Raw genomic sequence first — 72,089 nt, 5'->3', positions numbered from 1 at the left:
CCATTTTTAGCTATGCACATATCACTGGCCTTAGTTTTGTCTCCTGGTATAATGCAGTGTCCAGGCCTTCAATGCTCTGGCTTCCCATGGGTCTTCCTTCTGTTACTTTGACTCTTGGGCCAGAGTGTCTTTGATACCATGACCAAAGGCAGACACACACATGACAAAGAGCAGAAGCAACAACACAGGCACTCAGTTCACTCTATTACTGTGAGACTCAGTTTGAGCTTCTGTTTCCACCACGTCCTTACTCTTCCCACTTTACCTCCATCTTTCCTTCCCAACCGCTTGCCTGCTAGACTTCAAGCTCCAGCATCAGACACAAAGAATGCAGGCTTGTGGACACTGCTTAGCCAGCTCATACAATAGCAGAGCATCAAGTGTGTGTGTGCGCGCAAGGGAGCGCGCGTGCACTCGCACGTGTGTATCTCCTAGTGGTTCTGCTTCTTGGATTGAACTGTAGCTGATATTAAAGTTTCTAACAGAAAAAGGATTGAAGTAAAGACAAAAAAATAGCAATGGAAAAAATCACAAAATCTGAGAAGTCTTATACTGGGGAACAAAATTTTTGTTGCAGTCACAAAAACACTTGTTCTTACCTAAGTCGAGCATGCTGATCTCAAATCTGAGATTAGTTTTGCTCTGTATGCTACAGTTTTTTTGCAATTCAAGATTTTAGGTTTTTATCTTATTGTAAAATTTTCAACATTTAGTTTAACATAATGAAGTAGAATGTTTCTTGGGCATCATCTTTGTGAAAATATAATAATTTATATAATGTAGTAAATACACTAATACACTAAAAGATATAATTGCATCAGAATTTGTCTACAATTTCAAAATAGAACATATTAAAACATTTATTTTAATCATAAAATATACGCAAAACTTATTTAAATTCTATTCAGGCAAAAATTTGTGTTTGTAGCTCTTGCATTTGTGTACTTGTTGAGGACAATCTCATTTGATGCTCCAGCAGTAGTCTGCTCATCACTAACAGCTCCAAGTATTTCGGGAAACTTATCAAGGTGACTGTTCAGGAAGTGAATCTTAACGCTCATGTTATATCTAATGTCGCAGAAAGCCAACAGCATCCTTTGAACCAGAAGTTCATAGTTTTCTGCTTTTTTGTTGCCAAGGAAGTTCTTTGTAACTGCCACAAAAGACTGCCATGCTGCTTTATCCTCCTTATTTATCTTCCTGGCAAATTCTTCATCACATATGAGGGTTCGAATTTGAGGTCCATCGAATACACCTGCTTTTATCTTCTCGAAAGACAAAGCAGGAAAAGCAGAAATAATATGTTGAAAGCATTCACTTTCTCTATTCAAAGCCTGAACAAACTGCTTCATTAAGCCAAGTTTGATGTGAAGTGAGGGAAAAATGATCCTGTCTCGATTAACTACAGGTTCATTCACAATATTTTGCATCCCTACTTCCAGAGCTTCACATTTCGGCCACTCCTTCTGTGTCCAGTGTTTCTCCCGAGCTCGGCTGACCCACAAACACAGAAAGCAAGGATACTTCATGAAACCTCTCTGTTGTCCTAGCAGGAAATTTACCATTTTAAGATCCATACAAATGATCCAGTTATGCTCCTCATACTTCAGAAAGTTGAGGACAATTTTTATGTCATTCTTACTAAGTCATTCAATTCGGGTTGGCTAAACTGCTGAGGGGTTAATGACTGCTTAGCATCAGAAGACCTTTCAGATTCTACAACCATTTCCTCATGCATCTTATCAAAATACACTTGATCACCAAGTTCACTTTCTTCGTCCTTAGAAGAAATAAAACCATTGAAAACTGGAACTTCTCAGAAGTGTCTCAGAGTGTGGGATCGGTCGTATTGCTGAAGGAATATTAGGATATGCGATCATATGCCGTTTTTTCTTGCCAGTGCCCTTTGTTTAAATCAGACAGAAATAACAGTGACTGCCGTGGTCCTTAGGTCCACGCCAAACCATGGGAATACCAAAAAGCATTCCTTTGTTTTCCTTTTGTCCAGTCATGAAGCATTTCCTCAGAATTATGACATGCAATATGAGGAACTCAATTCTTGTCTTGATCGCCAAAGAGAACTTGAAAATAGGCAATATATGCACAAGTCACAAATGATGAAATATTGTGCCTTTGACATTGAAGTGTAACAGCCACATATATAACCAGAAGGTGTCAGGACTATTCTTACATTTACGCCTACTCAAAGAAGCCATGATTCAATCTTAAAACAAGAGGGTATTTTTATCAGATAATATTTTACATTTAAAAACAACTACAGGCCCTGGCCGGTTGGCTCAGCAGTAGAACGTCGGCCTGGCGTGCAGGAGTCCCGGGTTTGATTCCTGGCCAGGGAACACAGGAGAAGCGCCCATCTGCTTCTCCACCCCTCCCCCTCTTCTTCCTCTCTGTCTCTCTCTTCCCCTCCCGCAGCGAGGCTCCATTGGAGTAAAGATGGCCCGGGCACTGAGGATGGCTCTGTGGCCTCTGCCTCAGGTGCTAGAATGGCTCTGGATGCAACAGAGCGACGCCCCAGATGGGCAGAGCATCGCCCCCTGGTGGGCATGCCGGGTGGATCCCGGTTGAGCGCATGCGGGAGTCTGTCTGTCTCCGTTTCCAGCTTTGGAAAAATGGAAAAAAAAATTTTTTTAAAAACCCACAAAAACAACTACAATTATGAAAAAGCGATGTTTGTAAAACATTAATTGCCTTGTGGTTATGTTCAATCCAAGAGTCATTGCCCTTTAACTCCAATTTAAAAACCAATGCATGCCATTAAGTGTAACAAAAAGAAATTAAAATTGCATAAAAACTGGAGCATGCACCAAAAAACGGATTTCAGATTTGGAATCAGCGATGTAGAATTATATAGAAACAGTTCTAAAACCTCATGCAACAGAAAATGAAAAAAAAAAGTTTTCCCTAGTGTTATATACAAATTAAAACTTTTAAGTGTTAAAAAAAATGTAAATACATTTAAAGACAATCATCAGACATAAAGGTTTAATGTCTTTGATATATAAATATTTCTATGAATTAAAATAGATAAAAATATGAAATGTATTAAAAAATAATAATTGGCCATTAGTCATATGAAGTCAATATTGATTTTATTTAAATACAAATAAAAATAAAAATGCCTATATAATCTACCAAGTTTAATTTACTAAACTGTTAAAAGTCAGTCTCTGATGGTGAGAAAATTAATATATGGTTTTCAGAGGCCCATCTGGCCAGACATATCAGACAAATTAACTCCACTTCTAGAAATCTAACCTCAGAACACATTAATTTCACTTCTAGAAATTAATTCCACTTCTAGGAAACCAACCTACCTGCTAACACAATTAGCATTTAGATAGTTAATAATATATAAATGTTCACTGCAGTCTTCACTATGCTAACAAAACTGCATAATTATTTGTGAATAGGAAATAGGCTTCATAAGATACTTTAAATCTCCATTAAAAATTACATATTGAAATGTTAATAGGGTAATGTCCATAATATAATACTGTGAAAAAACGGCCTACAAAACTGTAAAGTATGTTTCATTAAAAATTATAAATAAAATAAAATAAAGGCTCAAGAAAAATACAACAAAATTAAGTGGTGAATATGTAGGGGATTATGGAATTAGTTTCTTACTTTTGTCTTTTACTTTTGATATTTTTCCTTTATGCTTTTTTGTATTGAAATTTTCTGATATTATTTGTGTAATCAAAAGATATATGCTATTAATACACCAAATTATTGTCCCTGGATGGTGGAATTAGGGGCAGATTTCTGGTCATATAAAATCCTAATTTTTTGTGTATACTGTGTTAATAATCTTTTTATTTAAAAAAGGCATTCTTTTCCTATTACAGCCTCATTTTAGAGGCCCAGTGAGCACAGCTGAAAGTCTCTGATATTCTTGAGAAAACTAAGCTACCTGTCCTTTCCCTGCAAATGTGAGTTCTCTGAGCAAGATGAATATAAACAGTTAAACTGTCATTGGAGAAGGTCTTTCCAGTTCTAATTGTTAGAAAGCTCTCATCTAACTGCTTTCAGCAAATGGTTCTAATGCTATCCTCTTAGGCCACATAGAGCATATCTAATCCTTACAATGCAAACCCTTCAGATACCTGATTAAGTTTTCGTTCCACACCAGTCTTCTCAATGCCAACTATCTCCGGTCTTCAACTATGTATTTCTCATAGGGCATAATTTTGTTTCTTCAACTCAGGTGCCATCCTTCAGATACATTTCCTTTTTCAGAATATTAATGAATAACAAAACCTTACTGACTAGCCATGATAAAAGATGAAAAGTCAATGGTAAAATCTGTTTTTGGACTTATTTTTCAGTACTATTTATTAAAAATTTATTTTTTTTAAACATAGAATTTCGAGGAATTATTCATTTTAATTAAGTACCCAGAAAAATCTAGGGTGAGCATGCACTTGACTAAATTAATTATTCCTGGAAGCAGGGGTGGGAAGATGGGGCGGGGGGTTGGTTAGAGGGTACATACTATAGACTAGTGTTTAGAAGCACAGGCTTTGGAATTAGACCATCTGAGTTCAAATCCTTCTCTACTATTTACAGATACATGACCATAAGCATAACTCTGTTCTCTTCTCTGTAAAATGGATGGTAATAACAGGACACATTTCATAGGTTACTAAGAATTAAACAGGATAATGTATGTTACAGCATTTAAGTTACAGTGTACATGGTAGTCTTTTTAAGTAAAACAGTTCTTATACATTCTCAAAGTCATTTAAATATCTTCAAAATAAGTCTATACATGAAGGCAGCCAACTATATGAAGACAGGATATGATCAGAAAGCAAAAGCATAATCATTATTAACAGTGGCTTTTGCCATATTTCATTTCCCAATGCCAAATGCATGATTTGATTTTAAAAAAGTACTCTAACAAATTCGAGTCGATGGATACAAACTTTTTAGTGTGAAGGACAGATATGAGACATGGCAAGCCATTAAATAAATTCAGTATTCCAGGGAGAAAATGAGTGTTTTTGATTCACGGAGGCAGTTTTATAACAATAAAAAAGGACCATTGTATTGCTTACCTCACTCAAAGAGAAGGAAAAGGAAGAAAGGCAGGGGAGAAGGGAGGGAAAGTAGGGTGGGAAGAGGATTCCAGATAGGCACGAAGGGGAAGGAGGAAGGGAAGAGTGGTAGCTAGTATGTATTGAGTGCAGGCCCTGTATTAATCGCTTCACGTGCATTTTCATTTAATCATATTAACCTACAAAATAGGTATTGAAAACAATCTTTCCATAGGTTAAAGTAACCTGCCCAAGAGCACAAAATTGATAACTGGCAAAGAATTCAAATCTAGTTCTTAACCATCAAGTTATTAATTAGGGGATATTGTTTAATGTTTATTTTATTGATTTTAAAGAGAGGAAGTGAGAGAAAGCCAGGAGAGGAACATTTGTTCCTGTGTGAGCCCTGACCAGGGATTGAACCAGCAACCCCTTTGCTTCAGGATGGTGCTCTAATCCAGTGGTCCCCAACCCCCGGGCCGCGGACTGGTACTGGTCCATGGGTCATTTGGTACCGGTTCGCAGAGAAAGAATAAATAACTTACATTATTTCCGTTTCATTGATATTTAAGTCTGAACGATGTTTTATTTTTAAAAAATGACCAGATTCCCTCTGTTACATCCATCTAAGACTCACTCTTGACGCTTGTCTTGGTCACGTGATACATTTATCCGTCCCACCCTAAAGGCCTGTCCGTGAAAATATTTTCTGACATTAAACCGGTCCATGGCCCGAAAAGGCTGGGACCACTGCTCTAACCAACCAAGGTATCTGGCCAGGGCAGGAGACACTTTTTAGACAGTAGGAGCAAAAGGGAAGAAAATGGTGGTTTCATGTCTAAGTGACAGAATCAATAGTGACAAAAAATATGGTTTGGAGGGGAGTGGAAAGTGGAAAAATAGAGTAACATAACTTTGGTTTCTGCATCTGTGAAAGTACTATCCAAGACACTCTGAGTAAAGAAAATTGGGACATTCAGATTACACTAAATCAATTCCACATTACAAAAGAAATTGACTGATTGTTTATAACTCTTAAGAGGTAACTTTCTCAATACTTCCTTGTACTCCATTCTCATTTCTGGGAAAGTAAAATAAAACATGGAAGAAAAAAATTACTTTCCATTTAAAAAAAATCAAGGTGATTTTTAAATTTGGTAACTTTAGGAAGTTCTTTCTGACTTTGCCTCGATTTTATAAAATAGTTTAGCAACGGGAAACAGCTTTAACCAATCAATATTTCTGTAAATTCACACACCAGAGGAACCTTTTCAGGACCCAGCAGCAAGTTTTAGTCATGCCACATTCAGGTCACTTTCAGACAGATGCAGAGTCTGGCCGGTGACATCGCTAAGTCAATGCTTTCTTCCGGATACACACCTGATTAAAGGCTGCAGGCTCAAAGCACAAACCACTTACAGCAGAGTGCTGCAGACCCAAAAGCTCATCTGTGAATGGGATTACTTAAAACTATTTTAAAGGGTCATCACAAAGAGGGTGCTTATTTTTAGAAATGACTTTTCTTTTGATACAAGAAAAAAAATGTTGTCTATTTCCCTTATGTTTATAACAACATTCCAATTTAATCTTCAGTTTAAAAATTCTTTAATTATTGCACAACAGTGTTTTGTTGATTGCACAATACCCACATCTCTGTTTGATACTAAAATCTAGACTTCTCTACAAGTGTGTGTGCCTGTGTGTGCACATATACATATTCTTTTCCTTTATGGTAATAATATACATTAAAGCTATGGTTTACAATGTTAACTCTGCTCTCAGGGGAAAGCTATAAACACGAACATTTGAAAAAAATACCATGTTATACATTATATTTTTACTAATTTCATTTTTACTTACCCAAATCTTTTTCTGGTAACAGCAGTGGAGCTGGAAAGAGGCACAGTATTGTGCAGGTATCTGCTCCAAGTTTATTCTTTAGAATTCCAAATCCCTATTCTGCAGCACTTTAAACTCATTGGCATGTATATATACATCAGTCTTCAGAAAGTTAAAGTAACCAATAGGTGTTGGAATTATTCTTAGTGATTAGACTCTCCTACAGAAAGGCCTTTCAATCTAAATTTCCTTTGCTGGTTTCCTGACCATCACTGAAAAATCTGGAAGAACATAAGCCAAAACACACAACCACATGTTTTTTGTCCAGTCAGACTTAAGAACCCAGTATAATTATTCTTGAATTAAAATCAAAAGCAAGTTTATAAGAGACCTATGTTCTTTTAAATACTGAGACCTCATCTAGTATTCAGTTGATAATCAGTATATTTACTTCACTTTTGTTGATAGTGAAATTAAAAGTTGAAAGACAAAAAAAAGTCTTACCAACTTAAATTACGTGGAAAAAAAATGCTGCATACCATTTTCTACCTTTATATGCCTTTGGCATTTCTATTTTGAGGAAATATATTTATTGTTCCAATATAGTATAACTTTAATTTTCCTTGTCTTATATATTGTTTTATAAAAATTTAAGAGTGAACTCTTACAAACAAGTAAACAAGTAACAAAAGAAGTTTGTCTGCTCCTAGAAGACAGAACCAAAAAAACATTGGGTAAATTTAAAAAAACATACATTAGTTTTGCTTCTCTACAATTTAGTCATTATAGTAGAATATAAGTTTCAAACACACAAAACCTCGAATCTCCTGATGCATCTTGTGTTACCATCTCTTATTCCACTGGCATTCCTATGTTGGAGAAGAGTGTTCTTAGGATAATTTAGCTGAGAAAAAAAAAAAGAAAGAAAAGCAAGCTCCAGTTCTTCCTTGCTGTCTATTCAAATATCCAGAGATATGCCAAAGGGAGTTTTTCCACTTTTCCTCAGAAGCTCTAGAAGGGAGCAATCTGTTTTTTTAAACTTGATGAATGCTGTTTCACCCAAATGTTCATTGTTTTCTAAGAGAACGTAGTAGCTTCTGAAAGAAATTATTCCGTCAATATGGGACACTATATATAATATATATGTACTTTTAAAGCCAACTGTTCCTCCCAGAGTTCCTTAAGTCACACCAATGGTCAGACAAAAAAAAATTGCCATATGATCATATAGTAAGCCTGAAGAATAATGTCCAACTTCCATTACAAGGTTGTTTTGAGACTTATTTGAAATAATCTAAATGATTCCAGGTGAATGTTAAGAGGAAATATGAAGCAAATAAGAGACATGTTACTGATTGTTAGTGAAACCTCATTTGAGTCCTACAAGTCTTAAAAGAACAAGACCCCAAGTCCCAAGGCAAGAGTTACAGCCAGATAACCAAGAATGTTCTCCAATTATGTCATCTATTTAATAGATTCTATTAAAACAAGAGACATGCTGATCACGTAGAGCTCTGGACCATTTCTCAATCAACAAAACCATCCACTTCTGCCCAGTGTTTTCCGGGACTGCTTATACTAACTTAGCAGAAGAAATTTGATTTTTTAAGTAAAAGTAACAAAAGTTCCAATACTCATTTGTCACAGCATCTTAAGTTCTTTCCCTATCAGTGTAGTGTTTATACTGACAGCAGCACATACAGCACCAATGTGCTGACCTTGGATATACAAAGATAAAGCTTCTGATCTGTCATTATGGGATTCATGCTTTAAGCTGTTTTTGTTTTGAAAAGTTGTGATGATTTTAAGCTGATCTATGTGCACTCTTTTCTGGTCTCCCTCACATCCAATGGCATGCACTTAGGAAACAGCTGGCAAAGGTTCAAGGTGCAAATCTGAGGCTAGGAGTGGAGAAACACTAAGTGGTTGATTCACAGATGGACCGACAGCTCTGACCTGATTAGACAACTGAATAAAGACATAGAGAGGTCTGCTCCTCTCTATGCAGACCATTTGTCTTAAAATGAAGTGAAAAGCTATATAGCAGAAGCCAGAGCAAATGATAGCAATGCCCTCCGCTAGACTGCTGCTTTTAATATTTCCCAAACATCACCTGTGGATCTGAATAAACAAATGGATAATGAGAGTGGGTATCTGAATATGTACTATTAATGCCTGTTTGGGAAGGACAAAAATGAACAAATCATGGTTACTGTGCTGAGGGCAATGTATTAGAAGAAAAAAAAGTCCACAAGTAAATGCAACCCAACGGCATTCTATTTCCACAAGAAAGCTGCCAGATTTCAGGTCCTAAGTAGGAGTGCCTTTCTGGGCTCCAATTTTTTCCCCATGCCATTCTGCACATAAGCCATGCCCCTGGTCCTCAAACAGCTGCTAACACTGACCTTAGATGTATACCTTTAAGCAATCAGACTAACATATACAAACCTAACTATATGTATTTAGCTTATGTATTTACCTGGAATTGTGCCTAAGTACCCAAGCTGTTTGCCAGTTCAAAATGTCAACTTCTCCTCACAGCTCAATTGTCTTTACAACACTTAAAAACAAAATTAATCAGTCTGGCATTGTTCTCCCAATCTCATCAAACTAAATGGAAGTCAGCACAAGAGTCACAGTTTCAGAACCAAAATAGGAGATGGCTTTAGATTAGTTATTTCTTATAGATTCTAACAAACAGTTTATTAAATCCATGAGATGAAAAATTAACAAAACAGTGTTTGTGCTACCACTCCAGGAAGTTAACACTTTTCTAGAGAATTGCTTGATCTCTGAATTAAAAATGCAGGGAATAAATTATTCATGAAAAATATACAAAGTAGTTTAACAGCAGGCTATTTTCAAAGTCTAATTAATGACTCAATACAAGTTTTAAACATTTCATTCTAACAGATAGTTTGGCCCTAACCTTGATTACTTTTCTTACTGATGGTCTTCACTGCTCAGTATTTTACTGACCTTTATTGCTGAAGCAAGTCTGATACAGGATTTCAATTGCTCCTGTGTTAGCAGTATTTCTAGAACCAAAAGGGTTTACTTCTCAACTGACCTCTTAAAGATGCTTGAGCATATTTGATTTTATCAGTATCCCTTCCTTTGTCTACACACTGACCAGCTGGAAAACAGTGCTCATATGTGGGGATCAACAGTAGGCTGGCAAACAACACAAGTTCAGAACATTGTGAATTTGGAAGTCAGTAATTTTGTATGCTGTCCAGCTGTTTTACTGACCACTGGAAGTAAAAAGAAAAACATCTGAAATCATTAGTGTATTTGCTCCTATTTTTATTTCCACCATTATCAAGGAACAACCAAGACCAAGAAAAAGACATGTTTTGAAACTTCTCATAAATTGCAGTAACATGGTGCTTTTAATGAATATTCAACTGACTGTAACCATATAAAAAGTATCTTGTAACAACACTTCATAAATCTGTTTTCACATACAATAGCATTTACCATACTGTAATGTTTGTCTGCATCTCAGATGTCAACAGTGAACTCGGAGAGAGAAAGGCTGTGGGAATCTTTTGTTGGTGTCTAATCTCAAGTACCCAGGCACACAAAAGTTATTATTTCCATTAGACAGATTAGGGAATCAGAGAAAAAGAAATACATAATTTTGTTCAGTATTGGCTGATAATAGAATGAAAATTTAAAGTTTTTAGACTAGTAAATTTACTTATCAACCTTTTCTCTTTCAAGTCTACATTTTTCCTATTATACCATTCTGACTAGGATTCATTCAATAATTTATTCAAGGTCTAATATGAACAAGGCATTAGGGAGTCAATAATATATCATTCATAAACAAAACTGAGTCTAGGAAATTAAGCAACTAATTAGAAAATTAATAATGTAATTATAAGTGGGATAAATAATACAAATGAAACTGACCCTGTAACAGAGGAATTTAGCTTAGTCTGGAGGTCAAATAATTTTCCTTCAAAAAGGAAATGTCAAGTTTTCCTTTATATCTGAGTTTAGTTCTGGAGGGTAAATAAAAATAAAGACTAGAAATGCGTGTATACATGGGAAGGGGGTTTTTAGGTAGTGGGAACAGCACTGCAAACCTCAAAGCAGAGGATAGATTGTTGCTCTTCAGACCAAACCTTTTAAAATGTGGACTGATGCCAACTGATGAGATAATCAACATTACTTAAAAAATAAAAAAAAATAAGTATCTCAATTTTCATAGTATTGAGTCGTGATGCAAAACATTGTTATTACTCTGACAAAGTCAAAATAGCTTGAGGCCACTGCTTTAAAGGACTAAGAGGCTATTGGGCTTAGGGTTGGCATAAAATGAGGCTGATACCAAGTTGGTAATAGAGAGCCACTGAAGGAGTTTAAATCAGGAGAGAAAAAAATGATTAAATTTGAAAGATTACTAGAACTCTTGTTATATGAAAAACAGGTGAGAATAAGGAGTCAATAATTAAAAGGAGAATAATGCAGAAGCTATTGTATACATCAAATGATGAATGATAATTTGGGCAAGAATGATGTAGAGAGATTCAAAACACAAAATATAAAGTAATTTTAAAGGATACAGTGGATCCTGAAAATATAACAGCACAAGAGACTATCAAAGATTTAAAATCATTAAAATAAGAAAGTCAATGGATGAATAACAGCAAATTAGACACAGCTGAAGAGATCATTAATGAACTTGAAGACAGAGCTGAAAAAATTACCCCCAAAGCAATGCAGCACAAGTAAGAAAATAGGACACAGATAGAGGTTTCTCTGCAGTAAGGACTTGAAAAACTGGAGAACCAAAAGAAGAAATATCCAAAGGGATAATTTTCTAAAATTGATGTGAGACAAAAGCCATTTTCAGTCAGGAGGTCCAGTGAATCCCAAGCAATATAAAGGAAAAAAAATTACACTAATACTGAAAAAAAAGAAAGAAAAATTACAATTATGACACATCATAGTGAAACTGTAGAACACCAATGGAAAGGAAATCCTAAAAGAAAAAAGTCTAATTACAAAAAAGTGAAGAAAAACATTACTGTACAAAATGCCAAAATTTGAGGTTACAATAAAAAGGACAGAACATGAACAAAAATAATTATAAGGGAAGATTACTGCAGTAAAAGCCTTCCTCATATTATTGGGGGCAGATAAATCTTAAAACTTAAAAACATACATATTGAATTTTCTAGGATGAGCTCTATAAAAATAAAAGGAGAATGGTTATCTATCTAACTAGTAGTAGAAGAAAATGGAACCATAAGAAGGGGGAAAACTAAATTGGAAAAGTAGAAAGCTCATAATAAAATGATAGAAATAAACCCATTCATGTTAGTAATCATAACAAAAGTAATCACATGATCATGAGGCTGGTTCTAAAAACTCCAGATAAGCAAGAAAATGGTAACACTCTTTGTTCATGAACACTTCAATGAATTATGGTATAATCAGACAATATTACTACAAAGCAGTGAAAAAGGATGAACTACAGCCAAATACATCATGAACAAATCAATGTGGATGAATGTCAGCGTTGAGAAAAGCAAGACAAGAGCATCAGGTACGATTTCAACTAAATACATACCAAAAACATGCAAAACGAAACATTTCCATTTGGAATATATATTTAGAATAAAATAAATACAAATAAAAGAATACAAAAATTATGGGAGTGGTTACTTCCAGGAGTAAAGAGGAAAATATGATTAGTGAGAGGTCCACAGCTCTTCAAAATTACTAGGCCCAACCACTGTATTTCTTAAGTTGAGGGGCTGGTAGAAAATATAGGGTAAATGGGTTATTGGTTTTACTTTAATTGAATATATATATACTCTTTGGTATACTTCCTATTGTAAAAAGCATAAACACAAATGCTTATAAATGCATAAAAACTTTTTTTAAAAAAACAACTCAAAATTAATGTTCAGTTCAAGAACTCTTGTTCTTTGATGCATTCGCACAGCCTATAAAAAGCTGCTGACACAAAGGAGGGTCTATTTATTGAATGAAAACAAAAATATAAAGCACAAAAAAGAAAACTAATCAGTACATAATTTATGCTCTCAACATTTACTGGAACAGTTTGAGACTTTACCTGTTATCAAAACTTAAGGTTAAATCCAGAACCAAGTAATGTGTTTTTATGCAAACTTCAGAAAGGCCTCTTAATGATGAACAAATGTTGGTAACGTACAAAAATGGCCATTAGTTTTATATAGACTTTTTCTGATTGATACTAGTAATTCATAGTGGCATTATCTTTCAATTTCAAAGGGTAGCATAATGTGAAAAGCAATGAGTGGTAGAAAAAGTGAACATTAGTTATGTATAATGGATAACCCTAAGGAGCAGAGAATAAATAGAAAAAATCATAAATATTCATCAAAGTTTTGTTATGTTACAGCTTTATTTTGTTTTTTGTTTGTTTTTTTGGTGGGGCCACTTATATCCAATGGTTATACTGGCAGGAAAATAATATAATACCCTTTACTCCATTTGAAGATAATGGTGCAGAGACTTGAATATTATTATGGATCAAGACCCTTATTTACTTAGTAAACATATATCCCTTATCCCACTCTAAATTTACCCTAAAAAAGACTCATAAAGTAATAATGATATAAGGAGGGGCAGTGCAATATAACTGGAAAAGTGTTCCCAATTCTTTGCTTCAACATTTGTTTGATATGATCTCAGAAACCATGTTTCTTCTCAATATACAGATATTAGCACCAAAATTTCAGTTTTTCTAGGTACTCAACTGTGGATTCCTCAGTATTGTTTAAATATAGATGTGAAAATGCCTAACACACAGTGATTAATATTAGCCTCCGATCATTCTTCTCTGGGGTTTTTACTAGTTCTCTAAGGCACATTAAATAACTGTTGGACTTGCTTTTAACTGCTGTCTGTGTAATCACCAAGAAATCTTTGCTATTAATGTGACTTAGTTGAGCTATATAACATCTTAAGATAAAAAGTGAAGGTGCCCTGGCCAGGTAGCTCAATCAGTTAGAGCATTGGTCAGTAAACTCATTAGTCAAAAGTCAAATCTCAATAGTACAATGACTGAAATTTCTTTTGAGAGCCAAATTTTTTTAAGCTTAAAATTATATAGGTAGGTATATTCCTTATTGAGGTAGTGCCTGCACGTGGTATTTTGTGGAAGAGCCACACTCAAGTGGCCAGAGTCGCATGTGGCTCGTGAGCCAGTTAGCTGACCAGGGGGTTAGAGCATTGTCCTGAAATACCTTGGTTGCAGGTTCGATTCCCGGTCAGTGCACCAGGGCTCACATGGGGAGTGACCATTGAACGCACACTAAGTGGAATGACAAATGAATGTTTTTCTCTCCCCCATCCTCTTTCTGTCTCTCTAAAAGTGCCTGACCAGGCGGTGGCACAGTGGATAGTGTGTCAACCTGGGACACTGAGGACCCAGGTTTGAAACCGTGAAGTCGCCAGCTTGAGCACAGGGTCACCAGCTTGAGTACGGGATCATAGATATGCATGGCCCCATTCACGGTCACTGGAGCACCCCCCCCCCCCACGTTGCGGAGCATATGAGAAAGCAATGAATGAACAACTAAAGTGCTGAAAAAAGTTAATGCTTCTCATCTCTCTACCTTCCTGTCTCTCTCTCCCTCTCTCTAAAAAATTAAAAATAAAATAAAATAAAAACAATACATGGGCCTTCTGTGTACCAGTTCTGCAACTGCCTGAGTCTTTAATTATTTCAAAATAAATTTAAAACACACACACACACTTGTATACACAAGGAAGTTCACCAGATAATGAAACAGCCAATTTTATTCAAATTCACCAAAATCTATACTCAATATAATTTCAAAAATGTATGTAACCCTTTATATAATGGTTTTTATTTCACCTTTCCTTTATAGTTTTTGTTTGTTTGTTTGCTTTTTGGTCTTTTTGCAGTTCTTCAGTAGAAGCCAGAGTCTTGAGTTGCCCAGTTAGGAGCCTAAAATATACAAAAGACAGGGTTAAAAAGAAAGTACTTTCTGAAAAAATCTTAGAAAAAAATAATACAAGCATTCTTTTTAGCACTATTCCTGCCAAACAATGCTCTGACATTTTAACCCGTGTAACTACTACTAAATGTCAGATGTTCCACACATCAAAATACTATCTTATAATTTTGACCAATTATAAAGTATATCAATGACAATATCACAAATATTATACCAAAAATCAATATGAATTGATCCTAAAGCATACAAAAACCATTATATAAAAGTAAATATTTCAAGCTCATTTATTCTAGACTAGGTTGGAATAGGCATAGATAATAATTTCCCAATTCATCCTTCTCTTTTAAAACTAAAAAACTATTCTAAGGACACAAACCTGTTGCTAAATTCCAACCAAGGATGAATGAGGTCCTTGAATGTTTCACAGCTGCTTCCTAAAAACCCTCCCATCCTCTAGTTACACATAAACACAATGGCTAAACAGCATTATAAGTGGTTTGGGATTGCAAAATGACAAAGCCATGCAAGTTCTTTTAATGTCAAATATGTAGGATTTCTATCAAAAGAGGAATTTTTTTACAGTTAAATAAATGTACCTGATAAAATCAAATTTTTAAAAATTAGCACTAATAGATAATAAGATCAACATTTTCCAGAAGTGTTCCTTTATATTTAAAAGAAAAATACAAATTTAAGGCACTTGAAACAGAGCTACATATGTTATCATCTGCCAGTATCAAAATGATGTATTGAAAACCCTGAGAAAATGAATTAATGAAGTCACACACAGAGTAAAAGGAAAAGGAAGTTATAATAAACTAGAACACTTAATTTTTTCAGCTTCCCTGACGAATGTATATAATCCCATCTAAGAAAAATTCTCTTCGTTTATAATTTCTTAAACAAAATTTTCACACCCCCAACAGAAATTCGAAATCAGAAACAACTGATATTAGTATGTTCTCAAATTAAGTCCATGTAATAATTACATTACATTATTGCTAAATCCCATACAGAATTGAAAATGTGTGATTCTTACCTCTGACCTACTGTTCTGATTAAGTTTCTTCTCAATATTCATCGCCAACATCTGACTTCTAAAAGAAAGGCTTTTGGTCTTTTCAATCACTTGTTGATAGGGTGATACTGCATTGTTACCCATAACCACATGACCCTAAAATAAGACACAGGGAAATTGATCCTGTAATGTTAATGACCAGGTTTCCCAGATGTCACAAGCATGACATGACAACAGTACATGACTATTGTATATTTGTTTTTTTTAAGATTTATAGATTTTAGAGAGAGAGGAGAGGGGGAGAGGAGCAGGAAGCATCAACTCATAGTTGCTTCTCATATGTGCCTTAACCAGGTAAGCCAAAGGTTTCGAACCAGCAACCTCAGTGCTCCAAGTCGACAACCTATCCACTGCACCACCACAGGTCAGGCTCTTGTATATTTTTATGCACTATAGAGAGATTGCTATATTTACCCAGTAACAAAAATTAGGAGGTTGCTGTTGCCTTCAAAGAACTATTATGCATTAAAACAAAACAAATTCTTATAAAGTGTCCTAATAAATATTCAGAAAAAGTATAAAATAACCAGCAACCAATATCTATTGTAGTATACAGAACAGTTAACATAATACTCACTAATTTAGAATCAATCTTGGCATCCAGTCTTGCATTTCTAATCAAATTTACAATCCACCTTTCAGCTTCTTCTGGAGTCATGTTCAGTTTATCTGCCAACATACTAATGGAAAAAGTAAAACACAACATTAATTGAGTCTAAAAACTTAAGTTTCAAGTACATAGTCTTTGACTCACACTGTAGATTTTTTAGATGTTTATTATTGGTTACCTTCTCTTAAATGATATGACTCTTAATAGCCGCATTGTTCACATTTTTTGTGATTATCTTGTACTGTGCTCTACCTATACCATTTCACTAACCAGAATGTAAGATTTCTTGAGGAGGGCCCATATTCTGCATTTACAGAAATCTTTCTAGCCTCTAGAAAAGTTCCTTAGATTTGCAGATGCTCAACTAGTAATAATCTAAGGGAGAAAATGTTTTATAACGTATAATGATTATATATATTAAACCTACTACAAGGAACATCACATACTGAAAAACATAACTAAAACTCAGGCTGCTGTGTATGTTTGTGTTGTAAATTCTGAGAGCATTACCTAAAATTGTATAGGCAGTCCAGGTTACAAACAACATAGACTGTAGGTCTGAAAATGTTTAAGTATTTATATGAACAGAAAGGTATAAAAGAAATACTACGCTAGGACAAACATCTGAGTTACATAACAGGTGAATGCTCCAGCTTACATACACATTCAACTTAGGAACAAACCTACAGATCAGACCTTGTTCGTAACCTAGAGTCTGCCTGTGTACCATATAACCTCAATGGTCACTGAATTTCAGAGAAAATTGGCATGCCCAAGTGCATACACACACAGCATAAAGAAGGGAAGAAGAGAGGAAGGTGACAGACACCAAGAACCTGATCCAAAGTCTGGTATCAACCAACATGCATTTTATTTTTTCACTTTATGATCAGGTTGAAAAAGAGGTCATTTCAGGGCTTAATTTAAGAGAATTAAATGCAAGCACCACTTTGGTAGTAGGTAAGTCAGTTGGCTGATGGCAGAGTATTTTTGCATGTATAGTATTTAAGAGCATACAGTATACAAACATACATATATGGGTGTTCAAACACAAACAACTGTCCCTCTTTCACCTGTTTTCACTGAAGATATTGATTGCATTTGCCAGGCCTTGTAATATTATTACTGGTTTGATGAAAAGAATTAGAATATCACTAACAAAATAATTCTTTATTATACATGAAAATCCCTGATCTGACAGCATTCTCAATTTTAAAATATAAAAATTCAAGATATTGGCAATCATACAATTATGTAATTCTAGAGCTCCCAACCTAAATATAACTAACCTAGTTAATAAAAAATACCTTTCTGTAACTAAAATAATCTGTGCATAGGGCCGGTGGTCGTCACTTTCGTGGCCATGTAGGTTCTCATTGGATTTAGGCAGACAGTAAAGAAACAGTGGAGCCAATAAATGGTGGGCCATTCCATTTATTAATGTCTCGCACCGGGCTAGGAGCAAACACACAGGGAAATTGCTTCCCTTTCATTCAGGGCCGACACATTCCCTGTTTCCAAAACCAGGAGAATGTTCTCTGGTTCCTCCTGGAATCAAAGGCCCCACCAGTCTCAGTGGAGCTCGCAAGGCCCTCAGCTCAGGTTCCCCATCTGCACATCCCTCTCTGAACAAACTGGCTTCTTCTTCAGCACTCTGCCTTCTCTCTGCTCTCTCTGCAAAACTGCCTGGGCCCACAAAGACACCTCCCTCCAACAAACATTAGCAAAACAATGGCCCCTCCCAAGCAGGAATGTAATCCATAATTTGCAATCAATGGCCCTTCTCTGAAGGCAAGCACACATCTTTAGCTGCCCAGCACCATTTTTTTTTTTTTTTTTTTGTATTTTTCTGAAGCTGGAAACTGGGAGAGACAGTCAGACTCCCGCATGCGCCCGACTGGATCCAACCAGCACGCCCACCAGGGGCGATGCTCTGTCCACCAGGGGGGCGATGTTCTGCCCCTCCGGGGCGTCGCTCTGCCACGACCAGAGCCACTCTAGCGCCTGGGGCAGAGGCCAAGGAGCCATCCCCAGCGCCCGGGCCATCTTTGCTCCAATGGAGCCTTGGCTGCGGGAGGGGAAGAGAGAGAGAGACAGAGAGGAAGGAGAGGGGGAGGGGTGGAGAAGCAGATGGGCGCTTCTCCTGTGTGCCCTGGCCGGGAATCGAACCCGGGTCCCCCGCACACCAGGCCGACGCTCTACCGCTGAGCCAACTGGCCAGGGCCCAGCACCATTTTTTTTTTTTTTAATCTTTTTTTTTTCTTTTTTTCTTTATTCATTTTTAAAGAGGAGAGAGAGAGGGAGAGAGAGAGAGAAGGCGGGAGGAGCTGGAAGCATCAACTCCCATATGTTCCTTGACCAGGCAAGCCCAGGGTTTTGAACCGGCGACCTCAGCATTTCCAGGTCGATGCGTTATCCACTGCGCCACCACAGGTCAGGCCCAGCACCATTTTTTAACAATAGTGAACAAACTCCCCCCCAAATTCAAATTTTACAAACTCATTTGCCTAACACTGTGCTACCCCCATTTTATAAATTTATTAACAAAGAATTAATAGAATTTCATTCAGAATGTCAATGTTAAGTTAGGCTATCAATAAATTTACAAATTAAATTATAAACTAAATCTTAGAAGACACAATCATTAAAAATGTATCCTTAAAATATGCTTGGAATTAAAAACATTATAGTAAGTATGAGCCAACTCAACCTTTAAATTTCCTGAATTTATATGTTGTTGGGCAGATAAAATATATTATGCTCACTTTGTTAAAGATGGCGCTGCCCCCGTGGAAGTCTGTCTCCCAGGTAATGATATTAGTTGCCCTTATGCTTCGAATGGGCGTAATTATATTAATGTGTGTTGGGGGCGGGCTGTGGGCAGGCAGGATCCTTGTAGCCTGGGGCTTGGTTTTAGGACTAAGCCTTTCCCACCCTTTTTGATGTGGGGTGGACTTTGTATCAGAGACTTCCCTATTTTGTATATTGGATAAAAAGGGTTTTGATATGTCAAAATTTTGTTGTTTTCATGACCAATTTTTTAAGTACACATTCTCAGCAAAAATAAATAATCTATGACTATTCAATTTCATGGGCAGATTTCAGTTTACTATTTATTGTTAGTCAAATAAGTTTGTAAATATGATATATGTTTGCTCACTTACAGTTTGCATTGGGTGTGGGGGACAGGCTGTAAGCAGGCAGGGTTGTTATAGCCTACGGCTTACTTCTTTTTTTTTTTTTTTTTGTATTTTTCTGAAGTTGGAAACGGAGAGGCAGTCAGACAGACTCCCGCATGTGCCCAACCGGAATCCACCAGGCACGCCCACCAGGGGGCGATGCTCTCTGCCCATCTGGGGCGTTGCTCTGTTGCAACCAGAGCCATTCTAGCGCCTGAGGCAGAGGCCATAGAGCAATCCTCAGCTCCAATGGAGCCTTGGCTGCGGGAATGGGGAAGAGAGAGAGACAGAGAGGAAGGAAAGAGGGAGGGGTGGAGAAGCAGATGGGCGCTTCTGTGTGCCCTGGCTGGGAATCGAACCTGGGACTCCTGCACGCCAGGCCGATGCTCTACCACTGAGCCAATCGGCCAGAGCCAAGGCTTAGTTTTAAGACTAAGTTTTTCCCCACACCCTTGACTGTTGCGTGATAGGGGGTGGTGCACTCTCATGAGGAATCCCATTATGCCTCAGATAAGTGACTTTGTATCAGAGACTTCCTTTTTTTATATGGATTAAAGGTTTTGATTTCTACACTATAAAATGGGGCAGAGGAGCCCATGCTAGAGGAGAGCAGAGAAAGGCCACGTGGAGGAGAGGAGAAGCAGCCAAGACGGCAGAGTGCTGAAGGAGAGGCCAGTTTGTGCAGTTTGTGCAGAGAGAAGGAGATGGGGAACAGAGGTGAATAAGGCTGGTGAGGTATAAACCTTTGACTCTAGGAATACTCGGATAAGTCAGTGGCTTTGGGAGCCCTGAATGGAAAGGGAAGTGTTTTCCCACTGTGTGTATTTTCTTGCCCACTGTGTGCGAGCTAGGATTAAAGGTAATGGCCCACCAGTTCTTGGCTCTTTGGTTTCATTACCGTCTGTCTGAATCAAATGCAACCCTGCATGGGCCAGACAGCACTGATGGTGGCTGCAACTACTGGCTTTACAATCATGGTTCTTTAAACCTCATTTTATTTAAGCTACAAAAAATTGGGAATTTAAAAATAAATAATGAATGAATGAATGAAAACAGGGAAGTATGTCCTTTTACTTAAACAAGCAGGCATTTTTAAACTGACTAGGAAAAATTTCTGCATCTGTAGTTTCCAGTGGTTTCCCAATAAAATCCCTGTTCTTCCTGCTGGTTCCTGAGTTGTAAGCCAGTGTCTGACACTTTGACCTGAAGCTTCTACTCCAAAGGTAAAGAACAGATTTCCTGAAACATACCCATTTTTATCACCTCTAATACCAGTTTATCTTTTGTATGCCTCCTACATCCCCCAAAATACAAATCTTTAAGTGAGTCCAAGGCCATTTTACTCTGAAAAGCACAAATAAAACAATTTGCACTAAATACATTAAAATTCAGATCTAGAACTTTATATTCTGTATTTTAAAAACTTTGCTCTGGCCACTGGCATAGTAGTCGACAGTCCCAGAGCGCCAAGGTGACCAGTTCGAGCCCAGGTCAGGACACATATGAGAAGCAATCAATGGCACAACTAAGTGGAATGAGTTGATGCTTCTCCCCCCTCACTCTCTCTCTTGCAAAAAAAAAATAATAATAATAATAAAGAAACATTATTCCCAATAACTGACTAATTATGAGTAGTTGGCATTATGAACATTGTAAAATACTGTCATATAAGACCTGTTTATGAAGGCTGTTTTATGTAACTAAAATTATAATGGAACATTCAGCTTTGAATCATAGGTTATCGAATTTCTCTTCTTGCTGTGCACATCCAGTTGAAAAGTCCTTTCAATGATCTCTTTAACCACTGCCTCTTAGGCAAGTTCCTTACCAGTCTACTCTCATCTTTATCGACTTTCCTCTCCACCATCCATACTAAACCCTCTCGTTCATTAAATATGCCATGTTTTAAACCACCTTAGGGCCTTTGCTTTTGCTGTGCCTTCTGACTTCATCCACCTTTTTCTCTACCTAAAACCAGCACTCTCACAAGCCTTCCAAGACACCTCTCCCAAACACGACATATGTCTGATGCTTTCATAGCCCCCATTTTTTCATAGCATTCATAACAGCTGTAGCTGTTTTGTTGAGTATTTGCTTTCATGATAGACTGTATATGTATGTAACCCAAGAGCATGCATCATGACTTCCTTGTCCACTGCTATACATTCAGCAATTAGCACAATGTCCAGTACACAAGAGGCAATGAATAAGTATTTACTGTTTGGTTCCTACTCTAATCACTACCCTAGTTCAGAATCCATTACTGTTTACTGGTTTTCCAACTAATCTACCTCTTGAGTTTCTCCTTAATCCTATTTTACATTGTTGTAAATCCTAAAACCCAATTAACCAGTTTATTCTAATACCTTTCAAAACTTTAATACTCCTTCTATCAAAAGAATAAAATGCAAACTTCTAATATTCTCATTCATGGTTATCTACAGGTTAACTATAATCTAACTATCAAACCTCCCATTATTCTTCATAAATACCATACACCAGCCAAACCAAACCATTTCTCTTCCTTCTCTGTTATTCGTTCAACAAATTACGAACTTTGTTAGATGCTAGTGACAAAATGTAATGTGTTCCTCACCTCTATAAAGTTTAAGCTGGGGGTTGCGGAGTAGGGGAACAATCATGTAATCCCTCAAATATACAAACTATTTTAAGTGTAATGAAGAACTGGAAGGAGGTATGTGAAATGCAAAGGGTTTACCAGTTCTAGTCTGGAGGTTTAGGAACAGCTTATCTAAGGAAATATTTAACATTGAATTTTAAGATAAAGAAAATTCTATTCTGTATAACTCCACTTAGAATTTTCCATCCCTTCTCTTTCTTTACATCCATATTCTAAATCTCGTATTTCAACATGCTGGGGCAATTTGGCAACCATAAATGTCTATGTGCTCTGACCCTTAATCCAACTTTGGGGACTTAAGTGTTTTGCATTGTTTCTTGAGCCTTTACTCATTGACTCAAGTCAAAGAAAACTTAAAATAAGGTCCCAAAATTACTAATAAGTTAGTAGTGGTATTTCAGATTATCTAGGCTACCAATCACTATGAGAATGAATTCAAGAGTGTGGCAATAGAGCAGTTTCTTAGGTAACAGAAAAATGCATACAGTAAAAGAAATTAAATAATAGGGAAAAAATCCTCAAATTCTCTTACATTCTGATTTTATGCAGAAACTGTTAAGATTTAAAAATAAAAATGCAGTATCCTAGTAAAGCTTATAAAAAGTTGTATTAAGCTATTCTACACAATGCTTATCTTGTTTTTTAAAATAATCCTATCAATAGCTAAAAGACGTATTAAAATGCATAATTTCCGAGAAACATATCTAATTTAATATGGATTTCAAATACAAAAATAATTTTCAAATTATATTACATTAAAAATCTCAACCTCATCTATTGGCAGTTAAGTAGACATGTAAATTATTTTGTGTAAATCACTTATACATACATCCTTTAGTTGACTAGCTCTCTACTCAAGCAATACAACATGATAGTGAATACGTTAAATAAATACATACAGAATAAAAGACCCCAAACTTTCAAAAACAATCCTAAGACGAATGAAGTTAAAAGCATCATGTTCCCTGATTTCAGACTATATTATAAAGCTAGTCATCAAAACAGTATGAAATTGCCACTAAAAACAGATACAATGAAACAGAATATAGAGCTTCAGCAGAGAAAAGACAACCCAAATGGGAGAAGAAAAATATTACAAATCATATAACTAAGAAGTTAACACAAGCAAATGATCTGATTAAAAACAGGCACAGCGTAAGCCAGGCCTGGGGATGCTCTTGGCCTCCACTGTTTCATTACCTTTTTTGTCATTTAACATGTTGAGAACATTTCCACATCATTAAATATTCTTCTTTGGCAAACAAACAAACAAACAAAAAAACCGGCACAGGATCTGAACAGATATTTTTTCAAAGACATACATACAGCTAGAAGAAAGAAGAAAAGGTGCTCAACATCACTAATCATCAATGAAATGTCAATCAAAACTACAAGATAGTACCTCACACCTGTTAGAATGGCTATTATCAAAAAGATAAGAAATAAGTGTTTGCAAGAATTGGGATAAAAGGAAATCCTATGCACTCTTGGTGAAAAGTGAAATTGGTGCAACCACTATGGAAAACAGTATGGAGATTCCTTAAAAAACTAAAAAAATTGAACTACCATATGATCCAACAATTCTGCAGAAACAAAAACACTAACATGGAAAAATAAACACACACCCATGTGCACTGTAGCACTATACAATAACCAAAACAAGCAACCTAAGTGCTCACAGAAAGATGAGTGTATGAAGAAAATATGAGATACTCACACACACACACACACACACACACAATTATAGTTCAGCAATAAAACAATAAAATCATTCCAATTGCAACATGGATGGATCTTGAGCATATTATGTCACATGAAATAAGTCAAACAGGAAAAAAAAAGTAGCATATGATCTCACTTATACGTGAATCTAATACAAACAAACAAACAACCCCCCCCCCCTCCCCGCAAAACTCACAGATACAGAGAACAGATGGTAGTTGCCAAAGGTGGGGTTGTGGGCTGGGAGAAATGGGTCAAAAGATATATATTGAATACTTTCAGTTATAAAATAAGTCATGGGATGTAATGTACTGCTCACAGAAATTAGGGAATATTACAAAATGAATATTAAGAGATAGAAAAAAAAGCACTTGATTTTTTTTTTTTTGTGAAACAAGAACATCAGAAATGCAAGGACAAGTCAAAGAAAACTTTGATTATGCAAATGGATGCAAAACCAACTTTTATTTCATTGGTGAAAATGCACTATACAAAAGGCTGAGAGTACTGGAGTACCTGCAGGTTCCCTGATCTTGCACATCCTGCAATTTCTCAGCCCTTGCAATGCCCCTGCCACACAATTGGCCCAAATGCGAAGCCTGGAGAGCCATAGGGCGTCTTGAAGCTGATTAAACACAGATGACAGTGGCAACAACACTTAGAACATCCCAAAGTGTGATTAGTAGACTGTGGAATTGCTTTCAAGAGACTGGCCCAATACAAAAAAGACGAGGGAAGGGTCACCCATCTGCCACAACAGCAAGAGATGACCGCTACACTTGACCTTATTGGCAGGAAGGAACAGTGCAGCATTGCAACAGAGCTGCGCAGACAGTTTCTTGCTGCCAGTAGACCAGTGGTCCCCAACCTTTTTTGGGCCACGGACCGGTTTAATGTCAGAAAATATTTTCATGGACCGGCCTTTAGGGTGGGACGGATAAATGTATCATGTGACCGAGACAAGCGTCAAGAGTGAGTCTTAGATGAATGTAACAGAGGAAATCTGGTCATTTTTAAAAAATAAAACATCGTTCAGATTTAAATATAAATAAAACGGAAATAATGTAAGTTATTTATTCTTTCTCTGCAGACCGGTACCAAATGGCCCACGGACTGGTACCGGTCTGCAGCCCGGGGTTGGGGACAACCCAACTGCAGTGGACGACAGATATGCACCCAGACCATACGAAATCAACTCCATCTTCTTAGACTGCATGCCCGATGACCAATGGTATGCATTCCATTATCTGCTGAACACTGTAGAACCCGTAGAAGGTGGGCTGATGAGCGGACCTGTAATGACCAGTCAATAGTCCTCTTCTCTGATGAGTCACAGTTCAGTCTGCAGTCTGATAATCATCATGTCCTGATTTGGTGTGAACGAGGAACACGTGAGAATCCACGTTTCACGCGAGAAAGGGACTCCTTTGGTGGTGGTGGAATCATGGTGTGGGCTGGCTTCAGCATTGAGGGTCCTACCGACCTCCACGTCATCAGAAATGGATCACTGACTGTTGTCAGATATCAAGATGAGGTCCTGCACCCTATAGTGGTACCCTGTGCTGAAGCAGTTGGAAACAACTTTCTTTTCGTGGATGATAATGCAAGGCCCCACCGTGCTCATCTCGTCAACAACATGCTTCAGGAGGCAGGAATTGAACACATGGACTGGTGTCCATGTTCCCTAAACTTGAATTCCATTGAACATGCTTGGGATGCACTGGGGAGATGTCTGGCAAACCGTTCAATGCCTCCCACAAAGCTTCTTGAGCTGCAAGTTTTCCTGGAGCAAGAGTGGCAGAGGATCCCACAAGAACTGCTGGACAGTCTGATCCTGTCCATGCCCCAATGTTGTCAGTGTGTTTTGGCAGTCTTGGGTGACCATACACCCTAATGAACAGTCCATGTGTGCACTCTCGTCCAGTTTGACATGCTTCTGTTCACCCCCACCAATATGTCACTTGCTACTCAATCACAATAACTGAGTTTGCATCTCATTTGCATAATCAAACAACTTTTTCTGACTTGTCATTTGCTTTTCTGATGTTCTTGTTTAATAAAAAAAGTCAAATGCTTTTTTTAATCGCTTCATATTCATTTTAAAATATCCCCTAACTTTTGTGAGTTGTATATTCAATTAGGGGCACTGTCTTCTTTTCCGTTATACTGTCAAATAAAAAAATAACAGCCAACATAATAGCCATCCAGTGTCAATAAATGAAAATTTAAACTGTTTTTTGTCAGATATGCAAAAAAATATAGTATTTTTTTTTCTGGTGTGCTGCAGAATTTTAGTATTAGTTTATGTGTGCCATGAGATAAAAGAGTTTAAAATAGCTGCAACAGAACAATGTCTCCAAAATTCTGGAATAAAGTAGTTTTCAACCTAGAGTACCATACCTTGTAATACATTATTAAAGTATTAGCATAAAATAGACATTTCTGGACATGAAAAATTTTACCTCTAAAGCACTCTTCCTTATAAAGTTATTGAAGGATATGCTATACTAAAATATGATAGTAAACCAAGAAAGAGGAAGACATAATAATGTCCAGGACACAGGAGTTCCCTAACAGCAGACAGGCCCAGGAATCTCCAGGACAAATACATGACAAAGGGAGACAAAAACGCTCCAGGACAGAGATGGACAAGTCCACATAGTTTTCAGGAAGATAAAACTGATAAAATAATCTTGAGAAGAGATTTATAAACTGGTAGAGTATAAAGTAGAATTAATAATAAAGACATTAAGAAAAACAAAAGTGGGGGTGGGGGAACGGCAATTATCAACTCCAGGTAAAACAAATACAGAATACTAAAACACATTACAAATCTAGCTTATTAGAAAAAATCTGGTGCTGGTTTTAGAGTCAACAAACAATTATAAAAGATTAAAGAATTCAGAAAAGGTCCTATATACAAATGAGAATTTAAAATGTGATGAATAGCTTTTCAGACCAGTGGGAGAAAAGATAGTTTTTCAATAAGTCATGCTGGCTAGCCGTTTAGGGAAAAAAAGATAAATGGTCTTACTGTCTATTCCCAAATAAAACCTAGATGGCTTTACATGAAAGAAAGAAAGCCGGCCTTGGCCAGTGGCTCAGTGGATAGAGCATATGGATGTCCCAGGTTCTATCCCCAGTCAGGGCACAGAAGAGAAGCAACCACCTGCTTCTTCCTCCACCCTCCCTCTTCCTCTCCTGCAGCCAGTGGCTCAATTGGTTTGAGCATGGCCCCAGGTGCTAAGAATAGCTCTGTTGGAGCACATCAACCTTAGGCACTAAAAAGAGCTTGGTATACAGGCATCAGCCCCAGATGGGGTTGCCAGACAGATCCTGGTAGAATATATATGTGAGTTTCCCTCACTATTTCCCCTCCTCTCACCTAAAAAGGGAGGGAGAGGGGGAGAGGGATGGGAGGGGAGAGGAAGAGGGATGAGGGGAAAGAGGGAGGGAGAGGGGAAGGGAGAGGGGGAGGGGGGAGGGGGAGGAGAGGGGGAGGGAAAAGAAAGCCATAAAGGTCCTAGAAGAAAACATAGGCAAGTAGTATATAAACATATTGTAAGACAGAACTTTTAAATAAAACAAAATCTAGCACTATAAAAGATTAATAACTTTGACTACAAAGAAATGTAAATTATTCTTGGGGGGAGGAGGGGAACATGAATCCGAAGTGCTATTCCAACAGACATAGTAAAAATAAGTACTTCAGCCTTTGTTCAATCTCATTAATTAAACATGTTCATGCCTCTAGCACAAAACAAGATGCTTTTCTTGTTCTGGGCAGTAATTAAGACCAGTGGTCCCACCTAAGAACATAAGATTTATGAATCTAAATCTAAAGAACCAATTAGGTTTTCATCAACTCTAGGTAGATTTTCCATCAGGTTTACAATGGCTAATCTTTTAGACAGTCTCCCTTCCCACAGTCTGCCCACGCCCATGTATTTAACAGACAAGGATCTGGGTTCTAGCATTTCACATGTTTATTAATTGTATCTTTAAATAACCTGGCTTTTCAAATTTTATTTGATAAGCACAATGTATTGGCCTTAGCATAAAGCGAGGACACTTCTGGCCTGCATTTCTCAGAAGACTGTTGCCACTCTGCAGCATATACAAAGTACTACAGCCTTATGCTATGGCAACTAATTAAAGAATAACTGTTAAATGTACACTGTATTTAACTGTAAGATTAGGAGAAAGAAAACAAGAAAAAACTGAGAAATGACAAATGTTGTGGGGTAATTTAAGACTTTTCACTAAATTTTCTAAAATGTCAGTAAAAAATAAGAGTATTATTTTATAGTTAACAAAGAAATGAAATAATGGCTTTTGAAACTATTTTATCTGCATCTGAAGTGCACCTATTTCTCTCCAATATAGAAAAGTATAATTATGAATATAAATTGCTATGTGGTAATAGGTACTTTAAGAAAAAATTGATAAAAAATGTTAATAAAATAAGCAAAGTACAATGACCTCATAACTTATATGCAAGAGCAATTGACAAATACAGTATTTTTGTGAAAAGCCAAAACTAACCCCCATAGAGAAATTACATTAATGTATTCTCTACATGTTTATCATACACATTCAAAATATTACTTCCATACTTTGTTTTTATCTACAATTGAAAACGGGTCCAAGAATTATTCTAGAACAGCTTTTAAATTTCAGACACACACCATATCTGATAAACTATCCAGCTATACTAAATTAAATCCCACCACAGTAATCTTTTTTGACAGATGTTGCATACTTTATGGTAAACAAATTAGTAACTTATCCTACAAATCTATAGTTGTATACAAACTGATAAAAACATTCTTAATATGCATTTTAATAAAGATATGACTATCACATATGCCCACAGCCATTTAGTCAGGAAACCTACCCAATGTTCCAAAGCATAAAGGAAAGGAGCTGTTTAATAAACAACTATGGGTTTTATAACACTAGTCTACTCAGCTTTTGAAATTTGTCCATTGGGAGAAAAAGGGAGGCCAGAAACAAATCTTTCTCTTCTTTGCTGCTAAAAAAACCCAGTATCAAATAACTAAATTAGAGGCAGTGATAGGCCAACATAAACTCATGAATGGAGTTATTTGTCATAATTAGTATAGTGTTGAAATAAGTCTACTTTGGGACTTAAAGAGAATCCATTTACAGTTACTAGGGTTCACTGAAACTTCTTTATTCCAAATACTTCTCTGATTTTCCAAAATAGAAATTATGTCCATTTCATTTTAATTACACTGTACTTTTTTAAACATCTACCACAGTTTATAATTTTATCTTTATTTAACATCGTTTTTTTTCCTTTGGATTTTAAGCTCTCAGGGTATGCTCCCTACTGTCTTATCTACCCAATGCCTGGCTAGAAGAGCTGTTCATTCACATTTGAAATATTTCTTTTTGAAAAACTGCACTAGTTACATTAACTAATTAAATCATCACCACTACACATAGTATATTTATCCTCTTCATAAATTTGCACGTTCCTGAAAAGACAAAATAACAGAAATGGGTAACAGAGGAGTAGCTGCCAAAGGTGAAGAAGAGGTGGCACTGGGGTGGTGGTATGGCCATAAAAGAGCAACCTAAGGGATCCTTATGGGGACAAAAATGTTCTGTATCGGAATGTATCGGTTGTGATACTGGTTTGTAAGATGTTATCATTAGGGGAAACTGTGAAGAACACAGGGGATCTCTACTTCTTACAACTGCCTCTGAATCTCTAATCATCCCAAAATAAAAAGTACCACAGCCCTGGCCGGTTGGCTCAGTGGTAGAGCGTCGGCCTGGCGTGCAGGAGTCCCGGGTTCGATTCCCGGCCAGGGCACACAGGAGAAGCGCCCATTTGCTTCTCCACCCCTCCCCCTCTCCTTCCTCTGTCTCTATCTTCCCCTCCCACAGCCAAAGCTCCACTGGAGCAAAGTTGGCCCGGGCGCTGAGGATGGCTCTATGGCCTCTGCCTCAGGCGCTAGAATGGCTCTGGTTGCGGCAGAGCAACGCACCAGATGGGCAGAGCATCATCCCCTAATGGGCATGCTCGGTAGATCCCAGTCGGACACCTGCGGGAGTCTGTCTGACTGCCTCCCTGTTTCCAACTTCAGAAAAGTACAAAGGAAAAGTAAAAAAAGTACCACAAAAAACGAGGTTTTGAAAAAGCAGATGCCAAGATCTTCCCTAAAAGAATGTTTTCTTTTTAGAGTTTGGGTTCAGCGATCCATTATTTTTCCTTTTTTTTGAAACTTCCTACTTGATCTCTATGTGCGGTTAAGACTACAAATCATTAATTTAGAGCAATGGTTCCACAAGGCTGGATGCAAAAGAATCACCTGGGAAGCTTAGCTTTAAATCTAGATTCTCAAGCCCTGATCCCAGAGATTTTGATTTCAGTTTTACGTGAAGACAGAAAATCTTTTATAGTTAAGTTGTTAAAATTCTTCAGATGATTTTGACATAAAACTAGGTTTAAAAACCTCTGCATTAGAGAGCAATAATTTTTTTAATGTATTGTTTAATTAAAGGTAAACACTAGCTCAACTGATCATTACCTAGGAGTTTGGTGTCTGCCTTATTTATAAAAGCCCAACTTAAATGCTTATTAACATTATTTTCAGCTGTATTCCTAACCCATTAAACAAGTCAAGAGGCTTACCTTCAGGACTGAGTGCTACTGAATGAATGCCTCCTCACTCTTTCTTGAACCTTTCAACCTGAGATCTCCTTGTTTCTCCAAGGATAATATTTTTTTCACATGAAGCTACACTTGCTGCTCTGCCCCTACCTTCTTAATTCATTATATAAAGGGGATCCTCGGGTTATGACACAGTTCCATTCCTACAACAGCAATGTAACCAATTTTGGTGTAAGTCAAAACACACCCACCTGACCAGGCAGTGGTGCAGTGGATAGAGCATCAAACTGGGATATAGAGGACCCAGGTTCAAGACCCTGAAGTCGCCAGCTTGAGTGTGGGCTCATCTGGCTTGAGCAAAAAAAAAAAAAAAAAAAAAAAAAAAAGCTCACCAGCTTAGACAGAAGGTCACTGGCTTGAGCAAGGGGTTACTCGGTCTGCTGAAGGCCCGCGGTCAAGGCACATATAAGAAAGCAATCAATGAACAACTAAGGTGTCGCAATGAAAAACTGATGATTGATGCTTCTCATCTCTCTCCGTTCCTGTCTGCCTGTCCCTATCTATCCCTCTCTCTGACACTCTCTCTGTCCCTGTTAAAAAAAACAACAAACCCTAGCCTAAGTCACTTACGTATCCTAACACAGTTGTAAAATCATAATCTAGAACATAAAAACACAACTAAGCCACAGAAAAAGGAAAAAGATATAAATATCCTATACTGTACACTGTACTATGTATTCTTCCGCTGCACACAACCAATCTAGTTCGCCCACACAGTCTGTGAGGAGGATGCTAACGGCATAAGACAAAACACTCACATCTCAGTTTTTTTACGTTTTCATGGGAGTGAGCTTTGTAAACTCGAAACATGTCAAGACTGTTGTGACCCAAAGATCTCCTGTACTAAAGACATTAAACCACTGGTTTTTCACTCCATTCTTCTAGCACAGCAATTTTCTACCTTTTTCATCTCATGGCATGTATAAACTGATCGCTAAAATTATGCAGCCCACCAAAAAATTTCTTGCCGATTTGACAGGAAAAATAATAGGCATTTTATTTATCAAAATAATTTCGATTCATTCACACCAAATGGCTATTGTGTTGGTTGTTGTCCTTTTATTTGACAACTTAAGGGGAGAGAAATCAATGCCCCTGACTAAATAGTCAAGTATTGCATGTTTTAAAAATTCTTCTAGCACACCATTGAAAATCACTGCTCTAGCAGGTTGTAATTATGTTGCCCAAAAAACTGCATCCTCATGCAGTGGTTCTCAATCCTGGATGTGCTTTGAACAATCACTCTTAAGCTACAACAGAGTAACACCACTACAAGTCATAGAATAGCATACTTAGAAAATCTGTTCCAGAAAGTTTGAGGTAGCTTCAGGGACTCTGTATTTATAAAATAAAACTCAAAAATAAGACATAAAGAACAAATCGGTGGTCATCAAATGGGAGGGAGGTTGAGAGAATGAGTGAAAAAGGTGAGGAATTAAGAAGTGCAACTTGGTAATTATAAAATAGACACGGGAATGTCAAGTACGGCACAGGGAATAGTCAATAATATCAATAACTGTATAGCATCAGATGGGGACTAGACTTGTCAGAGTGATAACTCTATAAGTTATATAAATGTCTAATCATTATGCCATACAATTGAAACTAATATAATATTGCATGCCAATAGTAATTAAAAAAAATTTTTTAAGAAATAAAAAATAAAAATTCATGGATACAAGTTTAAAAATTTCTTAGGTAATGATACATCACCTAAAAGTTTATAGAGGCAGTTCCTCTATATTACTTTATTTGAGGTGTATATTTCTTTTGAGTAGATAAGACAAATACTTTACTAGTAAAGATAATAAACTGAATCCCAAACAGCAAAATAATGAATTCAAGGTCCCAGAGTTAATAAAAAGAACTAAAACAGTAACACGCCTTCCTCATGTTACCCTCAAGAGAACACACAAAAGTGACAAAGCATCATCATGCACAAAAATATGAACTCACTAATATAAAGGAAATACATTAAGTCAACAAATATGAGCATCTATAGTGTACGAAGTTAGTGTGCTAGATGTTAAGAGATAAAAAGTAGATGCCTGACTGATAGTGGCGCAGTGGATAATGCATTGACCTGGGCCACAGAAGTCCCAGGTTCGAAACCCCCAGGTCACCGGCTTGATCACAGGCTCATCCAGCCTGAGCCCAAAGGTCACTGGCTTGAAGTCCAAGGTTGCTGGCTTGAGCAAGAGGTCAATGACTTGAATAGAGCACTCCAGTCAAGGGACATATGAGAAGCAATCAATATACAACTAAGGTGCCACAACTACGAGCTGATGCTTCTCATTTCTCTCCCTTCCTGTCTGTCTGGCACTCTCTCTCAAAAAACACAAAAAACAAAAACCCAAGTGGCCAAATTCTAATGAAAAATGGGAAAAATGAGACAAGGGAACAAAAAATATTAGCATCCCTCTTTCACAAACCCAGTTATAAATCTTGGGGGAAAAAAACAATGCTAGCATTCAAATATCTATCTATTAACCACCAAGTCCCACATACGGGTATGATACATCTTTCTATTTCACAACCACAATATATTAGGAATATGAGAGAATCAGATTTTTTTTAAATTATAGGTCTGCGAGCTCTAGTAAAGTACTAAAAAACTTAAGTCACGGCTTCAATTCCCATACGAAAAGCCCCATAATCAATCACACTATATACTTCTAGTTCTAAATGGCCACTTCAATGACAACCCACTAAAATTAGGCAAGAAAGTATGGATGCCTTAGCAAATAAAGAAAAACTATGGTCTACACACAATTCCTGAGAGACAAACATTAAAGTAGCAAGTTTTTTGGTTTATACACAATTCCTAAGAGGCAAACATTAAAGTAGCAAGTTTTTAAATATTTATTGAGTATTTACTGTTTGACTTCATCTGTGGCCAAAAGGCATTGGTTATTTTTCAAATTCTAATATGTAAATTAGTTTCTAATAGGTTATGTAAGTTTCACATTTCCCCCCAATACTTTTCTCACACAATAGAAAATATTTCAACTAAAATTCCCCATAATTTTTCCATGTTTCAACATTTTAAGATTTCATTGGATTTAACTATATAAGAATTCAAATATATAATCAAATAAAACAAACTCAATTAACTAAAATGATTACCAAATGTGGTCTTTCAACAGTATTTTTAATTTACTAATGGCTAAATCCTTATTTGAACTCCTGTTGAAAACCATTCTAAAACTAGATATGTCTCTTTTCTTCCTACTAACAATATAATAGTCCTCTTTTAAAAAGTAATTGACAATCACAATATTGCCTTGAAGTTATCAGTTTCAAAAACCACACTGTGCCACACATGGAAGCTAAAGAAAGTATTTTTGAGTCTGCAGCAATCCAGAATTCAAACAAAAGTTAGAATTTTTAATAAATCTCTATCAGACTGCTTTATTTTTCTTCTAAAGCAAAGGGAAATAAATAAAATCCAATTAAATGGAATCATATTAAGTGTAACTTTACAATAAATGGAAATCTCCAGGAATTTAAAAGCAGAAAATATAAATCAAATCAGGATGTTCTTACTTAATGCTGATACACTGGTGGATGCGACAAAAAGTCTCAAATATGAAGAGACGAGCATTTTCAATAAAATCCTCAAGACAAGCCACCAAGAAGAAGTCATTCACAAGCACCTAAATGTATAAAATATATAAAAAATATTAATGGTACTGAGAGCTATTTTAACTTGACTCAAAAACTGTGTGCCTTACATTATACCATTCATTAGAATTCTCCTCATCTATATCACAGGTTCTAAACCACAACACTTTCTAGCACAGTACACTGAAGCCACTTACACCTGAAACAAGTAAATAAATGCTGTAAGAAAAGACATACAAATATAAAGTAATGGAAAATGATTTGACTTGGGGTGATAGGTATACAGTCAAAAGTTCAAATGCTATGGAGATATTCACCTGAAACCAATGTACTCTTATTGATCAATGTCACCCCATTAAATTTAATTTTCTAAATAAAATTATATACAAAAATAAGACCTAAGAACTACAATGTCTAAAAGATATACACAAATATTTAATAATGTCACATGAAATATTAATAATATTGATAACTACATTAACACATATTACATTGAATTATAATTTAAATTTTATTCAATGTTTGAAAATTGCCTTGGGAGGTAAATTTGTATCATTTTCTTTCTTAGAGAAATAAAATCTTAGATTTCCAACAAATTTGGCCCATTTTTATGCTAACATGTAGGTTCAAAAATAAAACAACTAGTAACTTGTGGATTTGGTAAATGCATTTAACAGGTAAATTCTTAGTTTAATTTGTTTAAAACTTGAAAACCAATTTATTCAAAATACTCTAATTATAACTCTTTCAGTTGCTCTGAAAGTATTTAGTTTCTACTAACCAAGAGTAGAAAGACATTGTAGTTATAAAAAAATCACACTTTTTGCCTGACTGGTTATAGCAAATGTTAATTATCATACAATTATGAAAAATTCTAAAAATAGGCCCATCTATAAAGCAAATTAGGAATCACAGTTGTAATTAGAAATTCCAAACAAACTTGCCCAAAGATATGAAATATTTTACATATTTATTCATTCAGGATAAGACATAGAATTATGGGTGTATGTGTGAATTTATAATATACCCGATGTTTAACAAACTGTCCTAACTAAAGATATATATATATATACACATGGCAAGAAGAACATTAAAAATGTCTTCACCTCAACACATTTCTAAAAAATATGCCACTTTAAGTTTAATATACATTTCTGATATAATTACTTTAATAAAACACTGCAAGGTTAACTCTTATACAAAAATTTAAGAATGTTATTATAAGTAAAAATTCATACTTACAGATTCACATTCCCTCAGCTTTTTCTGAGCCCCATCAAAGTCAAAGTTAACATATAAACATTCAACAAACTCTGTAATTGGGTCTTTATATGTGTAAGACTCCTGTAAAATAAAGTCAAAGGTCAAATTGGGTCTAGTTCAACACTGTTTAGTATGGTGTCCCTAGAATACCCAATTTTTCTATTTGCTCCTCCCTTAACATTAATTTTTAGAAAATCACCTAGTATTTATCTTCTCAAAGCAATTGTTCATATCCTGATTCCATGCCACACTTTAAGCTTTTAATGCCTTCCAGACCACGTTCTCTAAATTCTTATCCTAGAACCATTCCAAAAAGCTTTCAAATTCCTCTACTGCAAAAGTATCCCTGAACAGTGATGAACTTACCCAAGTGTATTGGTATTTATACTCTACTGAATGGAATTGCCTTTTTGAATTTAATTTATTCTTTTATCAAACAAATATTTAGATTCTTTTCTAACCCACAATTATTACTGAGAAACTCACTAAATGAACCAGTAGGGCTGCAGCTTTTACACAACTTGGAAACTACTACTATTGTAGTCTATGTAAAAGTCACTACTCTGGAATTATGTAGGTAGTGATCTGCTAACAAACAGTTTTAGGCTCCAGATCTCCTTCACTCTTTGCAATAACAGCAACACTAATAGCCAATGTATATTAAGCATCCACCTATCAGAGGGCAGTATTCATTCATACCACCTCTAACATAAAGTTTGTAAATGTCCATTTGGGCTCTTGGGCTCTTCTCTCTTCAGGTATGCTTTCCTCCTATTTTTAAAACATCTTTACCTTGAGAAGTAACAGTAGTACTCGAATAAAAAAGGTTAAACCCAAAGTTCAGGCAAGTTTACAAAAAAAAAAAAATCAATAAATATTTTGGTTTTTACCTGTTGAATAACTTTGACTAGATCTTTTAGCACCTGCCGGCGTTTTCGAACATCTTTGTTTGTTATGACTGCTGTGGTCAAATAGCGAAGAATATGTGGACACATTGTCTGAATTGCATTAAGATATCTAAGGTAAAAATATAAAGGCAATATAATATTAAGAACTTACCCAGTTTTTCTAGAGCTATTATTACATGTGATTTAAGGAAAATACTCCAACAGCCTATTACATTGCATCGTTTAAGTAACCCAAGATTGCACACCTTTAAGAATGAATACCACTATAAAGGCCATCTCCTCCAAGGAAATAAACAGAAGTCTAAATGATGAGAATGCCAGCTGATTATTATCCAATGTGAAGTGAGACTTGCTTAAAAGGTAAGTAATCCATTATTGTTGAGTAAAAGGATTTTTGCAAGACACTTATAGGTGCCATCAGCCTAAAGCAGTGGTTCTCAAGCTTTTTGAAGTCAGGGTGCAGTTAAAATCCTACAAATAATTATAGGTGCACTATATTCAAATTTCTGAGAAATACATTATAATAATTAAGTAAAATATTAAAGAAAAAAAATATATAAAGTCCAAGCGTGCTTTTATGGTAATGAAACAAAATAAATAAGACAAAATTAAATTTATTCTGACATTAAAAAACATTTTTGTTACATTTTTTGAGTTATGCTTTTTAGAATTTATAAAAAAGAAGGGTTAAAAAATAAAAAAATGACAAAAAGTTACCTTTATATATATATACAGTCTTAGTAAGATTTAGTGAATTCGGCAGGTCCCGGAGCAAATGTGCTACGCTTTTTCATTCTTGTGTTATGAGAAACATGAGCCTGATGTGTCCTAGCTATTTCTTCAATGTTTGGGTATATAGGTAATTTGAAAGGCAAACTCTCATTTCCTCATCAATACATTGAAGAATTCCTCTCTTTTTACTCTTAATTGTGTCGAGTGCAGAAAACTCCCACCATACATATCATCTTAACTTTACACCAAAGGATAGAAGAAACTTGCCTCCAGTCTTTCCGGGGAATATGGGGGGTAGTGTAAACAATCCAGCACCACAGCTTAACAGTCTTTTGCAAACTTATCAGGCAAGTGAGGTGGGGGATTGGGCAGACTGTCAGTTTACAGCCAATTCCCCACACCTCTGTCCCCCAAAAATCTAAACTCCAAAAACCCTATTGGTTTTTTGGTCTCTAACAGGCACATATTTCTCTGGAATACCATAGGGCGCACACTTTGAGAACCACTAGCTCATAGCCACAGGCTGCGAAGCCTGCCCTGTGGTGGCCCAGTGGCTACAGCATCAATCTGGAATGCTGAGGCCACTGCCTGGAAGGCCTGGGCTTACCCGGTCAAAGCTCATGTGACAAGCAATCAATGAACAAATGAAGTGATACTTCTTGTTCCTCTCTCTGTAAAATCAATGAATAAAATCTTAAAAATAATAAAAGGCTGCTAAATTATGACTTTTAGTCATTCACCTATTAAAACAAATGTGTAAAGAACGCCTATAGGCAAATCACATCACAATCAGAAAATCAGATACACAAATTAAAAGTATTCAGGAAATTAAAGACTAGAAACTACGAGGGGAAAGACACTGTTACAGTTTTACAGGGCTCCGGTCAAATTCGTAGTGCACGGAATTAGAAAAGAAGGACTAGATTTTACACAAATGTCAACTTGGCCTTGGCTACTATTTAGCAAATCCTGCTCTTCTGATGAGGGCCACCTTCTGTCATATGGTGTTTACCCTTTATTTCTCCTGCTCAAGTTTCCTTAAAGAGCGCCACAATGCCCAGCACAAGACAAGCGTGGAAATATCTGTCCATAAGCCCGTTTCTCTTAGCTGCATAGTCAAGCCCGAAAGTACCCATCCAACTCCATCCCCCATCCTACCATCACTAACTGCTTCCTGCTTTCCTGACTTACAGCTCACTCCACATGATGGCTCTCCTAAATACAAACCTCTGAAACCTAAATTCAAGCCATCTTTCAAGGTCAAGCTCAGATACCTCATCTTCGAAGTTGCCCCAGACTATGATATTAATAAATCATTATATTTCATTATGGTAGGTTCCCCATAAAATGTTGTTTGAGTCCTTTAGAGGACCCTAGAATCTGACATCTCAATACAATACCTAGTCCAACTCGGTGCCACCCCCCCCCCTTAACTCCCCTCTAAACAAGACAGGGTATAAAAAGAATCAACACTTTTTCAAGAATAAAACAATTTCTAGGAAAAATAACTAAACAAATCAGCTAAAAGTCTTATATCTCAAAAATTAAGACTGAGATTCAGGCAAAAAATTTTAAAACTACTCTATTGGTTCAGAACAATTATTTGTCTATACTCTTGCCAGAGAGCTCACATATTAAGTTCAGAAAAACATACTTGTTTTTCTTAATATCAATTTTGAAGTAGGCAATTTTAGTAGGTATTTATGAAACTCATTTATAAATTTATTCATATAAAATAAAAAACTACTAAGTTCATTGAATATGATGTTAAACATTTATTTACTTATCCTAACTTTGTATCACTGCATCACACAGATCTTCATTTTTGGGGATGACTTCCTTGAGAAATCATCTCTTATTCTGTGAGTGTATGGCAGAATTAGCAAAATGTATGTAAAGGGCCAGATAATGAAGACTTTAGGGTTTGCACACCAAGAGGCAAAAAACTGGGAACATTATGAGGTAGTTATATAAAAAGAAAATAAATTCCTAAAATACTTTACTGATAAAAGTAAAAAATTTAACAGGTGTATAGCAAAATTTTTAATACAGATCTAATGAGAAGAATTAAATTTCTTTATTGGGGATAACTTTATTTAATTGGGTTCAAAATTTAGGGAGTCCTATCATTAAAAATTATTGCAAATGTTTTTCTCATAATCCTGATCTATAAGATTTTACACATTTAATTTTTAAAAATGTTTTTTCTGCACACCAGTACCACGAACTACTGATATCAATCGACAAAAATGACTTTAATTTAGCATATTTGTCATCTGGCAAGAATTTATAAAATTCTACTAAATGCTTCTTTTGACACTGCCTTTTAAACCTATCATTATAATGCAGATGAATCACTTCCAATCCAACTGCACAATTAAATAATTTTGAAATACGGAAATTTCCTTTGTAATTATGATAAAGTCTAAAAATGTCTGTATTTTGAGCTCAAAAAAATATATCTTCTGCAAATCCATGGGGAAATGAAGGTCTCATTTACTTTTAACTTTTGAAAGAACAAAACAGATATAAAGCGGCTGACATCACTTGTGATCCATACTGTGTTAGTTGTCATCAAAATAACTACTGCAGTTTAAGTTTTGCATATATGTACTATTTCGCTTTGTTAATTTTTGGTTTAATTTTAATAAAGAAACATTATTTAAGCTACAGCAAAAGTTAATTTCCAGAGCCATTCAGGACATGACAGTGGTTGAGGGCATTGTTTCTTGTTCGGTAAAATTCCAATCTCACCTCAAGTTCAAAAATATTACAATTAAACTTTGTCATTGCGAAGCCATCCTACTGTGGTGTAGGAAAATTCAATACAGTCTATTTCTATTTCTTACAAAAGTTCATGAACTGGTAACAGTTAACTCCACAAGAGCAAATAAGCTCACTGTGGAGTGAGCTTATTTGGTTCAATAATACACCGTAAATGCAAGTATCTTCCACAAAGTAACGGTGACATATAATACAATCAATAACCATAAGCTCTGAACACCTCACTTTTTCACAAACTTTGTCAATTTGTCCAATTAACCTTTTTCTCCTCCGTATTTACCAACAAAAGTTTTAGCAAAACTTAGCAGATTCCACTTCAGGCTGCCCTTCTCAACTTTGAAGATATTTATTTTCACCTGTAATTGCTCCACAGACATAGTCTTCAGTCACTTCAGATCCACCAGATTCCTCAAATAAACAAACAAGCCATACTGGGAGCATCTATCTATCGTCTTATCAAGAGCCCAGGAAAACCCCTAAAATCATCTATGTTGGTTTTTATTGACTGTTGATGTTGCTCCCAATATCTTTAACCCTAAAACTGTTCTCACCAAAGGCTAATAGTTTTAAACAAGTTTATTATTTCTAGACACATTTCTTTGCTGCAATTGACATGAAAACAAAATCACCACTGGTAAATGTCTTTCCATACTTGGCTAACAAAAGAGCCACTCAGAAACTTATTTTTGCCCTGCTGGGTGGCTCAGTGGGTAAAACATTTTCCCAGCATGCTGAGGTCACAGGTTCAATCCCCAATCAGGGCACGTATGAGAAGCAATCAATAAATATACAACTAAATGGAACAACTTAGTGGACTGAGTTAATGTGCCCCCCCTTTAGCCCCCTCCTTCCCCTTCCCTTCCTTTTTCCAAATCAACAAATTTTTTTCTAATTTAATTTTGCTATAGCCTCAATTTCATAATTTTTTTTTTTGGTGAGGAAATTCCACTGATAAAACATTGTTTCAAATTTTCTGATTTTTCCGACAGGTGCTTTGCTATTAGTGGGAATACTATACTGAGTGCTTACAGTCTGGTAATGTGGATGTATACTGTATTTTTTTAGCATGCCTATAGTGTAAATTCAATGCTTTGCTTTCTAATTTGATTCAAAACTTAATTCCCACCCCACTGTGCCTTAAAAGCACATTTGAAGTACACTATTCTCTAGTTCTTTTGACATGTGTATGCACTGGTAATAAAAAGAGCAAAACGTTGCGGTATGGTGATAAATTGCATTTGAAACAGCATCACTGGGATTCATGGTGCACAAAGTAGCAATGTGAGGCAAGGAGAGTGGTCTCTGTCACAACACCTCAACCCTGCCATAAATATAGTAGTTCAAAAGCTGCCAAAAAGAATACAATAGTCTCCCCTTAGCTGTGACTTTGGTTTGAACATTCCAGTTACCTGTGGTCAACCACATCCAAAAGTATTAAATAAAATATTTCAGAAATAAACAACTTGTAAGTTTGAAATTGCACACTGTTCTAAGTAGCGTGATGAAAGCTCATGCTGCCATGCTCTCTCCTGTTCAGAAAGTGAGTCATCTCTTTGTCCAGCAAGCCCACACTGTATACAGGGATGGGCAAAAGGGTTAGTTGTTCATATAAAAACACGACTAATAATACCAGAATTGCTTCGTTACTCACAACTGTAAGCCTACTCTTGCCTTCCACTGTATGTAAACACTACCTGCCCATTAGCCAACTAGTAGTCATCTCAGTTACCAGATCCACTATTGTGGAACTGCAGTGCTTGTGTTCAAGTAACCCGTTTTACTTAATAATGGACCCAAAGGCATTCACATAACTTTTATTACATATATTGTTATAACTGTTTTATTATCGTTATTAATCTGACTTTACCGAATTTATAAATTAAACTCTATCATAGGTATGTATATATAGGGAAACACAGAGTCATATATGGAGTTCAATACTACCTATGATTTCAGGTATTCACTAGGGGGTCCTGGAACATACTGCCCACGAGTAAGGTATGACCACTACATATAGAATAATGAATGTGACCATGTTCCAATAAAAATTTATAGACACTAAAACTTTAATTTCATGTAGTTTTCACGTCACAAAATATTCTTTGCATTTCCCCCGGCTATTTAAAATGTAAAAGCCACTCTTAAATTGCAAGCCATAAGAAAAAAGGCAGTAGGCCAGATTTATTAGTTCATGGTCCATAGTTTGCAGACCCCTGGATACAGCATTAACATGACTCCTGACTTCTAAACATAGCAGGGACTCCTTACCTTCTATGGCAAAAGTGATCTTTCCCATGTATGTATGTATGCACGCATTTATGTATATACATAGAAAAAGTGAGGATCAAGGGTGATTCTGTGGAGTTATCTCAGTTCACATTCTGATAGGATCATTAACTATATATTTAGTTCAAATACAAGCAAATCATGTGGCTAATAGCTTACATATGGCCACTGTGCTCTTTTATTCTAATTCTCTTTATCATCTCTTTTCTTCACTGTCATCTGAATTTAAAGGCCAGATCATTTTTCGTCTTCATTGGGCTCTTCTAACTTTACCAGGTCTCACTGATAGCTTTACACCTACAGTGTATTTAGAACATACTTAAATATGCTCCTATACTATTTTGGAATTATTTGTTTGGGTCACAAACCATGTAAGAATAGAGGTTATAATGACCCTATTTTTGAAATCTAATTTTATTTTTTCTTTCAAATAAAAACTGCAGTATTTACTGTGCTCTGAAGTTATAATATGATAGGTCAGACAATTTTTTTAGTTTATTTCTTCTCTATAGCTCCAACTGTACAATTTTATGGAAGTTTTTCTACACTTTCCTAATTACAAGCCAGAAGATTTAATAATCAAAGGATAAGACAATATATGCCCCCCCAAAAAATATTTAAGTATTTATGTATCATGTGCAGGATATAAGAATATAAAGAATAAAAATTCTCAAATACACATAATTTCATTGGCAGACAGGGAAGGGCAATAATAAATTTTTTATTTTAAAAGCTTTACATAATTAAATGCCAAATATATGGTAGATATAATATAAAGAAAGTAAACCTGAACTAAAGTTTAAAAAACAGGCAGATTTGGATAGGTACAAAGAAAAGGGCATTTCATGAAAGACAAATTAAAAGAACAAAAAAGGGAGAACACTTCGTAGAACTTCAGAGAAAGAATTTTTAGAGGGGAACCTTCGAGGTCATCCTGAGCTAGAGCAGGTAAAATACCTGCCATCAAAAGAATCAGGAAAAGTTAGAAAATATTTATACAAGGGAAAAAAAGGGAGAGAGGTCAGTCAGGATAAATTCTGGATACTATCTAATAAAACTTGAATTTATTTAGAAAACAAACACTCTTGTGCTAACTGAACTTGAAATCATTTTTTTTAACTGGAGAGTAACTAAGGCATTGCATTACAACTGCATTCTTTTCCCTAAAAACATCTGTATTTGGTAGCCAAGCCTCATCTCTAATAGCCTACGAACACTGCTCTATCTTACACCTGATACCTTATCTTACATATTATGTTACACGTAAAAGGTCAACATTTTTCAAATGTGTAAATCATCTCCATTTTAGATTCAGAATAAATTATGGCAGAAATGGTAATATATATGATGAAAGAGACTTTAACCTGCACCTGTATCTAAACTTTCACTTCAAGGAAAAAAGTATAATTTATCTCCAATGTACTTTTATATTAAAAAAAAAACCCTGTAATCACAATTTACATAAATTACCAATTTAACTCTGAACCACATTAAATTGTATTACTGGAAGAATATGACACTTATTAAATTAAATTTCTATCAGAGACAACTGAAAAACAAACTAATTGGGTGGCAAACACAAAATATAATATACAGATGATGAATTATAGAATTGTACACCTAAAACCTGTATGGTTTTGTTAGCCAATGTCACCCCAATAAATTCAATTTAAAAGACATGATTGTAGACATACAAATGCAAATTACAAGCTATGTGACTACTACTCTACTTAAAGAATAGGCAATCCAGGAAAATGCATGAAACAATGATCTGTCAAACCAACTGGGTGTATTCTCATATGAATAAAGCTAGAATCACACAAAAATCAAAATAAGCCATGAAGACATTACTAATGAGGAAGAAAATAGAACGGTAACCTGACCTTATGACAAGTAAAAACAGTAAGCACAGTATTTTGGTGGAAACTGAAAGCTGTGATACTACTATTGGGTAGTTTTCCATATTTTTCTAACAGGTTGTTTCTGTTATAAAAACAATAAATAGTTTTGTAGGCATGAGGGCTCTTCTGGGTGGATAAAAATGCTCAAAAACTGATTTATGTTGATTGCTGCAGCACTTAGTCAAGTTACTAAAAATCAGTGAGTTATAAAGAAACAAACAAAATCTTCTGGTAACCTTAGCACAAATAAAAATAGTGCCATCATACTATACAAATATTCAGTCATTTTGCACTGATACACTTTTACTGTTTTACAAACACTTCAATTAAGTGTCCTTGATTAGGCAGTACAAAGTATTAATTTTTAAAAATTCAAATCTTTGCATACTAATCTTAACTATTCTGTATGACTAAATGGAAAGTATATACAAAGCTCTTCTGCTATATACTTTAGTGCCATGGTTCTTAATTTGAAAAGCACTTGTATGACTGAGTTAGTTGCAAACTGAACTAGCTGCTTTTCCCACCAAATCTATTTATATTTGGGTATTTGGAAGATACATTCTAGAAAATGAAGTGAGCCTACCTTTCAAATAAAAGATGTGATAAAATTAGAGCTTTAAAAAATAGAATTTTGGAAAATTTGTGTATGTCACCTAGAGCTTGACTATTTTTCAATACCTTAAAGCCTCTTCTAATAGGATTAGTAGTGATATTAATGAATGTGATTTTTTGGTATTATATAATGTCAACATATCTGGAACATCTGTATAACTCACTGAACTAGTATTTTCTAAAAAAACCAATGCATGTCATGCATGGATAAAAGAGCTACTTGAAGTGTGCAAGGCCAACCAATATATTTGAGAATAATAGTATCACTTAGAAACCAAAAATGAATGTGATTTCAGATTCCACATTACAGTAACCTTTATGAAACTACTACTTGTAGAGTTTTGGTTCATTATTAGAAAGAATATTCACAATGACCTGAAAAGGCTGTTTAAAAGCACCTGTCTTTTCCAACTACTATTTATGTCTGAGGCTAGGTTTTCTTCATATTCTTCACAACTGACTGAATGAAAACCAAGTATGGAATTTAACACTGGAATGCAGGCAAAAATACTGCCATTGTAATCTATAAAGCTTAGCTCTAATAATTCTAGAAGACAGTTTTAATTTTAAAGATCCAGATTTTAAGAAGGCTATGGATATGCCAAGGTTGAGGGTGATGATCAGTCAGGGCACATACAAGAGTCAATCAATGAATGCATAAATAAAGTGGAACAGGTCGTTATCTTTCTCTCTAAAATCTGAAAAACTGTTGTTCTATAAAGAATCTGAAAAACTGTTGCTCTATAAAACCAGACATTTAGCATGAAGGAAGGAGAGATTACAAAAAATTATCCTCAAATATCTTAAGTATTTTCATAAAGCAAACCTGCTTTCTGTTGTTCCAACTAAATAAGAAATAATGAGCACAAGATTCAGAGGCATTGATCTCAATTGGAAGAATATATATTTAAAAATGATTTTTAGCTTAAAAAAAAGCAGTAAAATTTCTTACCACCAAAAGCTAGATGATCAAGCAAAGATGATATAAAAGGGATTTTCTTTTTTTTTTTTAATAATTTTATTTTTTTTAATGGGGTGACATCAATAAACCAGGATACATATATTCAAAGATAACAAGTCCAGAGTATCTTGTCGTTCAATCATGTTGCATACCCATCACCCAAAGTCAGATTGTCCTCTGTCACCCTCTATCTTGTTCTCTCTGTGCCCCTCCCCCTCCCCCTTTCCCTCTCCCATTCCCCCCTCCCCCCCGTAACCACCACACCCTTATCAATGTCTCTCAGTTTCACTTTTATGTCCCACCTACGTATGGAATAATGCAGTTCCTGGTTTTTTCTGATTTACTTATTTCGCTTCGTATCATGTTATCAAGATCCCACCATTTTGCTGTAAATGTTCCGATGTCATCATTTCTTATGGCTGAATAGTATTCCATAGTGTATATGTGCCACATCTTCTTTATCCAGTCATCTATTGACGGGCTTTTTGGTTGTTTCCATGTCCTGGCCACTGTGAACAATGCTGCAATAAACATGGGGCTGCATGTGTCTTTACGTATCAATGTTTCTGAGTTTTGGGGATATATACCCAGTAGAGGGATTGCTGGGTCATAAGGTAGTTCTATTTTCAGTTTTTTGAGGAACCACCATACTTTCTTCCATAATGGTTGTACTACTTTACATTCCCACCAACAGTGGATGAGGGTTCCTTTTTCTCCACAGCCTCTCCAACATTTGCTATTACCTGTCTTGCTAATAATAGCTAATCGAACAGGTGTGAGGTGGTATCTCATTGCCGTTTTGATTTGCATTTCTCTAATAGCTAAAGAAGATGAGCATCTTTTCATATATCTGTTGGCCATTTGTATTTCTTCCTGGGAGAAGTGTCTGTTCATATCCTCTTCCCATTTTTTTATGGGATTGTTTGTTTGTTTGTTGTTGAGTTTTATGAGTTCTTTGTATATTTTGGATATTAGGCCCTTATCTGAGCTGTTGTTTGAAAATATCATTTCCCATTTAGTTGGCTTTCTGTTTATTTTGTTATCAGTTTCTCTTGCTGAGCAAAAACTTCTTAGTCTGATGTAGTCCCATTCATTAATTTTTGCCTTCACTTCTCTTGCCATTGGAGTCAAATTCATAAAATGCTCTTTAAAACCCAGGTCCATGAGTTGAGTACCTATGTCTTCTTCTATGTACTTGTTTCAGGTCTTATGTTTAGATCTTTGATCCATTTTAAGTTAATTTTTGTACAGGGGGAGAGACTGTAGTCCAGTTTCATTCTTTTGCATGTGGCTTTCCAGTTTTCCCAGCACCATAAAAGGGATTTTCCTAAGATGTATATATTACTTACAAATAATATGGCCTAGAGCCTTAATTTGAAAGTTTTAATGCATAGATGGATTACCTAGGACCTTGTTAAAGTGCAGCTTCTGCTTAGTGTTTCTAGGGGAAGACCTAAGATTCTTTCTGCATGATATTTATGCTGCTGGCACAGGGATCAAATTTAAAAAGCACTTTTGAGGGTTTAGAGTATATTTTTATCAAATAATTCCTCCAGAGTAATAGATAAGCTTTTTCTTTTTTTTTTTTTTACCCTTTATAAAGTTTTCATTTTTTCAATTACAGTTGACATTCAATATTATATTTTATTAGTCTCAGGTATATAGCATAATGGTTAGACATTTATATAATTTAAAAAGTGGTCTTCCCACATATAAGCTTTTTCAATTAACAGATGAAGAAAACAAATGGCAATAAATTCATATGTTAATGAGAGTACATTTTTAAGTTTTAAAATACCTATATAATTTTATATAATTAAAACCAAAATTATATAGTAAAATTAACTTACTGTGGCTGGTAAAGGAAGAGATCAATTATATTATCACGCCCTTTGGGGTGGTTGAAGAAAACAAACAGGGACCAGTGAATAAGCCATGTTCGCTGCTGAAGAGACTGGAGGGGAGAACTCACAGACTAAAGGATTAAAAAATATACACATAGAAAATATTAATATATGAGAACAAGGTAAGGTAACAAACACTGCTCATCTCAGAATTTTAGTTAAAAACAGAACCTTCAAAGGCATGCACTAGGGTCATTATGATCAAAGTCTAATCCCCTGGACCTCTACTCTGCGCGATCCTCAACATTTCCCAATTTCCTTGTTTTCAGACAGTCAGTAAGGTCTACTATACCATTTGTACAGACTATAAATTAAACTCATTTCAGAAAACATTTTAAAAGCAAGAAATGAACTACACATTCCAAAATAAGTTTTATTAGACATTATAGTTAAAAACTGTCATCCTCTGATAGGACTTTCCATAGTAGGGTCAGTAACAGCATTGTGACAGTTGCACTGATACAGATAAAAAAGAACTTAAAGAGCAAATCCTACAGGGAAGGGCGAGAAGGGCAAAGAGAGTATAATGGGGGACAGGTGGTTGGAGGGTGAGGGCGTTATACTGCGTAGGACACTTGAATCCATGTAAACACAAATTAAAATTAATTTTAAAAAAAACAACACACACAAACAATTCTATGCCAACAACTTTGAAAACCTAAATGAAATGAAATATTTATTTCAAAGACATAATCTGCTAAAACACAAGAAATAATTTGAATAGGTCTGGAACTATTAAAGAAATTGAATTAATAAAAAAATAATAAAGCTGAATTATTTTCTGAGACAAAAGAAACGAAATTCAGTAAAACTAGTCAACCCATGAACACATTATGATTTTTATGTCATATCAAATAAAGATTAATCTAAACATTTTAGTTTAGTTTCTCTTCTTTGTATCTTTTTCTAAGTAGACATAGTTTTCCTTATCAGATAGTGTAAAGAAAGAACACATAGAAATTCCAGAGAATCCCCCAAAAATGTTTAACTTACATTATTATCTATGGTCTCTTTTAATCGCGTAAGGTCTTCCATGGCTGCATCCCAATTCTGCATTAAAATTTCAGAGGCCAGTTTTCCCCAGAGTGAACTCAAAGCATTTCTATCTGTTGCTGGAACCTGTTTAAGATATCATAATTAATTATACCCAATATAACCACCTAGCCTACTAAAAGACTGGTGGTTCTCAACCCAAAACTCCAAGTATTTAAGCCTTTACTAAATCACACTGCTTAAAATTATTCAAACAGCTTTCATTTAACTTAATATCCTAAAAATACTCAAGTCTTTAATATTTAGCCTAGATAAGAAAATAAAGAATAACTTAAAACTAGGATACAGCACCAGTGTATTTGTGTAAGCCATTTCAGATAATTTATACACAACTAATGACATTTAGGCACTTAAAACTTTAGAAACGATTACATTCAGAGGCAATTTGCTGCTAAAATCACTGGAGTGAAGAAGTGGAAAATCAAGATTTGGGTCTAACTTACAATTTTGAGAAATTATTTCCAAACCAAAAGAATTCCATGACACAAATAAAAGGGGTTATGGAGAGATAAAATAAAGGTCCACTGATAAGTAACAATTATTATCAAAGGAGTATGTACTGAGCAATAAATGTTTGCTTTCTCATATTATTCCAAAAAAGCCCTAGAAGGTAAATAATAATATTTTACCTCCGTTTTACAGAGGAGGAACTGATGTATGGACTGTATAATTAGCCCAAAATTATAATTCAAATCATGAAAGCTATAAATTTGATACTGCAGCCTTAACCTACAAAGGAGGACCAAGGCCTAACTTACTTCTCGCCACTGATGGAAGAAGGTCACACAGCCACAACACCTATAAAGACTGTGCTAAATACAGGACACTCGAAAGGGCAAGACGATTGGACAGAAGGACTGCACTGATCAGCCTTGCTGAAGCAGCAGAAGGAAGTGAGGGTACTGGAGGAAGAAGAGTACATTTCTATGCCCCAAGTTAAAATTTTCCATTTATTTTTTCACTGAAACACTTACACGGTAGTGTAATTATAAAATAGTATTAGTATAATATAATTACATGTTAAATAAAACTGTATGAGCAGGACTGGATATCCAACCACCGGTATTTCCAGCTCTACCCCTTAGTAAAAGAGCTGAGCCATCTGAACTTGAGCTTCCTCATCTATAAAACGGGGAGAGTAACAGCACCCACCTCAGCTACTGTACAAGCTAACTACATAATACCCATAAGGGGATTACAACATCATTTGATAGATAATAAAAACCCTGGAAATGGATTATCTAGTGACAGTGAGATAGAAAGAGATCAGAATACCATGAAGGTGACAGCAGTATGTAATTCAGACTGCTTATACTAAGGTTCTTCCTTTGACAGCAGTGACTAACTCAAATGTCATGAACAGTATTTAGCAAATTCTAAGAGCATGCAAATAACAGACTTAATTTGTAAATTAAATTTGGGTACATATCCATGAAACAACTGGTTCTTATTTTATGAATATTCATGACAATTTTATTTATAATAGACAAAAACAAAATAATCCAAATATTCATCAAAAGCTGAATATATAATCAAATTGTAGCACATTCACAGAATAGAATACTACTCAGCAATAAAAGAAACAAACTCCTGATACAAGAACATGAATGAATCTCAAATATCTACTTGTCCAAATAAGCCAGGCACAAGCTTACTACATGTATCGTTCTACCTATATGAAATTGTAGCACAGGAAAAGCTAATGTAAGGATGAAGAGCAGAGCACTGGATAAACAGAGACAAGGCAGGACACAGGGATCACAAAGGCACAGGGGTCTTTCTGAGGTAAAAGAGGTATTCTTGATCTTGACTTGATCGTAGTTGCATGGGTTTATGCATTTGTCAAAACTCACTGGAATTAAAAACTTAATTTATAAATATCCATAAAATCATTGTTCAGGTTATAAAGAATAAAATACTTGATCTTTACAAACATTAAATTATTATACTCAGAAACCTGAGTATTAAAATGTTTTATTGAATCTAAGATACCATCAACTTTAAGAACAGATTATTATTTTATGTTTATTAAACCCAAACCACAATCAATTCAAGACATACTCCAATTTCAAAATGTGATAAGCTATATATGTATCTAAAAATCAGTATGAAATAGACAACTTTTATACTGAAATTATCAAACTGGGTAAATCAGATCCAAAACTTTGGTCAATATCCTTAAGCTTCCAAAAGTCATCATTATTCAAGCTCTGTGAGTCAAGGAAATGTAACTTTAATCAAATGGCATACACTTAACAGTAGATAAATTTTAACATCTGAGTGAAAAATAAAAAAAACCTACAAAAGAAATAATCACTAACAGTCCTAGTTTCTTAAAATCTCTTTTATTTCAAATAGCTGCTGGACGAAGGGAGGGGATATATTTTGGAACCAGACCAAAGGCCACAATGAGGGCAGATTTTAACAAAATAATTAAATTACAGTGTTAAAAACTTTTAAAACACAAATGTTAAAAAATTTCTAAGAAATCTGCTTCACTATGTCATTTCAAATTAATGCATTTCTTAGACTATAAATCAAAGAAATTCACCTATTAATAGGGTACAACGAAACATTCCTTGATGTATTCTAAAAGCCAACAAATCTTTTTAAAATAAAGGTAGATTCTAGGGTCACACAGCTTTAATTTATACAACACTGACCTACAATAGGTCACTTGGAGAGTCAAATTCTAATCTCAGATCATAGTTACAATGGTTCTTTCATAGCTTATGTTTCCCTAACCATAGATTTAAAAGAATAACCAATCACCAGAAAAGAATTTAGAAATGAAAAAAAGGCTATTGCCAAAAAAAAAGTAAGTATAATATGGATGGTATTCATCCCAAATCCAAACATGACTTACTTTTTATCTTTGCTAGTAATACAATTTTGAACAAATAAATAACAGATTTTACAGAAGTACGTATCACAATCAAAAGAAAAAGTATTAAAACTTAGTTTTGTTAGCGTCTATCAACATGCTAAAAGGTGATAACCAAGTTCCATCTACCTTAAATGTTTTGTGGCACAAGATGAGTCAAAAATTTAAAAATGAATTGCATATAATTTCTAAGCTCTATCTAATGACTATATGTTGACTGCTCTTAATGCAAAAGACTAATTTTGTGTTCAGATCATGGTAATCAACCACTTAACCACATGTCATCTGAGTTCCGCCCAAGTTATGTTAGGCAATGTAAAAGCTTAAAACTAACTCAGGATATTTTTAAGGTTGGGAACTAATTTGTATCTTCATATTTAAAAAACAAACAAACATAAAAACTACCTTAACCTTTAAGTATATACCTATCACAGATAGAAAATTTTGGACTTAATTATAAAACTATACTACATAAATATACTACCACTATTAAAACTAGAATTCGTTACATGTTAGCATAATAGCTTTTTGTAGCAGCGCAGCAAGTTTTTTAATCCCCAAAAGGTTCACGCATACTACTCTGGCTCAAGTCCATGTCATTACAGTTGGCTCTTCATACTAACCTGCTTTCAAGGGTGGATATGCTAGAAGAGTTTCAATATCTGGATTTCCAGCAGTTACCTTAAGTTTCCATGTCTTAGCAAAACGGCACATTCACTCACTGAGCAGCAACAATAAATTGACTGTGCTAGAGCTCGAACATGACACTAAATCTTCACTCTCAAAATTCACTCCCAGCATTAACAAATGATATGAATAACCAGCTCTTTTCATGTACCTGTAATCATATCAGGCTTCTGATTTTACAATCCTGGTTTAAGCTGTTTACATTTCCAAAGTAATCAACTTTTGCTCTCCTAAATCCTTCATAATATTCAAAGTAAAAGTGATGGAATTTTCTGATAAGTCACTACAAGTTTAGCATCACTGATTACCTTCAATGCACTTGCAAGCTTACCACAGCTACTCTGTAAATTAAAAATTTGCTTACAAATGGAAGCAAGAGAAAATTATTATTTCAAATCACTCTTGGAAATAAACTGAAAAACCTTTATTTTTTTAGAGAAAGGTACTTTAAAAAGATTGCTAAGAATTTCTCTAAGTGTAGAAATATGTGAATTAAAACTCCAATCCCAACCCCCCAATAAAGAAAATTTAATTTCCAAGAAAACAACCAAAATAGCAGCTACAAGCCTTTTCTTTATGGCATGTGGGCTAAAAGAAAAAAGGCACTAGCAGACATTTAAGTATTTGCTTATCAAAGTGAGTAACAAATTAGTATTTCTCAAATGAGAGGTTAGTTAAAACCAGGGCGTTTTGACAACTCTAAGAGGCATTTATGAATACAATTACCTAAAGAGATGGCAGAGTGAGAAAAAAAAAAATCTGTCAATTTGAAGGTGTAATTTTTTCTTTAGCCTCACACAATTCTTCTTCCCTAACAAAAGCACTGAATCTAGGAACTTGTTGAACAGACAGATTAATATATCAAACAGGGCAAGTTATGATCAGGAATTTGCTCTAAACACGTAGTACCATTTAAATTAATCTACTCCCTGCATAATGAAAAACCATTGAGCTTTATATTCTAATAGCTGATTACAAAAATAAATTTAAAGTTGTTAAAGCATAAAATCTTTTCAATTATTTGCACAGTTGTTTAGAACAAGTTTAAGGAATACATATAGCATTAAAAATTAAATTTTGGTTTCATTAGCCAATATAATGGCTAATGAACTAAATTATACAGGAATAACGGATTTATTCAATAAATATTTATTAAGCACTGACAATGTGTCACTCACTGTGCTGTATAGTAATACTGTAACTAATACACTCATAACAGAATTCTGCTAATGCTAAAATACAATTACACATAAAGTAACAAATCAGTGGTTCCCACTTTTGGGAATTTCGAGGACAAGTTCATTTTCCCTCCAAATTTTGAGGCTCCAATACTTTTGTTGTTGTTGGGGAAAGTTTTTTTTCTTTTACCAATGACTGTTGAAAATTTAACAAACCAACCCAAATCTATAGACACGTTTTGAGAATCCAAGGAAAGCCTGCAAAAGAGAGAAAAAAGAAAAACATTTACTTACCAGTACTCTAAAGAAGTAAAGATATTCTGCTGCTCCAGAGTAATTCCCACATTCATACTGGAATTTTGCATACCTGTAGAGTGTATCTAAATATTCTTGCCTAAACTGAAAAATAAACAAAAAAAAACCCTGAAGTTTTATTTTTTAATTTTAAGTTTTAAAAATTTACTCCTTTAAATTTAAGCACTCAGAAATCAATTCTTTCAAAGAATCTTAAAAGTTGCCATCAAAAATAAATACCATGACCAGAGAATCACATAACCCTTAAAACATAAATTAGGAATTGGTGAATTTGTTAAACATTCATAGTTCTGGCCTCAAAGAATTATGAATTGTAATGAGACCTATTTTGTTACAAGTGATACAAACTTGAATTGCTGCTGCAGGTTTAATGTGTGAGTCTTTTAGCTGGTGATTGAGCTTAGACAACTACCAAATACAGGCATTTTGTAAGGTTTTGTGATTCTGCACAAGTAATATGTACAGTAAACTGTTCTCTGTGAACACTGGCCCAAAAACTCACGCCAAATTTTAGAGCCGAGGCAAGCAAAAGTGAAGAAAGCTAAGAGGGCTCAGGACTAGATTATTAACAAATCCACTAGACATTCTACATGGAACCACAAAAATGACTGGCACAGTGGTCAGCACGCTTCCTCTTACTATATTTATTAAATGAGAGATAAAGCTTGAATGCAGTTTCAGAAGTGATTGCATACAAAGCCTCAGGCTTTGCATTGACACAAGGGAAAAGCAATAGAGATGGCTAGAAAAGCCTGAAACATTCCTTTATTTGTTAATTTAGGGATTTATGAAGGCCTTGATAATGTTAGAGCTACTCTATTTCACAAGGCAGCCAAAGTACTAGTTAATTTTATTACTCAAGACATTGCTATTTTAAATTTAGTTCTCTCTTTGCTAACTTGTTAATCCATCAGAAATATAAAACACTATTATCTGATTATTCTGGAAAAATACCGGTAAAATCCAAAGTTTGAAGAATTTGTTACTTAAAGTATATTATTTTCCTATCTTCAACAATTTCTAAAATCTAGTTTCAAAAACATACTAGTTATTATTAATAAGTAAATCTGGAAATTATATTCTTATCGAGCCAGGAACCTATCTATACAGCTCTAATCTTTTATTACCCTTATACTTGACAACAATAAAAATTTTAAAGACGCCACTTACACCATGCTTGTCTGCCAGGTAGTCAAACAGCATCCGACCATCCCTTACCAATAAAAAACAAAAATCATTGCATTTTATAGTTCACGAAAAAAAGCATATCCGATTTCTAACTACCCACATAAAGCCACATATTTAAATATCTTAATACCTAAACACCAGAAGTAAAATAAGACTTCCAGAATAAAACAAACAGAATATTACACGTTTTGAACAAGGAATATAAACTCAAGGAGAATCGCAAACTTTAAAAATCATTTCAGAATTTTGCAGTCCTAATTGAAAATCATGTCTTCTTATTAACTACATTTAAGGTAACGTTTTTTGATAATAAAACCAGAACATTCTATTTTTATAGTGAGGTGAATAGCCTACTCACCGGTAGGTGGTAACCTACTGAAACTGATACATATGGCCCCAGACTTAAGATGGTTTGACTTAGGAATTTTCAGCTTCGCATTGGGGTGAAAACAGTATGCACTTCAAATTTTGAATTTTGATCTTTTCCTGGCCTGGCAATATGTGGTGTGATAACTCTTGTCACAATGCTGGGGAGCAGCAGTAAGCCACAGCCCCTGGTCAGCCATGTGATCACAGGATAAACTGACATTCTAAGGTATATTTACTGTGTTAGATAATTTTGCCCAAAGGTAGGCTAATGAAAATGCTGAGAATGATTAACATAAGCTATGCTATGCTATGATGTTGAGTAGGTTAAGTATATTAAATGCCATTTTTGACTTTCAACTTACCATGGATTTATCAGGACATAACCCCATTGTAAATCTGTATTTGCTCTTTTGAGGAAACATTTCTGTTAATATATTCTTATAGAACAAAGAGTGAAATCTATCTATTATATAAACTAGCAGGAATTAATCTTATATATATATAGTCTTAGTCCTCCTCTCTACTTATTATTTTTCACAAGGACCGTGATTTAGCAAATTTACAAGGTTAATAAATCATGCTTAACTTACATGTATGCTACACATCTTAATGGTTATCCATACCAGTGTCAAATAACCCAATCTAGCTTTGCATAATTTGGTATGTTAGCAGAATGGTAAAATGGTGACAGACACCAAGGAAAAGTCATAGATGAGTACAACTGTTTACCTTGTAGGCATTTTTAAAAATATAAGCATTTTTTAATGCTTCTTGCAAGAAGGTATGCTATGACTTGTCTGTCAGGAGCATAATTTTACTTGAAGATTTAATGAGGGGTGGATATCTTATCACTAAAATTAACGTGGGCATATAATGATAAAAATATGAAATGTGCACGAAATTTCAACATGAAAAAGATATCAAAACACTTAACACTTGCTGCGATCATAGAGAATAACTGCATTACTCTCCTCATACCCCTCCCTGCTCTCTACACTTGCTGTGATCATAGAGAATAACCGCATTACACTCCTACACCCCTCCCTGCTCTCTACACTTGCTGCGATCATAGAGAATAACTGCATTACACTCCTCACACCCCTCCCTGCTCTCTACACTTGCTGTGATCATAGAGAATAACTGCATTACACTCCTACACCCCTCCCTGCTCTCTACACTTGCTGCGATCATAGAGAATAACTGCATTACACTCCTCACACCCCTCCCTGCTCTCTACACTTGCTGCGATCATAGAGAATAACCGCATTACACTCCTACACCCCTCCCTGCTCTCTACACTTGCTGCGATCATGGAGAATAACCGCATTACACTCCTACACCCCTCCCTGCTCTCTACACTTCCTGCGATCATGGAGAATAACCGCATTACACTCCTACACCCCTCCCTGCTCTCTACACTTGCTGCGATCATGGAGAATAACCGCATTACACTCCTACACCCCTCCCTGCTCTCTACACTTGCTGCGATCATAGAGAATAACCGCATTACACTCCTACACCCCTCCCTGCTCTCTACACTTGCTGCGATCATAGAGAATAACCGCATTACACTCCTACACCCCTCCCTGCTCTCTACACTTGCTGCGATCATAGAGAATAACCGCATTACACTCCTACACCCCTCCCTGCTCTCTACACTTGCTGCGATCATAGAGAATAACTGCATTACACTCCTACACCCCTCCCTGCTCTCTACACTTGCTGCGATCATAGAGAATAACCGCATTACACTCCTACACCCCTCCCTGCTCTCTACACTTGCTGCGATCATAGAGAATAACTGCATTACACTCCTACACCCCTCCCTGCTCTCTACACTTGCTGGATCATAGAGAATAACCGCATTACACTCCTACACCCCTCCCTGCTCTCTACACTTGCTGCGATCATAGAGAATAACTGCATTACACTCCTACACCCCTCCCTGCTCTCTACACTTGCTGTGATCATAGAGAATAACTGCATTACACTCCTACACCCCTCCCTGCTCTCTACACTTGCTGTGATCATAGAGAATAACTGCATTACACTCCTCACACCCCTCCCTGCTCTCTACACTTGCTGCGATCATAGAGAATAACCGCATTACACTCCTACACCCCTCCCTGCTCTCTACACTTGCTGCGATCATGGAGAATAACCGCATTACACTCCTACACCCCTCCCTGCTCTCTACACTTCCTGCGATCATGGAGAATAACCGCATTACACTCCTACACCCCTCCCTGCTCTCTACACTTGCTGCGATCATGGAGAATAACCGCATTACACTCCTACACCCCTCCCTGCTCTCTACACTTGCTGCGATCATAGAGAATAACCGCATTACACTCCTACACCCCTCCCTGCTCTCTACACTTGCTGCGATCATAGAGAATAACCGCATTACACTCCTACACCCCTCCCTGCTCTCTACACTTGCTGCGATCATAGAGAATAACCGCATTACACTCCTACACCCCTCCCTGCTCTCTACACTTGCTGCGATCATAGAGAATAACTGCATTACACTCCTACACCCCTCCCTGCTCTCTACACTTGCTGCGATCATAGAGAATAACCGCATTACACTCCTACACCCCTCCCTGCTCTCTACACTTGCTGCGATCATAGAGAATAACTGCATTACACTCCTCACACCCCTCCCTGCTCTCTACACTTGCTGCGATCATAGAGAATAACTGCATTACACTCCTACACCCCTCCCTGCTCTCTACACTTGCTGTGATCATAGAGAATAACTGCATTACACTCCTACACCCCTCCCTGCTCTCTGGCTGACGGTGTGTTTCTGGGAAACTCTGAAAGCACAACACTGTTATGGTCAATGAAATTTAAAAATCTGGAGTTGGCAGGAAGAGTTTATTACTTTCAAAAGAGCTGAAATGTTTAAGTCGGTTACACGTTTTTAACGCACAATGCTCTCCTTTCCTTCACCTGCAGTTTAGTGTCTATTAAGCTACAAAGAATCCTCTCTTTCTAATATCTGGTGAACAAATTCGTATTCACCTTATTCATATCTTATTCCCATTACTTTCCAGTGTTTAGGGACTAGACTAAATTTGGAATTTAAATTCTAAATTTTCTGTTGTACCCTAACTTCTGGATTATTTCAGCTGTCCTTTTGTGGTCACTTACATGTGACTTGAAGGTCCAAAATTACTCACTGTAAGTATATACAAGTAATTTGGTATTATATATATATATGTATAGATACATAGTTACATATAAATAGACATACTATACATGATAGTTTTATAAGATATAGCTATCTCCGCATATGTGTATATACACACACACACATATATATGTAGTAAAATATGGTGTGGAATAGTAGGATACATTACAACATGGTGTAACAATAGTATATTTGCTGCTTTACTAAATATCTGGTAACACTTTCTCAAATCACAAGTAAAATTCAGAGCCAACCTCTCTAAAATTAGGCTTGATCACAAATCATTAACAACTAAAGGTAAAACCGGGCAAAATTTTCCTCAATTCCTCAAGTGAAAATAATGATAGATAAGATTTACCACAACAGTTAATACCTGATTTAGATTTTATTTTTTAAACATTTCTAACAACTTAAAGGACTTTAATAAGTCATACATACTAAGTCAGAGTACAGCAACAAGCTTTCCTTGGAAACCAACCAATAAGTCTATTTCTAGCGAAGGAGAATTTAGAAATAAAATAACTTTTCAGCTCCAGGCTGCCTCCTTGCGCTGGGCATAAGATGGGAAGGATAGGGAGAACGTAGCAAAGTGATAAAGCCAGCTCAGGTTTTCCTTAGGCTAGCAACCCACGTGCTCGAGGTACTGCCCAGGCCCAGCCTTTCTCAACTGCAGGACTGCTGATATTACGGGTTGCATCCTTCTCTTTCGGGGGATGAGATACAGTCTGATGTACTGCAGGACATTTAGCAGTATCCCTGGCTACTCCTTGCTAAGTGCTATAACCCCTCCTGTTATGAAAACCAAAACTGTCTCCAGACATTGCCAGATGTCCACAGGAGGGGATAAGGAGAAAGAACTGATGCAACATATTCAAATTTAGGTACATGGTAAAGAAGTTCTAAAAAATATTTTGTATTAATATTTATTATTAAGGACTTTCTGGTCCCTACACAATAAGAATAAATGAAAAACAATACATTAAGAAATCAATTAAAGATTAAATGAACATTTGTATTATTCCAGAAAAGAGAATTTCTAATTCCACTTAAGGAGAGGTTACCTGGTTGACTGCATTTGCCTTGTAGTTTCTGGATCCTCAAACATCTTCACAATTGGTTCTGTTTCTGCCTGAAGCTGTTTCAGTTGAGCAACAACTGTGGTTCTTTTTTCTCTCAAAGCTAATTAAAAATGCAAAGGAGTGCTATAATGTTAAACTAGACTGCTCTGCAGGAGGATGTCTCTGGAAATTTTTCATTTTATTTAAACTGAACATATATGTGTTTACCCTAATAGATTAATATGCCAGTAACCACCAACTCAGTAACTTCCCCAAATCCAATCCAAGGTCTGCTTTCTAGTGCTATAAAGGCACATAAAGGAAGAGGGAATCTTCCTCCTGCTCTTAAGGGAAACTGGAGAATATACAGATACAGCCTGGGAGGAGGAGGGAAGGTGGGAGGTGAGTCAAGGGAACAACAATCTATTTCTACATTTCAGAGACTTCACTTCCATGTTTTCCTATTTGTTAGCACTGAATTCTCTCAGGTGAATATATTATCCCAGAGTTTGAGAAGAGTTTACACATTATTACTAGGTTTTCAAACAAGTTTAACGGAATTTAAATCCAGTCAGTAATCTTTTTGCTATAAATGTAATTCTGTAATCTCTCAAACCCATTTTTACAGTTTCTTTTTACTTCATCAGGGGGACTCAGAGGAAACTCACACATAACCTTCTCTGCTAGCATGTTTTAAAGTTTAATTAAGAAATAGTTTACTTTTCCCCCACAAACTAAAATTTAAAGAGCAAATGTTACTGCAGGGGACTATAGTAAGTCAAAAGGTGAGTATCCTTAAGGTAACAATTCTGCATTTTATATATATTACCAAGTAGACACTAGAACAGTGTTTCTTACACACAGAAGGGCATCTGTGATCAAATTTTGAGAAATGTCAATTTAAACAAAGTAAATTGTATTTCTCTACTGAAAGAGTTCTTATATTCTTTCAAAATACTATGTGCATAAAAGAAATGATTTTGGAAAACACTGGACCAATAGATCTCCAATCTGGGTGCTGGGCCGTAGCCAACAGTTTCTGATTAAGTAGATCTGGAGTACAGCAGGAGAATTTGCATTTCTAACACACTCTCCCAGGTAAGCTGATGATGCTGGTCCTGGGGACTACTTTAGAAGACCACGACTATAACCAGATGCTTCAAGATGAAAAGTAAATCTAAGGCACACAAGATGCTAACTGAAAAAGTTAGCAAATCAAAAGACTACAACTTTCTCAGATAATTCTAAAGTAACAATCTGATTCATAAGTACAACTTTGATGATACGATAAACTAAATACTATGAACTAAATGTATTTGATGACCATGTTTCTAAATAGTTTCACACCTTTTATGGTGAGAAAATAATATGCTTTAGAAGACCTATATATAACCTTAGTATTACCTTTAACCCCAAAAAACTTTTAAATAATTATTAAGACTTTTGGCTAAAGCTCTTTTGTAACTCACAAAATTTTAATTCACACATTCTCAATTCAAAAGACAAGCTTCAGTTCTAATGATAAAACTTACCATGAGGAATATCATCAGAATAAAGGTTTTTGTATACATCCATAGCAAAGTCTACCATGTTGGTATCACTAAGAAGATCCAATTTTCCTTGTAATAATTCTTTTTCATTATATATCTGCAAGAGAAAATTACTTTCTAATAAATACACTGGAGTTCCTCCAAATAAAATAATTAATGCTAAGATTAGTTTACCTGCAAATATACTTCCTGAAATACTATTTTTAAATAAAATACTACATACTATTAATTCACCCTCTTGTAAGAAGGCAAGCAATCAACCTACAGAAATATAAGAATATTCTGCTTACCTAATAATTTAAAAATGAAGGCAACTGCACACTGCGGAGCCATTCTCACCTGGTTTTGATTACCTTATTTTCTGTATGTCCCTACAAGCCACCTTTTATCCTTTCTAGAACAAGCCTGCCTAAATAAACAAGCATACCAACTCAACTGGTAAGCACATATAGTTCTCTTCTCTCCACATCCAGGTAATTAGAAATCAACTCTTTAAATTCACTTACCATTTTAGTATCTCGACATCCACACCATGCCTACCCCTGTCCACTTAAGGTAGTCTCTCCTTTACTCCAACATATTTTTTCACTACTTACAGTCCTTTATACTGCTTCCCCATCCATACCACTGGAACAGAATTAGCACCCAGTCTCTAAGTCAACCATTTTATATCACATTTTTGCTTTACAAAGAATTTAAGAAATATAATTCAGCCCATAGTACAGGAACCAAATAAGCAAACTCTTATAAACATGAAGTGTATTAAGCAATATTTAGGGATTCTATACAACAGTATTCAGGGAGAAAGAAAGCAATCAAGATAATTGTTTAATCATACAGTCATCCACATAAGGCTTCAGCAAAAGGTTTTTATACTAGTAATTTAATTTTGCCGGGGGGGGGGGGGAATGCAGACAAATTCCACATTTCACACCATAAAAAGATGAAGGTGGCCAAAAGGTATAGCCATGAGATCAAAACTCAATCTTCCGGCTTTGGCCCATTGGCTCAGCAGAGCATCAGCCCGGGTATGAATGTCCCAGGTTTGATTTCCAGTCAGAGCACACAAGAGAAGAGACCATCTGCTTCTCTCTCCTTCCCCCAACTCTTTCTCTTCCTCTTCCCCTCCTGCAGCCAGTGGTTCAACTGGTTTGAGCATTGACCAGGCATTGAGGATAGCTAGGTTGGTCTGAGTGCATCAGCTTCAGGTGCTAAAAATAGCTCAGTTGATTCCAGCATCTGCCCAGACCAGAGTTGCCAGGTGGATCCTGGTTAGGGCACATGTGGGAGTCCATCTCACTACACCTCCTACCTCTCTCACACACACATAAACCCTCAATCTTCCAAACCACATAAAAAAAAAACTCTCACAAAACAGTAAGAGAAACAAAACAATTGAAAATGACTAAAAGATTAACAGGCACTTCACAAACATTTAACCAAATGGCTAACAATATCGGTGTTGGTGTAGATACAGACTAACAAACATTTATTCTGATGGCAGTTGTACAACCACTTTGGAAAGCTATTTTCATCTCTTGAAGTTAAACATACACTTTGAGCCAGCAATTCTGCTCCTAGGTACTAGAAATGACATCTCCAATAATGTTCATAGCAGCACTATTTTTAACAACCAGGTCTATCAACAGTAGTTTGAATAAACTATGACATACACACAAAATGGATTAACATTCAGCATTGAAAATCAACAAACTACTGCCATTCTAAAACTTGGATGATCTTCACAAACAATGTTGAATGAAAAAAGTCATGTCCTGGCCGGATAGTAGTAGCTCAGAAGGTTAGAATGTCATCCCAGAAAGCCAAAAATGCGGGTTTGATCCCTGATCAGGGCACATACCAGAATCAATGAACCAATGAATGCATAAATAAGTGAAACAAATCAATGTCTCTGTCTCTTTCCCTTCCCCTCTCTTTAAAAATCAATAATAATAATAATAAAATCATACAAAGCAGCACATGCTCATGACTGCTTAATTCCACTTATATATAATCAAACCCAAGCAAAACTATTCCAGAATCAGATTTGTGCTTACTTTTGGGAAGTGTGAGTAATAATTAATAGTCAGAATAAAGGTTTTTAGAATACGTGTAATGTTTATTTACTGATCTGGATTGTTCTCACTCTGAAAAAAAGCATTTATAGTTGTGTACTTCTCTGCAAGAATGTTATACATGATAAAAAATATACTTTAAAAATTGAAGCTTTTCCCTGGCTGGTTTGCTCAGTGGTAGAGCACTGGCCAGGCATGTGGAGGTCCTGGGTTCCATTCCCGGTAGGGGCACACAGGAGAAGCATCCAGCTGTTTCTCTCTGCCTCCCCTTGCCCCCTCTTCCCCTCCCTCAGCCATGGCTTGGTTGTTCAAGGGAGCTGGCCCCCAGTGCTGAGGATGGCTCTGTGGAGCCTCCAGCTCTGGTGCTTAAAAAAAAAAAAAAAATAGCTCAGTTGCCAAGCAACGGGCCTCAGATGGGCAGGGAATTGCCCTGAAGGGGCTTGCCAGGTGGGTCCCAGTTGAGGGCATGCAGGAGTCTGTCTCCCCTTCTCTCACTTAAAAAATGGAAGCTTCCTTCTGTCTGTCTTATAGAAACCTCAATCTTAGGTGAAAACATCCTTTTCCTAAGATGCCACCTCTCCTCACCACCCATTAATAGCTTTTAATTTCTATTTTCTCTCTCAGCTGCAGATTCAAAGTATTACTACTCTGCCATCAGACATTACTAGCCTCTTTATATAATCTTCTCTATAAATTTTGCCTCATAAACTCATTTATTCTGTAAAGGGCAGATAGTAGATATTTCAGACTTTGTGAACAAAAAAAAAATCAAAGGATACTATATATAAATACTGTAAGAAAGAAAGAAATTTTCCCAATTCTTTTTTGAAATAAAAATATAATTAATAATAATAATGACAACGGAGTGAAATTTTTGTAATATAGATTTACCAAGGAGAAGAATGGAATTCTTTTCCAGACAGGAATGACTTCACTTAATTGGGGTACAAAGTCAGTGTTCCATAACTGAAAAATGTGTTCATTTGTTAAAAGTGATTTTTAGCTTACAGACCATACAAGACAGACAGAGGGTTGTATTTGGTTCACAGGCTAGTTTCCCAACCTCAGGTCTAGAAACCTCTTAAAAATAGCTCCTACTTTTTGTCAGATTAAAAACCTTTGGTAGCTACAACTTCCAGAGGGGCTTATATGCCTGGTGTGGGAGCTACGGGGCCCAGAGACCATTCCCGAAGCAATGGGTGCACCAAACAGTGCTGGTTTTGAGAACCACAATGCCATTTCTTCACCCAGGACCAAATCTACCAAGTAGAATATGCTTTTAAGGCTATTAACCAGGGTGGTCGCACATCAGTCGCTGTCAAGGGGAAAGACTGTGCAGCAATTGTCACACAAAAAAAGTACCTGACAAATTACTAGATTCCAGAACAGTGACTCACTTATTCAAAATAACCGAAAACACTGGCTGTGTGATGCACAGGAGTAACAGCTGCTGACAGCAGATTCTGGGTACAAAAGGCACAGTCTAAGGCAGCTAATTGGAAATACAAGTATGGCTATAAATTCCTGTCGTCATGCTGTATACAAGAATTGCTGATCTTTCTTAGCCTGCACACAGAATGCCGAAATGAGGCCTCTTAGTTGTCTGATATCAACTGTTAGAGATGCAGAGCGAGGCCCTATGGTGTAAAAGTGTGATCTTGCCGGATACTACTATGGGTTTAAAGCCACTGCAACAGAAGTTAAACACACCAAGTCAACCTGCTTTCTTGGAAAAAAAATAAAGAAGAAATTTGATATGACAGCTGAACAGACAGTGGAAACTGCGATTACATGCCTGTCTATTGTTCTATCAAAAGATTTCAAACCTTCAGAAGTAGAAGTTGGAGTAGTTACAGTTGAAAATCCTAAATTCAGGATTCTTCCAGAAGCAGAGATTGATACCTTGTTGCTCTAGGAGAATGAGGCTAAACATTTTAGTTTACCAAATCCTGACATCACTTGCCTTGTGTTTGGCAACAATAAACCAACATTATGGAGGCCCCTGGATTGCAAAAGGAATCTCTCCTACTCCTGCCACTGAAGGAGGTTAGCACTCTATATAAATAAAAATAGTACTATTGGGGAAAAAACTAATAAAAATCTTTTTTTGATATCTCTTCCTGCTATCATCTTCCACAAATCCTAAATTGATAGTGATAATTCTTTAAAAACCCAAGCCTTAAAATTCCTTTATCCTGCAAATTATAACTTTCATCCAGTACCTTATCTCTAAGACTTCCAACTTAAATTCATCTGTTCTATCGGCCCAGGGGTTGGGAACCTTTCTGGCTGAGAGCCATGAACGCCACATATTTTAAAATGTAATTTCTTGAGAGCCATATAATGACCCGTGTACATTATGCATTATCCAATAAAAATTTGGTGTTGTCTCGAGGACAGCTGTGATAGGCTCCAGCCACCCACAACCATGAACATGAAATGAATGGATTGTAATACATGAGGATGTTTTATATTTTTAACGGTTTTTTTTTTTATTAAAGATTTGTCTGCGAGCCAGATGCAGCCATCAAAAGAGCCACATCTGGCTCACGAGCCACAGGTTCCCGACCCCTGTATCAGACCATTAATGTTTCATTATCCTCAGCACACCTTCTACATTACTTTAGCTATCATTTTGACTCTTTCAACAATTTTCTCTTTAGACAGGGGTCTCAAACTCAACTCAGCATGTGGGCCACAGAGCAAGATCGCAGCCATTCGGCGGGCCGCATGCACTAGGTCTACAAAAGGCAACTGTTACGCAACACTTTTCTCACTGCAGTTGAAAACAAAAAAAAATCAGTACAACAAGCACAATCGTACATGCAGTTTACTCAGTGTCACAAAACGACCAGAAACTGTAGTTCGCATCACAACTGCTGTTAACTAAGCTAATATCTAGCTAGGATGCTAGAGAAATGAAAAATACAAGTAGGCCCCTAGGCTTACTTAATTTTATCCAAAATATTTTGAACTTCGTGGATTAGTCTGCGGGCCGCACAAAATTGTTCGGCGGGCCGCATGCTGCCCGTGGGCCGCGAGTTTGAGACCCCTGCTTTAGCAGTATCAGGAGGAAATCCATTTTCTCCAAATAAAACTCATTGTCAATCTCTAGCTCTAGAAAAAAAGTCATCTATTTTCTATGTTCTGGCTAAGGATGACAATGACTATAAAATGTTTCAAAACTAGGCAATGTATTATCAATCACGTTTGTACTTCCTCTGTTGGTCAGAAATTCTTTTCATTAAGCCTTTCACTGCTCCCCTCACTCTGAGAAGGACCACCATTAGCTCTATAAACATATCATTTCCAATCTCAGTTGAACTCTCCACACTTACCAATCCTTGTATTTGTGTTTGGTCTGTTTCCTCAGTCACCATTTTCAATATTTACCTTACTCCTTAACTCCCCCCAATTTGTCTCTCTCAACTACTGTATAGGACAAGCTAAACCTCCTAACGGAAAACATTTAGGAATACGGGCTTACCCTGTCCCACAAGGAGAAGTGCTTTATATACTGCTCACAAAAATTAGAGGAGATATTTCAAAATGAATAGGAAGCAATAAAAAAAAGCATTTAATATTTTTTTAAACAAGAACATCAGAAAAGCAAACAAGCAAAGAAAGTAGTTCGATTATGCAAATGAGATACAAACCAACTTTTACTTCATTGGTGAAAATGCACTATACAAAAGGCTGAAAGTACTGGAGTATCTGCACCTTCCCTGATCTCCTAATTTTTGTGAGCAGAATGTAGTATGTCATGCCATTTTTCTAACCCCATGAGATTAGCAGTAGTATCAATACTTTACACATGAGAAAATAGTTAAGATGAAAAATAAACTGTTTAAGGGCACAGAGGTATTAAGTGACAGCCAGGATACTAATCCAAGTAGGAGGACTGAGCCAAAAATCCTAAATACTATCTGGCCTTCCGCTTCACATAAGAATAAATAACAAGACACAAATATGGATTCACTTACTCATTTATTAAATAAGTATTAAAAACCTTTATTCCAGGTTCTGGCCAGTTGGCTCGTGGTGGAGTATCAGCCTGGCGTGTGAAGTTCCAGGTTGGATTCCCAGTCAGGGCACACAGGAGAAGCGACCATCTGTTTCTTCACCTCTCCTCCTTCTCTCCCCCTCCCACCATGGCATGATTAGGGAGAGTTGCCTCCCCAACCCCAGGATGGCTCCCTGGCCTTGCCTCAGGTGCTAAAAATAGCTTGGTTGCCAAATAACAGAGCAACCCAGTAGATGGGCAGAGCATCCCCCCTTGGGCACTTCCCCAGTGGCTCAATCCAGGTCAGGGAGCATGTGAGTCTTGTCTCTCTGCCTCCCCTGCTCTCACTTAATTAAAAATAAATAAAATAACAAGCATACCCTACTTTATGTACTGAGAACACAGTAAAGAACAAAGTAAAGTTCCTGCTCTCATGGAGCTTATATTCTCAAATACCTCAAACTGCCCCATGTATCATATTCACTGACCCTCCTAACCACCTAACCTTCAAAACTCAAAGCCTCCTTTTCTCAAGGTCCTTTTTGCCCACTGACCAGAATCTCATTTTTTAAGCGTGAGGAGGGAAGATAGTGAGACAGATTCCCGCTTGCACCCCAACCAGGATCCACCCCCCCCCATACACACACACATATCCATGTCAGGGGCCGGTGCTGATTGCGGGAGGGCAATAGGAAGAGAAGGGGAGAGAAGGGGAGAGAAGGGGAAAGAAGCAGATGGTCACTTCTCTGTGTGCCCTGATGGGGAATCCAACCTAGGATATCCATACCCTGCCCCACGCTCTGTCCACTGAGTCAAGCCAGAGCTGAATCTCCTATTTAGACAGCACTCCGCCAGGACTTCTTGAACACATTGCTTTTTGCCTTATATTTATAGACCTTTAGCTCCTCTAAAGAATAGGTAAGATTTTAGTGATGAGATGACTGGATTTTACCTTGGATTTATCATATTTCCACAACAGCGCTATACTTAGTAATTGATAACTAAATACTCCAGCACCTGTCTGTCTTCTTCTAGGGTGCATTATGGCCATCTCACCAACATTCTCTCCAAGGAGGGATGTACTGGACACAGTTATTGTCCACTGATTCTCAGCTGCCACTTACAGTTTTGTTTTGCCCTATGAAATAATAATTGACATTTTTCCCTTTTATCTGTCTTGAAAAACTAAGGTATAAAGAACACATTATAAAAAATATGAAGGTTACCAGCATTTCTACAAGTGGCTGGCAAAGAATATCAAAATATGGTTATTTCTTTATTCCTTTAGCAGTGAATTAACCTTACTTATGCAGAAAAGAAAACAGAGGGCCGGTTCAGCTCTAAAATATAAGAGTAAGTACATCCTATATGAAGAAAAACCAAGGCAAAATATATCCTTTCAAAATAAGGAGTTAGAAACAGACATTCTTGAACATTTTGAAAATAAGCTTGGTATTCTCTAACATCAATAACTTTAGAGTTGTCTATGTGTTGGAAAATAGGAGCCTACGCATTTGAGGATTGTACCTAATAAACCACATACTGAAAGCCTTGAAAAGTTATCAGAACAAAGTAATATTTGTAGGGCTCTTCTGTCTTATTGCTGTTGAAACACACATGTATTTATAAATCTCGAGCTCCCTAAGTAGACATATGTTGTGATCTGCTTCCGGAAACAGAATTCTAATCCCCTCGTCACAGCAATACTACCTTTCAATTATCCAGATGCATCGACTTCCCAATAAACTCGAAGAATTACCTGAGCTCACTATTTCAAAACGTTTAGGACCAAGACTTTTTCAAAATCATGGTACCAGAAGCGCGTAATACTTATTCAATGTATCTTGAGCAGCAAAATCAACGTCAACCGCCCATTCAAATCACTAGTAGTCTAAGGATGTGTAACTGGAAACAACGCTTAAGTTAACGTGGTGTCGGTCCGGCTGTGTCTGGTGGGTGCGGTGCCCGACCCCATCCGACAGAACATGCTCCGCTTGTAGAGGCGGCGACCTTCGTCGAGACCAGAGAAACTCAATGCAAAGAACTCACAACTTCATGGCAATTTAAGTGCTGGAGAGTTTGTTATGTGTAAGGACCCCACAAGGCAAGCACACCCTTCCCACGGTTCCCGAAATCAATGTAAAAGCCTCTAACGCTCGCATTCGCTTTTAGAATCGGTCCGAGGGGACGCGGAGGCGGCAGCGACTCCCACTTCCGCCGGGAGCTGTCGCGACGACCCCGGCACCGTCCCCGCCGGCCGCCTTCTGCCCTGCACTTCCCCTGGTCGCCTCGCCCCTCCGCAGGGCCCGTGCCGCGGGACCGACCAACTCCGAGACGCCCAACTAGCAGCAGGTCCCTACTGCCGGCCGAACCCAACTCGCGGCCGCCCCGCACGTGTGTCAGCCAGGCAGGCCTTGGGCCGCCGCCCTGCGGCCTCACCCCGCATCTCACACGCTCCCACCACTTGCCCGCACGGAGACGCCTGCTCACCTCCTTTACGGAGAGAAACTCAAGCAACGGAAAGACAAGATGCCGATCCAAAAAGTGCGCGATGCGAGTAGTCAAGTCGTACTCCGCCATCTTGCCAAGGAAAAGGAGAGTCTTTGCTCACTAAAACTTTATTGGTAGATCGGACAAACGAACACAAGCTTTGCCCCTCCCACCTCAAACTTTATTGGTAGATCTGACAAACGAACACACAGCTTTACCCCTCCCACCTCTCCGCCCCGTAATGCGCATGCGTAGTTTACGGGGTTAACCCCCGGGAAAGGGATGAGATTCAGTCCACAGCGCTCGAAGAACAACGACGCATGCGCGGGTCTATTTCTTGCTCTGGGCTACTCTTGTGATAAGACGGAACCGTGGGCGTGTTTTTTCTGCTCCGTAGTCCGTGTCCCGCGACCCATTTAAATATTGAAGACTCAGAGTTGAGTACTGAGGCAATGTAAATTGCATTGTGATGCTGCAGAGGAAAAGATAATGAGGCTCCTGCTCTCCAGAAAGCTACACGCAGGAGGAATATGAGCTTTTCTTTGGCATATATTAATTGTTTTATAAGCGTTTAAGTTGTTTCTAGATAGAGAACAAATAAAATAATTTCAGATTATAAGGAGAGCCATAACTTGGAATGCCGGGTTGGGCCTTTTTAATTAGGGTAGTTAGAGAAAACTCAGGAATTAAGATGGTTAGAGAAATCTCAGATAGGGAAACAGTTTACCTGAGAGTTGTGGTAAGAGAAGGAGGTGGCAGAAAGGAGAGCCTGGATGAAAACATGGTGAGAGCACAGTAAAAGCAAACTCCCTGAAACAGGAAAGGACTTGGTGTGTTTCAAAAACAATATCCTGTGTGATTGAAAACTGAGGTTAAAGAAGGTAAGAGTGGGTCAGGTAATGATTAGGGTAAGGAATGTGGCTTTTATTCTAAGTGCTCTGGAGTCTCCTTGACTAGTTCCTTCTCCTCTTTCAAGCCTCTTCATTTTGAAGTGCCTTGGGGTCCTACCTCTTCTCTATCTAGGCCAGGGCCATAAGTGAAATTGTTCTACCTAATGGCTTTAAATAAAATCTGCACATTGACGCCTCTCAAATTATAGCCCCAACACAGACTATTAACCATAGACTCACATGTATTCAACTGCCTACTTAACATCTCAACATTAATATGTCCAAAAACAAGCTCCCCCGGTTAGCTCATCAAAACCTGTTCCTTTTGCACTCCTCCAGCCCAGCAAATACCAATTCTACCTGTCCAGGTGCTCAGACCCAAAACCTTGGAGTTGTTCTTGACTTTTTCTCTTATACCCTCATTGAATTGAACAAATCCTTTGGTTATAACCTTTAAAGTATATCCAGATCCAGTCAGTTCCAACCACCTCCAAAGTTAATTCCTAGTCCAAACTGTCCCAGTAGAGCCCAAGCTCTACATCAATCAGGCATCCCTGATTCGACTTCCCCGTGCAGTGGGACACTCTTGCTTATTAGCAGAGCTGGCAGCCTCTTCGAGACTACTCTTGAGGCGGCTATGAGGATGCTACTGTTAAGTCCACCAGAGGAAAGACACAACCGACACTCAAATTAGTTGCAATAATCATACAGGCAATTTATTACTCACAAATCCTTCTGGTGTGCCTGGGTACAGCTTAAGGGGGCTCCTCAGCTTTAGTACCGTTTCTGGCCAATGCCTTCTAACAGGTGTCAATCTACAGGATTATCACCTTAAACCACCTTTTTGGGAATTCCTTGCAGGGAATTCCCTTTATGTCAATCTATTGAAATGTTTACATCATACCACTTTTTAAGATATTCTTTTTTTATATATTTTTAAATTTAATTTAATGCAGTGACATTGATAAATCAGGGTACATATGTTGAGAGAAAACATCTCCAGATTATTTTGACATTTGATTATGCTGTATACCCCTCACCCAAAGTCAAATTGTCTCCGTCACCTTCTATCTGGTTTTCTTTGTGCCCCTACCCTCCCCCACCCCCTCTCTCCTTCCTCACCCCATTCCCCCTCCTCCCACCCCTACACCCCCATTACCATCACATTCTTGTTCATGTCTCTGAGTCTCATTTTTATGTCCCATCTATGTATGGATTCATATAGTTCTTAGTTTTTTCTGATTTACTTATTTCACTCCATATAATGAATGTTATCAAGGTCCATCCATGTTACTGTAAACGATTCGATGTCATCATTTCTTATGGCTGAGTAGTATTCCATAGTATAT

The 72,089-nt window shown here is 36.5% G+C and overlaps 1 protein-coding gene and 1 pseudogene across 1 annotated transcript; one reads left to right on the top strand and one right to left on the bottom strand.

Moving 5' to 3' along the window:
* Positions 1–14,687: 14,687 nt before the first annotated feature.
* On the bottom strand, positions 14,688–69,977 carry EIF3E (eukaryotic translation initiation factor 3 subunit E). Its single transcript, XM_066264629.1, has 13 exons — positions 69,851–69,977; positions 61,265–61,379; positions 59,736–59,853; positions 55,089–55,131; positions 53,898–54,002; positions 48,795–48,920; positions 47,748–47,872; positions 36,601–36,727; positions 35,690–35,791; positions 34,370–34,479; positions 16,543–16,645; positions 15,927–16,061; positions 14,688–14,877 (listed from the first exon to the last, which is right to left on the bottom strand). Exons 1-13 carry the CDS (start codon positions 69,938–69,940, stop codon positions 14,839–14,841), a joined length of 1,338 nt encoding a protein of 445 aa, XP_066120726.1. The 5' UTR covers positions 69,941–69,977; the 3' UTR covers positions 14,688–14,838.
* LOC136328480 (proteasome subunit alpha type-6 pseudogene) lies at positions 64,553–65,272 on the top strand (annotated as a pseudogene).
* Positions 69,978–72,089: the final 2,112 nt, after the last annotated feature.

The sequence above is a fragment of the Saccopteryx bilineata genome, chromosome 3 (assembly GCF_036850765.1).
Source record: "Saccopteryx bilineata isolate mSacBil1 chromosome 3, mSacBil1_pri_phased_curated, whole genome shotgun sequence".
NCBI classification, from domain to species: Eukaryota; Metazoa; Chordata; class Mammalia; order Chiroptera; family Emballonuridae; genus Saccopteryx; species Saccopteryx bilineata.
This window is presented reverse-complemented; position numbering and strand designations above follow the sequence as displayed.

What these genes read in the sequence shown, in the direction of transcription:
- EIF3E (XM_066264629.1), bottom strand. Translation starts at nt 69,940, where the DNA reads ATGGCGGAGTACGACTTGACTACTCGCATCGCGCACTTTTTGGATCGG. An exon ending in TTTACTTCTTTAGAGTACTG is followed by an intron (nt 48,921 to 53,897) that starts GTAAGTAAATGT and finishes TATCTTAAACAG; the next exon opens with GTTCCAGCAACAGATAGAAA. An exon ending in TAGTCAAAGTTATTCAACAG is followed by an intron (nt 35,792 to 36,600) that starts GTAAAAACCAAA and finishes TTTATTTTACAG; the next exon opens with GAGTCTTACACATATAAAGA.